Genomic DNA, 72089 nt, shown 5'->3' on the forward strand with positions numbered 1-72089 from the left:
ACCTCTACCGTGACGTTTCAGGGAAGCGTCTTTGTGACGTGACGTGGGGGGGGGGGGGGGGGGGGGGGGGGTCAGGGATTCTAGTTCTAGTTGTTCTGTTATTGTCAGCTTCGCTTGTCTTGTCCACTTTGTGACAGTCCAGACCACTGGTACAGTCCGTCTCCTGGTTCCTGGACCAGACCACTGGTACAGTCCGTCTCCTGGTTCCTGGACCAGACCAGTTACAGTCAGTCTCCTGGTTCCTGGACCAGACCACTGGTACAGTCCGTCTCCTGGTTCCTGGACCAGACCACTGCTACAGTCAGTCTCCTGGTTCCTGGACCAGACCACTGGTACAGTCCGTCTCCTGGTTCCTGGACCAGACCACTGGTACAGTCCGTCTCCTGGTTCCTGGACCAGACCAGTTACAGTCAGTCTCCTGGTTCCTGGACCAGACCACTGGTACAGTCCGTCTCCTGGTTCCTGGACCAGACCACTGCTACAGTCAGTCTCCTGGTTCCTGGACCAGACCACTGGTACAGTCCGTCTCCTGGTTCCTGGACCAGACCACTGGTACAGTCAGTCTCCTGGTTCCTGGACCAGACCACTGGTACAGTCAGTCTCCTGGTTCCTGGACCAGACCACTGCTACAGTCAGTCTCCTGGTTCCTGGACCAGACCAGTTACAGTCAGTCTCCTGGTTCCTGGACCACACCACTGTTACAGTCCGTCTCCTGGTTCCCGGACCAGACCACTGGTACAATCCATCTCCTGGACCAGACCACTGGTACAGTCCGTCTCCTGGTTCCTGGACCAGACCACTGGTACAATCCATCTCCTGGACCAGACCACTGGTACAGTCAGTCTCCTGGCTCCTGGACCAGACCACTGCTACAGTCCGTCTCCTGGTTCCTGGACCAGACCACTGGTACAGTCCGTCTCCTGGTTCCTGGACCAGACCACTGCTACAGTCCGTCTCCTGGTTCCTGGACCAAACCACTGGTACAGTCAGTCTCCTGGTTCCTGGACCAGACCACTGGTACAGTCAGTCTCCTGGTTCCTGGACCAGACCAGTTACAGTCAGTCTCCTGGTTCCTGGACCAGACCACTGTTACAGTCCGTCTCCTGGTTCCTGGACCAGACCACTGTTACAGTCCGTCTCCTGGTTCCTGGACCAGACCACTGTTACAGTCCGTCTCCTGGTTCCTGGACCAGACCAGTTACAGTCAGTCTCCTGGTTCCTGGACCAGACCACTGGTACAGTCCGTCTCCTGGTTCCTGGACCAGACCACTGGTACAATCCATCTCCTGGACCAAACCACTGGTACAGTCCGTCTCCTGGTTCCTGGACCAGACCACTGGTACAGTCCGTCTCCTGGTTCCTGGACCAGACCAGTTACAGTCAGTCTCCTGGTTCCTGGACCAGACCACTGGTACAATCCATCTCCTGGACCAAACCACTGGTACAGTCCGTCTCCTGGTTCCTGGACCAGACCAGTGCTACGAGTTTCAAGACGCTGGTAAAGATCAGTTCCTTTGAAGTCTCACAGAAAAGTGTCAAAGAAGAATTGTATTTTATGAATCCCTTTGTAACGACACATGAAAGACGAACTGAGCTGCTGCTTTCATGTCCTTAAAGAAGAATTCATCATTTCCATGTTTGGAACCGTGACTCAACAATTTCATCTCTCCAGAAGGAAAAAGAACCCAAGTTGTGGTTTTCCTTTAATTTCAAAATATTTTCCTTTTAAAACTCTGGTAAAGACGTAAAATGTGCTGCGAGCAAAACCAGGAAAAACTGAATCGTACACCAAGAAACAGTAACAACAGTCAGAGAAACAATAAAAATAGTGAACATAATAAACAACATGGCGACAGTGACGGTCGACAGCACCAGTTCAGCTCCGTGTCCACGCTACGCTACGTTACGCGACGCCACGTTACGCCACGAGAGCAAATGAAGTAAAACATGGCGAGTTTAAACACGGAGGAGCTCAGAGGAACCGTAGCTGTGCAAATCTTAACTGCGGCGACGTGACAAAACCGCCACGTCGTTCAGTCGGACGCGTTTGCTAGCAAACGCAAACCGACGTGACGGGAAGCCACGACATCGTTCAGTCGGACGCGTTCGCTAGCTAACGCAAACAGACACGGAAACAAGTTTTAAGAATGAGAATGCGCGTACGTGTACATTTTTTGGGAAAATTTGGCCTCAAATTTGTTTAAGAAAGCAAAGAAGTACTTTTTGGACAACTTTTATTAAGCAAGCAACCTTTATTATTGCAACCTTGCAACGCCAAATGGTTCCACACGGTGGCGCAACGAGTCCCTGGACCGGCTCTGTCATTCAATACAAAACGTACGACTCACTTCTGCCGCCCAGTGGACGCAGGTGGTATTACGACTCACTGCTGCCGCCCAGTGGACGCAGGTGGTACTACGACTCACTTCTGCCGCCCAGTGGACGCAGGTGGTACTACGACTCACTGCTGCCGCCCAGTGGACGCAGGTGGTATTACGACTCACTGCTGCCGCCCAGTGGACGCAGGTGGTATTACGACTCACTGCTGCCGCCCAGTGGACGCAGGTGGTATTACGACTCACTGCTGCCGCCCAGTGGACGCAGGTGGTATTACGACTCACTTCTGCCGCCCAGTGGACGCAGGTGGTACTACGACTCACTGCTGCCGCCCAGTGGACGCAGGTGGTATTACGACTCACTGCTGCCGCCCAGTGGACGCAGGTGGTACTACGACTCACTGCTGCCGCCCAGTGGACGCAGGTGGTACAGTAACTCACTGCTGCCGCCCAGTGGACGCAGGTGGTACTACGACTCACTGCTGCCGCCCAGTGGACGCAGGTGGTACAGTAACTCACTGCTGCCGCCCAGTGGACGCAGGTGGTACAGTAACTCACTGCTGCCGCCCAGTGGACGCAGGTGGAACTACTTTTAAGGGACACACTGGACGGTCAACACATGTATGATGGGAACATTTTAACACGTATGAAAGTTTAAAGTGAAACGATGCAAAAGAACCTGAGGTAGTGGATGTTGGTGACATCATCGTGGTAATGGCGCCACCGCTAGTTTTGAAATGCTAACTGGCTGGAGGAGGAGCATGAAGCTGAGTTAGCACGTGAAGCACATTAGCATGTCTTTGTTGGCGAGCCCATCACGTCCAGGTTTCCCGTCACGTCAATGGCGGCCGGCGACCAACCCGGCTTAAGGCACGTACGTGTACAAAAAGTTAATATACGTTTAGCTAACAAGCAGGCTATAGAAACGCTTCACTTCATGAGCTATATGTGAAGACTGGGCGGAGCTTTCCCGCTCCGATAATCAGAAAATATTCCAACTACTTCTCTACAGAAGTAGAGTACGATTTATGAAACTAAACTACAGAACACGCTTGATGCTAATGCTAACGTCTTGATGCATAGCATCACCATCAATTCATCACGCGATCGTTCAGATCGTGTCGCCGACGCTTCAAGATAACTTAGTCCCGTCAACAGTTTTATGATGTTTACTAGTTAAAAAGGCTGATTTCATCTTCTCGGCGTTCAGCCGACCGCGCGTTGGAAGTTCGCTAGCTGCTGCTTTCATCTCCATTAGCGTGTTAGCACTAGCATAATTAGAGCATAACGATCGTCCCATGTTTGTTCAAAATAAAAAAAGTACAGCTGATTGATGAACGTAGTGTGAACGTGTCCCGGAGGTAACGGCGGCGTTCGTCAGGCCGCCTCCCACTTCCTGAGCCTGACAGGAAGCCATCGCTGATTGTCACGACTCTCTCTGTCGTTGCTCGTTAGCGCCGCCGCCGCCGTCGTCCAGACGACCCGACGCAGGAGAGGAAAGTTCGGATGAGGCAGCGAAACTCGGCGGCGGCGACTCGGACGCCGCGTCCCGCCGCGGCGGCTGAGATCCCAGGTGTCGTATGGAAACGTGACGGGACTAAAGATGGCGAGGGCCGGCGGCGTCCGCCTCGCACGGCCACACTTTGTTCGTTATGTCGTTGTGCTGCTCGTCCTGCTGCGGCGCCGCCTCCTGGACACCCCCGGCCCCGCCCCCGGCCACGCCCCCTCGCTCGCCATCGGCCCGCTGGCTCTCCTTGGCCGCGTCGGCGGCCACGCCCCCTCGCTCGCCGTCGCCCCGCGGGGCCTCCTTCGCCGCCGTGGTGGCCACGCCCCCTCGCTCGCCGCCGGCCCAGCGGGTCTCGGGGTCCGACCCGGCGGGGAGGAACTTGCCGATCCGCATCCCGTTCAGGTCCTCCTCCAGCTGGACCTGGAACGGCGGCAGGCCCAGCAGGAAGGCGCGGATCCTGCTGGGGGAGCTCAGGTCGGCGGGCTCCTCCTGCTGCCTGGCCTCAGCCCCCGCCCCCCCCACGCCCCCCCCCTCCCTCGCCGCCCGCCGGGCCGCCGTCCTCGGACGACCTGGGCCGCTTGCAGAGCGCCTGGTCGCCGTGGAGCTCCGCCCCCTGGGGAGGCGGCCTCTTGGCGGCGAAGCGCCTGCTGAGGTTGAGGGGCAGCGCCTGCTCGGGGGGGGCGGCGGCGGCGGGGGGGCTCAGGTCCTGGGACAGGGCCTCGGACAGGCGGCGGGTGAAGGTCTGCAGCTGGGACGAGTCCAGACGGCGAGTCCTCATCAGCTGGCAGACCTGGACGCTGCAGTCCAGGTTCAGGGGCAGGACCCTCAGGGGGGGCAGGGGGGGCCGGCCCCGGCCACCCCCCCGCTGGCCCCCCTCGTCACAGCCGGAGCAGCGCTGGGGGTGCTGGTCTCCGGCCTGGTGGGGGGGCTGCAGGGTGTACACTGTGGGGGGGGGCTGGGCCAGGACCTGGGGGGGCAGACCCGGGCCCTCGGGGCCCCTCTGGAGACTCACGCGGCCCCGGAAGACGTCCAGGGGACAAAGACCTTTGATGGGGCTGAAGTGTCGGGGGAGGGTGGAGAGCAGCACGCTGGGGGGGGGCGGGCTGAGAGGGGGGGGCTGCACCTGCTGCAGGGAGGAGAAGAAGTCAAACAGGAAGTCCACCATGTTTGGGGGGGGGGGTCTGACACTCACCTGGAGCTTGGTCTGACTCGTCACCGTGGACTTGTTCCGGGCGCCTGGGGGGCGGCCCCGCCCCCGCTTCACCGCCAGGCTGCCAAAGCCCTTCACCTGGGGGCAGGAAACAGGGGGGGTCAAACTACGACCCGGATCAACAGAACTCCTGGTTCTACTGACCAGGACCGGCGCAGGTCTCACCATGGCAGCAGTAGCTCCGCCCCTCTGCTTCCTGCCCCGGGGGCCGGACTTCCTGCCCCGGGGCAAAGGCTTCCTGCCCCGGATCACCCGAGGTTTGAGGGTAACAGGCGACTCGGGGATCTTAAAGTCTCCTTCTTCTGCTCCTCCTCCTCCTCCTGCTGCTCCTCCTCCTGCTCCTCCTCCTGCTGCTCCTCCTCCTCCTGCTGCTGCTGCTGCTCCTCCTCCTCCTCCTCCTCCTCCTTCTGCTGTTGTTCCTCCTCCTCCCCCTGTGGCTGCTGCTGCTCCCCCTCCTCCTCCTGCTCCTCCTCCTCCTCCTCCTCCCACTGTCGCGGCTGCTCCTCTTCTTGCGCCTCCTCCTCGGAGGTGCTCCTCATAAGGAAGCATCAGTCTGCCACACAAAGACAAACTCCAACTGAACGAGCAGGTAGAAAGTAAAGTGTCAGAATGAACCAATCAGAATGGAGGGGGGGCAGTGGGGGGGAGGGGGAGGGGCCCAATGGGTCCCTGATACCACCAGTCATTATGGCAACAGACAAAACAACTACTGTCACCTCTCTACTGTCACCGCTATGGTAACGGTTCAGTCAGTTACCGTGGCGACAGCCAGCAGGTTCAGTCCGTTACCATGGTGACAGGTTCAGTCTATTACATGGCGACAGGTTGAGTCCGTTACCATGGTGACAGCCAGCAGGTTCAGTCCGTTGTCATGGCGACAGCTTCAGTCCGTTACCATGGAGACAGCCAGCCGGTTCAGTCCGTTGCCATGGCGACAGGTTCAGTCCATTACATGGCGACAGGTTGAGTCCGTTACCATGGCGACAGCCAGCAGGTTCTGTCAGTTACCATGGCGACAGCCAGCAGGTTCAGTCCGTTGCCATGGCGACAGGTTCAGTCCGTTGCCATGGCGACAGGTTCAGTCCATTACATGGCGACAGGTTGAGTCCGTTACCATGGCGACAGCCAGCAGGCTCTGTCAGTTACCATGGCGACAGGTTCAGTCCGTTGCCATGGAGACAGATTCAGTCCTTTACCATGGAGACAGCCAGCCGGTTCAGTCCGTTGCCATGGCGACACCCAGCAGGGTCAGTCCGTTGCCATGGCGACAGGTTCAGTCCGTTGCCATGGCGACAGGTTCAGTCTGTTGCCATGGCGACAGATTCAGTCCGTTACCATGGAGACAGCCAGCCGGTTCAGTCCTTTGCCATGGCGACAGGTTCAGTCCGTTGCCATGGCGACAGGTTCAGTCAGTTACCGTGGCGACAGGTTCAGTCAGTTACCGTGGCGACAGGTTCAGTCAGTTACCATGGCGACAGGTTCAGTCAGCTAACATGGCGACAGCCAGCAGGTTCTGTTCAGTCTTCTCAGCTGCAAACAGGCTTTGTGGAAAAACCTTCAGAGCTCCACAACGACACCACCATCCCCCCCCCCCCCCCCCCCCCCCTCTCCCTCCCTCCCCCCTCACCTTCCCCCCTCCCCCCCATGGTTCACAACTGTCAGTACCTCTCGTAGTGCCTCCGGGTGCAGGTGGCGGCGCTGGTGCTGCCTGGACATCCACCCAACTCGTTATACACCAACTTCCACTGACGGTCAGAGGTCACCTGGGGGGGCGACAGGAAGTGACGGTTACAGTAGACGACGACAGGAAGTGACGGTTACAGTAGACGACAGGAAGTGACGGTTACAGTAGACGGCGACAGGAAGTGAAGGTTACAGTAGACGACAGGAAGTGACGGTTACAGTAGACGGCGACAGGAAGTGACGGTTACAGTAGACGACAGGAAGTGACGGTTACAGTAGATAATGACAGGAAGTGACGGTTACAGTAGACGACGACAGGAAGTGACGGTTACAGTAGACGACAGGAAGTGACGGTTACAGTAGACGACGACAGGAAGTGACGTTACAGTAGACGACGACAGGAAGTGACGGTTACAGTAGACGACAGGAAGTGACGGTTACAGTAGACGACAGGAAGTGACGGTTACAGTAGACGGCGACAGGAAGTGACGGTTACAGTAGACGACGACAGGAAGTGACGGTTACAGTAGACGACAGGAAGTGACGGTTACAGTAGACGACGACAGGAAGTGACGTTACAGTAGACGACGACAGGAAGTGACGGTTACAGTAGACGACAGGAAGTGACGGTTACAGTAGACGACAGGAAGTGACGGTTACAGTAGACGACGACAGGAAGTGACGGTTACAGTAGACGACGACAGGAAGTGACGGTTACAGTAGACGACGACAGGAAGTGACGGTTACAGTAGACGACGACAGGAAGTGACGGTTACAGTAGACGACGACAGGAAGCAGAAGTTATAATTAATCTAATGAGATTAAATGTTTATGACGGAACGTCAGAGCAGAAATTAGTTTTACCTTCTTGTAGCCGCCGAGACGTTTGACCACAGAGAACAACAGGAAGAGGTCGACTGGGGGCGGAGCCAGGGGGCAGGGCCAGAGGGGGCGGAGCCGCAACACAAAACACAAACAGAAAAGATGGTCAGACTCAATGTTCGGAATTCAATTTGTTCACTTGACTTGTGATCAAAAACCATTTCTATTGTAACTTTAAAGGTGTATAGGAGGATGTTCTTCTTCCGGGTGGATCATCAAGACCATTGGTCCTCCTCAAGACTATTGGTCCTCCCAATTCTCAATCATTCTGGTGACGTAAGGCCGTCGTACGTGTTCGTCCCCGGGTAGCGTGGATCTATTAGTTTTCACTTTCAGTGCATGCGCGCTTTACGGTGTCTATGGTAAGCTCCGCCTTCAGTTCTCACCGGGTACTTTGAAAATGGCAGAGGGTCGCAAGAGAAAAGTGTCTTGAAAGTGTCTGAGAAGAAGAGAAAGGCTTCTAAAGGAAGAGAGGAACAAGACCAGATTGTTTCACACGGTGGCGCTGAAAGCCCAGGTTGGGCTTCCCTCTGACGCTTCAGTCGCCACGGTTCTACTCCACAGGGAAAGTTTGGCTTCTATTGGAGAAATCCATTTCAAATCACTTCCAGTAAAGTTCTCTACGTCTAGATTCTAACTTTCCAGGGTTGATAAGTTTGTTTTGTAATTTGCATCGTCAGTAGTTATTACGATGCCGACGTGTCAACAGAGCGTGGAGAACTGGGCTCGCCACGTTCTAGCCGGCGTTCCGTCTCGGAGCAGGGAGAACGTTGCACATGTGCAGGTTCTCAAAAGGTGGAGAGGGCGGCTCTTTCCTACAATTCAGGAAAATCCTCCTGAACACCTTGAAGAAGAAAAACGGCTTGAATGAAAAGTGATGCAGAAAATAAAATGAGACCAATGAAAGACCAAGAATTCCTCACTAAACTAGAACCACCCGAACCTGGTCACAAGTGGGCGGGGCCCGACGAACTAGCTAGTGATCTGCAACCCAGATTTGATTAGCATGCTCACTAGCATGCTAGGCTAGTACCTGTTATCTACCTGAAAACTGGTCTGTGGACGGGGGACTGGTCTCTGGACGGGGAACTGGTCTCTGGACGGGGGACTGATCTCTGGACGGGAACTGGTCTCTGGACGGGGGACTGGTCTCTGGACGGGGAACTGGTCTCTGGACGGGGGACTGGTCAGTGGACGGGGGACAGGTCAGTGGACAGGGGACAGGTCAGTGGACGGGGGACAGGTCTCTGGACGGGGGACTGGTCTCTGGACGGGGACTGGTCTCTGGACGGGGGACTGGTCTCTAGACGGGAACTGCTCTCTGGACGGGGAACTGGTCTCTGGACGGGGGACTGGTCTCTAGACGGGGGACAGGTCTCTGGACGGGGAACTGGTCTCTGGACGGGGGACAGGTCTCTGGACGGGAACTGATCTCTGGACGGGAGACTGGTCAGTGGACGGGGGACAGGTCTCTGGACGGGAGACTGGTCAGTGGACGGGGGACAGGTCTCTGGACGGGAGACTGGTCAGTGGACGGGGGACAGGTCTCTGGACGGGGGACTGGTCAGTGGACAGGGGACAGGTCTCTGGACGGGGGACAGGTCTCTGGACGGGGGACTGGTCAGTGGACAGGGGACAGGTCTCTGGACGGGGGACAGGTCTCTGGACGGGGGACAGGTCTCTGGACGGGGACTCACTCTTCTTGAAGCCCAGGTTTGGGACCTTGTGAATGGGGGACCCGTGACGGTCCATGAAGACGTACAGCTGGTCCAGGAACAGCTGCTCCTCCGGGTGGGGGAGCCAGTCCCCCTCACAGCCGTCCTCCACACTGCCCATCACGTTCTCCTGGGGGACACCAGGGGACACCATCAGGACACATGGGGCAAAGGGACACAGTAGAGACAGACAGTAGAGACATAGTAGAGACAATAGAGACACAGTAGAGACAATAGAGACACGGTAGAGACAATAGAGACACAGTAGAGACAGTTGAGACAGACAGTAGACAGACAGACAGTAGACAGACAGACAGTAGAGACAGACAGACAGTAGAGACAGACAGACAGTAGAGACAGACAGACAGACAGTAGAGACAGTAGAGACAGACAGACAGACAGTAGAGACAGACAGACAGACAGTAGAGAGACAGACAGTAGAGACAGACAGACAGTAGAGACAGTAGAGACAGACAGACAGTAGAGACAGACAGACAGTAGAGACAGACAGACAGACAGTAGAGACAGTAGAGACAGACAGACAGACAGTAGAGACAGACAGACAGGAGAGACAGTAGAGACAGACAGACAGTAGAGACAGACAGACAGTAGAGACAGACAGACAGACAGTAGAGACAGTAGAGACAGACAGACAGACAGTAGAGACAGACAGACAGGAGAGACAGTAGAGACAGACAGACAGTAGAGACAGACAGACAGACAGTAGAGACAGAACCTTCATCCTCTCGATCCAGGACTCGGGCTGAACTGAACTCGGAGAATCACGACTGTCTCTCCCTTTTTTCTTACGAGGACGTCCTCTGAGGCTGAGGGACGGACACCCTGCACACACACACACTGTTTAGTCCCATCTGGTTCTGGACCAGGATCTGGTCCTGGTCCAGGTCCAGGACCAGGACCAGGACCAGGACCAGGACCAGGTCGAGGTCCAGGTCCAGGTCCAGGTCCAGGACCAGGTCCAGGACCAGGACCACGACCAGGTCCAGGACCAGACAGAGACTCACTGAAGCTCCAGGAGAAGCCGGTGCTGCCCTCTAGTGTCGGGTGGTTGAAAGTGTCCCTGCAGTACATGAGCCGGGTGCTGGTCTGGACCCGGACCCCGCCCAGCGCCAGCAGGTGGGGGTCCTGCAGACCCGGGTCTCGGGCCCCGTCATGGATCCGCCTCTGCAGGGACCTGAAGCGGCAGTACTGCGGGTAGCTCAGGACCTTCACCCCCCGAAGCTCCGGGACCCCATCTGAGGAGGACAGGGGGGGTCAGGACTACCGGGACCACGTCAACGTTCTTGATGGTCCACGGGAGGCTGAGCAGGTTCTCACTGGGGGTCCGGTCCCGGAGCGGCTCGCTGCCCCTCCCCCCCCCCCGCCGGGGGCGTCCTGCTGCCCCCCCGCCTCCACCCTGCTGGCTCCAAGCAGGACCACCGGACCAGGTCCTCCACCTGGACCACCATCTTCCTGGACACGGCCAGGACTTCATCCTGACACACACACACACACACACACACACACACACACACACACACACACACACACACACACACACACACACACACACACACACACACACACACACACACACACACACACACACACACACACACACACACACACACACACACACACACACACACACACACACACACACACACACGTTAAACTTGTACTTGGAGATCATTGCTGGTATTTATTGTACCAATCGCCCAACGGGCCCCCGGGGCCCCCCAGGACCACCCACCTCTCCGTGCTCTCGGCTCCGCCCCTTGGGCGTGTCTTCAGGAAGGAAGTAGAGTCTGGCGCTGGCCAGCAGGTGGCGTCGAGTCTGATCCTCCCACAGCAACGTCACCTGGAGGAGGAGGAACCAAGGATGAGAGCAGGAGACCAAACCTGCCCCCCCACGCTGCCCCTGCCCCCCCGACGCTGCACCTGTCACCTGTACCTGCATCAATCAATACCTGAGGTTTAGTATCAATCAATCAATACCTGAGGTCTAGTATCAATCAATCAATACCTGAGGTTTAGTATCAATCAATCAATACCTGAGGTTTAGTGTCAATCAATCAATACCTGAGGTTTAGTATCAATCAATACCTGAGGTTTAGTATCAATCAATACCTGAGGTTTAGTATCAATCAATCAATACCTGATGTTTAGCATCAATCAATCAATACCTGAGGTTTAGCATCAATCAATACCTGAGGTCTAGAATCAATCAATCAATACCTGAGGTTTAGGATCAATCAATCAATACCTGAGGTTTAGGATCAATCAATCAATACCTGAGGTTTAGCATCAATCAATCAATACCTGAGGTTTAGCATCAATCAATACCTGAGGTCTAGAATCAATCAATCAATACCTGAGGTTTAGGATCAATCAATCAATACCTGAGGTTTAGGATCAATCAATCAATACCTGAGGTTTAGCATCAATCAATCAATACCTGAGGTTTAGTGTCAATCAATCAATACCTGAGGTTTAGGATCAATCAATCAATACCTGAGGTTTAGGATCAATCAATCAATACCTGAGGTTTAGTATTTAGTTTAGTTTTTTGTCCTTGGAAAAAACAACAAACAAACAAAGACGTGCTTTTTCTTTTTGAAGTACTTTGATGTATTGTTACACTGGAAGTTTGCTTCAAGGATGTATAACGTGATAGAAGTACATGAAAAGGTAAGTGTACTTCCTCCTGATGTCTATTTTTAGACTCAATAAAAATATATATTAACAAACAAAATGTAACGAGGGTCAATAAAGTAACGAGACACTATACACAATATCAGGTTTGGGGCAGATCAAAGCTTCGCTCCAATATTGTGATTGCATCATAAAGCGACTTAATGACATAATGAGTTGTAAGACGTTGATGCGTCCGGCTGCGGTGTAACATGGTGATACGTCCTTCTTCTTCAAGCTCAGTGACATTTCATTTAAATACACTAGTATTTTAAATACTGTAGTTTATAACCCACTACACTGCTGCTCTCTCCAGTCCGACGCCCCCTGGTGGTGAAACCACTTCTTCTCCTCAGCAGCCAGTGAACACAGACGCTTATCAAGACACAAGCAGAGGCTTCCTCCGTCCCTGGAGAACCTGGAGGAGGTTCCAGGCTGCAGGCGGAGGCCCGTTCCAGGAGAACCAAAGGTTCCTCAGGTGGAACGTCAAACATCAACTCACAAGCTGCTTTTTTTAACTCTTCAGTTTTAATAAAAACAATCAAACCTCCATTTATCAACAACAACAATAACAATCAAACCTGGACGGGTTCTGAGTTTCAACACGACTACAATGAGACCAGGTCCAATGGAGACCAGGTCCAATGGAGACCAGGTCCTGCAGACTACAATGAGACCAGGTCCAATGGAGACCAGGTCCTGCAGACTACAATGGAGACCAGGTCCAATGGAGACCAGGTCCTGCAGACTACAATGAGACCAGGTCCAATGGAGACCAGGTCCTGCAGACTACAATGAGACCAGGTCCAATGGAGACCAGGTCCTGCAGACTACAATGAGACCAGGTCCAATGGAGACCAGGTCCTGCAGACTACAATGAGACCAGGTCCAATGGAGACCAGGTCCTGCAGACTACAATGAGACCAGGTCCAATAGAGACCAGGTCCTGCAGACTACAATGAGACCAGGTCCAATGCAGACCAGGTCCTGGACTCACCTCAGCGATGCAGACCGGGTCCTGCGGTCCACAGCGGATGAAGTAGAACTCTCCGAGCCTCCAGACCTGGACCGGTCCTCCTGGGGGGGCTCTGCTGCTCACCGACTTGTAGAAGGCATAAGACCCCCGCTGGCAGGAGGGGGCGCCCAGCCACTGGGGGGTGGGGGGGGGGGGGCACGTTAGCATCACATCACAAACAAGTTTAGCAGTTCAGAAAATAAGAGGTAACAAGCAGCACGGCACCATATAGCTCAGGAACCGATCACGTCGTTACACCACAGTGACACTTAAACGTAAATCCTTCAAAACCCAACCACTGCAGCCCTACCAACCCAACCACTGCAGCCCTACCAACCCAACCACTGCAGCCCTACGACCCAGCCACTGCAGCCCTACGACCCAACCACTGCAGCCCTACCAACCCAACCACTGCAGCCCTACGACCAAGCCATTGCAGCCCTACCAACCCAACCACTGCAGCCCTACGACCCAGCCACTGCAGCCCTACCAACCCAACCACTGCAGCCCTACGACCCAACCACTGCAGCCCTACCAACCCAACCACTGCAGCCCTATGACCCAACCACTGCAGCCCTACCAACCCAACCACTGCAGCCCTACGACCCAACCACTGCAGCCCTACGACCCAACCACTGCAGCCCTACCAACCCAACCACTGCAGCCCTATGACCCAACCACTGCAGCCCTACCAACCCAACCACTGCAGCCCTACGACCCAACCACTGCAGCCCTACCAACCCAACCACTGCAGCCCTATGACCCAACCACTGCAGCCCTACCAACCCAACCACTGCAGCCCTACGACCCAACCACTGCAGCCCTACCGAGCCAACCACTGCAGCCCTACCGAGCCAACCACTGCAGCCCTACCGACCCAACCACTGCAGCCCTACGACCCAACCACTGCAGCCCTACGACCCAACCACTGCAGCCCTACCAACCCAACCACTGCAGCCCTACGACCCAACCACTGCAGCCCTACCAACCCAACCACTGCAGCCCTATGACCCAACCACTGCAGCCCTACCAACCCAACCACTGCAGCCCTACGACCCAACCACTGCAGCCCTACCGAGCCAACCACTGCAGCCCTACCGACCCAACCACTGCAGCCCTACCGACCCAACCATGGCTGCTCTACTGACCTACCCACTAACAGCTCCTGCTGAAGCCCCGCCTCCTGAGGGGAGGAGCTCCTGCTGAGGCCCCGCCTCCTGAGAGGAGCGTGTGCACCTGGTGAAGGGCCACGGTGTGTCGGCCTCAACAAGGACTTTCTAGCCAAGTTGAATAGAAATGTAGAATCTTGGGTAATATATGATTTTGACCAACAAAACTTTTTTCTAGTTTCATAATGAAACTTTCAGGAAGGCGAATCTCTTTCTACTCAATAAGTCGATTTTAAACTTTGTTCTTCACAGCGAAAAGCCCAGACTTGAATTAACCAGTTGATTTTAGGCCACAAGCCTCAAAGAAACACAAAACAACAATATAACAACACAACAATATAATAATACAACAATACAACAATATAATAATACAACAATACAACAATATAATAATACAACAATATAATAACACAACAATATAATAATATAACAATATAATAATATAACAATATGTATAAAACAGCTTTTAGCTGTTGGTCTAAAATAAACGACAGTATTAAGATTGGAGCCGTCACACCTGCAGCCATACTGCAACCATACTGCAACCATACTGCAGCCATACTGCCGCCATACTGCCGCCATACTGCCGCCATACTGCTGCCATACTGCAGCCATACTGCAGCCATACTGCAGCCATACTGCTGCCATACTGCAGCCATACTGCCACACCTTATTCACTGCACTAGTCACCACACCCACTGTAGGGACGTCACCGTGGCGTCTGGGCTGTAGAGCTCGTCTCACAATCACAAGGTCGCAGGTTGGATTCCCCGTCTGCCTGCTTACAGTCCGAAGTGCCCTTGGGCAAGACGCTGAACTTCAAACTGCTGCTCCTCCTCCTCTCCTCCACCTCCTCCTCTCCTCCTCCTCCTCTACTTCCTCCACCTCCTCCTCCTCCTCTACTTCCTCCTCTACTTCCTCCACCTCCTCCTCCTCCTCTCCTCCACCTCCTCCTCCTCTACTTCCTCCTTCTCCTCCTCTCCTCCTCCTCCTCTACTTCCTCCTCTCCTCTACCTCCTCTCTCTCCTCCTCCTTCTCCTCCTCCTCCACCTCCTCCTCTCTTCCACCTCCTCCTCTCCTCCACCTCCTCCTCTACGAGTGGGAGCCGATGCCCCGGGGCCACGGCTCCCACTGGCCCCGCGGCCTCGGCTCCCACTGGCCACGGCTCCCACTGGCCCCGGGGCCACGGCTCCCACTGGCCACGGCTCCCACTGGCCCCGGGGCCACGGCTCCCACTGGCCCCGCGGCCTCGGCTCCCACTGGCCACGGCTCCCACTGGCCCCGGGGCCTCGGCTCCCACTGGCCACGGCTCCCACTGGCCCCGGGGCCACGGCTCCCACTGGCCACGGCTCCCACTGGCCCCGGGGCCACGGCTCCCACTGGCCCCGCGGCCTCGGCTCCCACTGGCCACGGCTCCCACTGGCCCCGGGGCCTCGGCTCCCACTGGCCACGGCTCCCACTGGCCCCGGGGCCACGGCTCCCACTGGCCCCGGGGCCACGGCTCCCACTGGCCACGGCTCCCACTGGCCCCGCGGCCTCGGCTCCCACTGGCCTCGGCGCCCACTGGCCCCGGGGCCACAGCTCCCACTCGCCCCGGGGCCACGGCTCCCACTGGCCCCGCGGCCTCGGCTCCCACTGGCCTCGGCGCCCACTGGCCCCGGGGCCACAGCTCCCACTGGCCCCGCGGCCTCGGCTCCCACTGGCCACGGCTCCCACTGGCCCCGGGGCCACGGCTCCCACTGGCCCCGCGGCCTCGGCTCCCACTGGCCTCGGCGCCCACTGGCCCCGGGGCCACGGCTCCCACTGGCCTCGGCGCCCACTGGCCCCGGGGCCACAGCTCCCACTGGTCCCGGGGCCTCGGCTCCCACTGGCCCCGCGGCCACGGCGCCCACTGGCCCCGCGGCCTCGGCTCCCACTGGCCACGGCTCCCACTGGCCCCGGGGCCTCGGCTCCCACTGGCCCCGGGGCCACGGCTCCGTTTCAACCAACCAGTGAAAGCGGCACATTTGAACAACGTAGGGCTTCGATGACATAATTCAATATGGCGGCAAGTGCAGGTGACGATGTCACGACCAATCAGCAGCCGGCGGCGCCGTGGCTCCGCCCCCAGATCGGTGCTAGCGCGCTCAGCGGACGGGTCGCGGGTTCTTTCCCGACCGTCACTACTTTAAAGTCGGACAGCGTGAAAACCCGGGACAGGAAGTGGAACGTGGCTCCAGAGCGCCACCTTCTGGTCATGTGACCAGCGGAGCAGCCTGATTGGCTGCTGGAGGAACACATTGATCCTCTCTGCCTTTTTTGCAGATGCATTTTTAGAGAAGTTCATTTTTTTTTTCTTAATTATATTTTTGATTTTTTAAGTGTTGATTTTTTTTTTCTTTACATGTGGAATTTTCGAAAGCTGAATATTTGGAGACGTTGAACATTTTTGCAGTGAATTGATTTCAACATCGGAAGCTGTTCCAGTGAAGCTTCATGTATATAGAGAAGTTTGTTGTTCCGCAGCAGGAACGTGATTCGGAGGAAATGTGGCGCAGAGCGGCGGTGGGGGTTGGGAGCCGCACAAAGAAATTAATCATTAAACACGCACAAAATCACGCAGAAATGCGCACAATGCGGCCCCGGAGGGGCTCCGGCTCCTCGGCCCCATGTTCGATTCCCAGCGCAGAACGAAAAGACCGAAACGACCGTTTCCCCCTTGCGGGAGCTGCGTGACGCCCCGCAGCCGCAGCGAATGTGCGCAAAAGTTGTTGGAAGTTGGAAACGCAGTGAAACTCCGCCTGAGGAGCTCCGGCCGAAAACAACCAGTGTGGAATTCCTCGGACCATCCGAGCCCCGCACGGCCCCGCACGGCCCGGCACGGCCCCGCAGCCCGGAGCCCCCGCAGAGCCCGGGCCCGCACGGCCCCGCACGGCCCGGCCCGGCCCGGCCCGCAGCAGGAGACTTTCTTTACCTGGATCGCTTTGTGCTCCATTGCAGCTACATTCCCTCCAGGCCGCTGCTCCCCGCTCGCCTCCGGGACGAGCCGACACACAAACAAGCGCACCGCGAGAAGAAAGAGGAGGAGAGATTAAAGAGACGTCGCTTTCTTTCTCTTCTTTCTCTCCTTCTCTCTGGAAGTGGGGGATCTAGGTGTGGCCAAAGTTTGCCACAGAGGAACTTAATGTTAAAGTCACAGAAAGCATCTTTAGCCGCTACTGTGACGTACTTCCGGCGGCGGCACAGCGCGGGGGCGGGACTTCGCCTCGGCCGGAGTGGAAATCAAACACACACTGAAAAGTCCCAAAAACTCTATTTCTCAATTCACGTGTGAGTCACGGAAGATGGAACGATCGATCAACAAACAGCAAAACACGTTTCTGTCAATAAGGATCAATACGAAGACTTTGAAGGATCCATTGGTTTGTATTTTATTTATGACCAAATGTAAAAATACTAAACTTCAAAGTCTTCATCATCAATTCATTTTGAGTCCAATCAAATCAATGAAATCAAAAGTTATTGACAATTTGATTCATGGAATAAAAAATCAATCAGTTGGTTCAGAGACGTAAAGATGATCAATAACTTTGGTGAAACACGTTTCAACTAAACTGCTTCAATTCTGGAGAAATTCAGTCAGGAAGGATCAACGATTCTCTCCTTTTTATTCATTTCAAAACTTTGCATTCGCTTAAATCTGGAGTTATGAACACAATGATTGATGAGCACTGGTGTGATTGAAAGAAAAAGTTTTGTGGTTGAGAGTTTTTATAACTTTTAATTTGAGAAAGACATTTATTTTCACTGAAGTAAAAAAAAAAGGTTTGTTCTTGTAAAAACTTAAATAATTTTTTTTTAACGAACATTTCAATGTCAGTAATATGAAAGCGAACAATGGTAAGCAGCATTACAATAAGCCCCGCCCCCACCAGGCAACACCCAGCTAAGGAGCGCTCCCCTCAGAGCCCCATCAAGATAAGCCCCGCCCACCCGACAAACCCCGCCCACTGAAGTCATCAAATAGAATCAACAAAACAAGAAAATACACATTAAAGGAAATATATATATAATTCTCCCCTTCCTCCTCCTCCTCTTCTGCATCACTTATCGCTCCTCTTCATCCCTCCTTCTCCTCCTCCTCCTCTTCCTCACTGTCGTCCAGCAGTCTGGACTGCAGAGCCAGTCTCTGAGCGACGGCCGTCACCATGGCGGCTCCCTTCCCGCTGCCGTCCTCTGAAACCATGAAGGTGATGTCACAGCAGGGGGCAAGGCGCCGCACGGTGGCCTGGAGCTCCTGGCTGAAGCTGCAGGGGAGAGGATAGCATTAGCATCAGGTAGCATCCTGGCTGAAGCTGCAGGGGAGAGGATAGCATTAGCATCAGGTAGCATCCTAGCTGAAGCTACAGGGGAGAGGATAGCATTAGCATCAGGTAGCATCCTAGCTGAAGCTACAGGGGAGAGGAGAGCATTAGCATCAGGTAGCATCCTGGCTGAAGCTGCAGGGGAGAGGATAGCATTAGCATCAGGTAGCATCCTGGTTGAAGCTACAGGGGAGAGGATAGCATTAGCATCAGATAGCATCAGGTAGCATCCTAGCTGAAGCTACAGGGGAGAGGAGAGCATTAGCATCAGGTAGCATCCTAGCTGAAGCTGCAGGGGAGAGGATAGCATTAGCATCAGGTAGCATCCTAGCTGAAGCTACAGGGGAGAGGAGAGCATTAGCATCAGGTAGCATCCTGGCTGAAGCTGCAGGGGAGAGGATAGCATTAGCATCAGGTAGCATCCTGGTTGAAGCTACAGGGGAGAGGATAGCATTAGCATCAGATAGCATCAGGTAGCATCCTAGCTGAAGCTACAGGGGAGAGGAGAGCATTAGCATCAGGTAGCATCCTAGCTGAAGCTGCAGGGGAGAGGATAGCATTAGCATCAGGTAGCATCCTGGTTGAAGCTACAGGGGAGAGGATAGCATTAGCATCAGATAGCATCAGGTAGCATCCTAGCTGAAGCTACAGGGGAGAGGATAGCATTAGCACTAGCATTAACGTCTGGTAGCATAAGTTGTCCCTCTGTTGTATCTTACTTGGGGTGTTTCCTGTAGACCGTCCCGTCCACTCCCACGGTCGTCTTCAGGTGGTCCAGGCCACGGTTGCTACGGATACGGTTGGCGATGGTTGCCAGGGCAGCGGCGCAGAGTCGGGCGGAGCGGGAGGACACGGTGTCGCACACCAGGCGCACCACACGAGCGTCCACCGCGTCCCCGTCCAGGCCCAAGGAGCCCAGGATGGTCTGAGCATTCTGCAGCCCACAGGCTGGCCTGAGGACGAGGCAGGGACATGGCAGGGACATGTCAGGGACATGTCAACCACACACCAGGGACACACCAGGGACACATCAGGGACATGGCAGGGACATGTCAACCACACACCAGGGACACATCAGGGACATGGCATGGACATGTCAACCACACACCAGGGACACACCAGGGACACATCAGGGACATGTCAACCATACACCAGGGACATGGCAGGGACATAGCAATGACATGGCAAAGACACAACCAGAACACATCAGAAACATGGAAGGGACAAGGCAGGGACAAGCCAGGAACCCAGCAGGGACACATCAGGGACATGGCAACCACACACCAGGGACACATCAGGGACATGGCAGGGACATGTCAACCACACACCAGGGACACACCAGGGACACATCAGGGACATGTCAACCACACACCAGGGACATGGCAGGGACATGGCAACCACACACCAGGGACACACCAGGGACACATCAGGGACACACCAGGGACATGGCAGGGACATGGCAAGGACATGGCAAAGACACAACCAGAACACATCAGAAACATGGAAGGGACAAGGCAGGGACAAGCCAGGAACCCAGCAGGGACACACCAGGGACATGTCAACCACACACCAGGGACACATCAGGGACACACCAGGGACATGTCAACCACACATCAGGGACATGTCAACCACACACCAGGGACACATCAGGGACACACCAGGGACATGTCAACCACACACCAGGGACACATCAGGGACATGTCAACCACACACCAGGGACACACCAGGGACACACCAGGGACACATCAGGGACATGTCAACCACACACCAGGGACACATCAGGGACACACCAGGGACATGTCAACCACACACCAGGGACACATGAGACAGGGACATGGCAGAGACACGTCAGTGCAGGAAGTACTTACTCCTCGATCTCAGAGATGAACTTGGTGTGGAAGCTTCCAGGACTCTGCAGCGCCTCCAGTGGACGACCGGGGAACAGCAGCTGCTCCTCCGCCAGCCGAAGCAGCAGCAGGCGAACGATTTCCCCCAGATACATCCCACTGATCATCTTCTCAAAGCTACACACACACACACACACACACACACACACACACACACACACACACACACACACACACACACACACACACACACACACACACACACACACACACACACAGAGAACAAATGTAAACAATCAGTAAAAGACAGTAAAGCAGGTTGAGAAACACCCAGAAGGAGACGATGTTAAAAAAACAGAACAAAGCAACAACAACGCCACAAAGACACAAAACAACACAAAGCTTTGTCGTCACAGAGGGAAGGTAAAGGAAGAACGTTGGACGGAGACACAGTCGGCATGTCTCGTCTGATGGACGGGAGGAGGACACGTTGTGGACGGAGCACTTTCTGGTTCCAGCCGATGCTTGTTGTGTCACATGGTTGTGACCAGATGTGGACTGATGTGTGACGATTGTGTTGAAGGTGCAATTCCTGTTTGATGGTGAAACATCAAGTTGTGGTGTGGCTCCGTCCCTGGACTGGAGCTACTGCACTACTGAACCAGGTCTGCACTACTGAACCAGGCCTGCACTACTGAACCAGGTCTGCACTACTGAACCAGGTCTGCACTACTGAACCAGGCCTGCACTACTGAACCAGGTCTGCACTACTGAACCAGGTCTGCACTACTGAACCAGGTCTGTACTGCTGAACCAGGTCTGTACTGCTGAACCAGGTCTGCACTACTGAACCAGGTCTGCACTGCTGAACCAGGTCTGCACTACTGAACCAGGCCTGCACTACTGAACCAGGTCTGCACTACTGAACCAGGTCTGCACTGCTGAACCAGGTCTGTACTGCTGAACCAGGTCTGCACTACTGAACCAGGCCTGCACTACTGAACCAGGCCTGCACTACTGAACCAGGTCTGCACTACTGAACCAGGCCTGCACTACTGAACCAGGTCTGCACTGCTGAACCAGGTCTGCACTACTGAACCAGGTCTGCACTACTGAACCAGGCCTGCACTGCTGAACCAGGCCTGCACTGCTGAACCAGGTCTGCACTGCTGAACCAGGTCTGCACTACTGAACCAGGTCTGTACTGCTGGACCAGGCCTGTACTCCTGAACCAGGTCTGTACTCCTGAACCAGGTCTGTACTACTGAACCAGGTCTGTACTGCTGGACCAGGTCTGTACTACTGAACCAGGTCTGCACTACTGAACCAGGTCTGTACTACTGAACCAGGTCTGCACTACTGGACCAGGTCTGTACTGCTGGACCAGGTCTGCACTACTGAACCAGGTCTGCACTACTGGACCAGGTCTGTACTGCTGAACCAGGTCTGCACTACTGAAGGAGCAGAAGAAGAACATGGAGGAGAAGAACAAGAACAAGGAGGAGGAGAAGAACATGGAGGAGAAGAACAAGAACAAGGAGGAGGAGAAGAACATGGAGGAGAAGAACAAGAACAAGGAGGAGGAGAAGAATATGGAGGAGGAGAAGAACATGGAGGAGAAGAAGAACATGGAGGAGAAGAACATGGAGGAGGAGAAGAACATGGAGGAGGAGGAGAAGAACATGGAGGAGAAGAACATGGAGGAGGAGAAGAACATGGAGGAGAAGAAGAACATGGAGGAGAAGAACATGGAGGAGGAGAAGAACATGGAGGAGGAGAAGAAGAACATGGAGGAGAAGAACATGGAGGAGGAGAAGAACATGGAGAAGAAGAACATGGAGGAGGAGAAGAACATGGAGGAGAAGAAGAACATGGAGGAGCAGAAGAACATGGAGGAGGAGGAGAAGAAGAACATGGAGGAGAAGAAGAACATGGAGGAGGAGAAGAAGAACATGGAGGAGCAGAAGAAGAACATGGAGGAGAAGAAGAACATGGAGGAGCAGAAGAAGAACATGGAGGAGAAGAAGAACATGGAGGAGGAGAAGAAGAACATGGAGGAGCAGAAGAAGAACATGGAGGAGAAGAAGAACATGGAGGAGCAGAAGAACATGGAGGAGGAGGAGAAGAAGAACATGGAGGAGAAGAAGAACATGGAGGAGGAGAAGAAGAAGAACATGGAGGAGAAGAAGAACATGGAGGAGGAGAAGAACATGGAGGAGAAGAAGAACATGGAGGAGGAGAACAGGAAGCAGAACCAGGCGTCCCCGGTGAAGTTCTGTACGTACATGTGGACGCCGGGGTTGATGGACGCCTCGTCCACGACCACGTCCACGTCCGTCAACACGTCCCGCAGACCGCCGTCGTCCCCGAAGCCCCCCCACTCCGTGTTGATGCACATCTGGCCGCCATCACCCACCACGCGCTGCACGTTCCTCATCTCCTCCATGTAGCACGCATTAGTCCCGGTTCCTGCAGGGCACAGGAACCACTGGAGAACCACTGGACAACCACTGGACAACCACTCAGGAACCACTGGACAACCACTGGACAACCACTGAAGAACCACTGGACAACCACTGGACAACCACTCAGGAACCACTGGACAACCACTGGACAACCACTCAGGAACCACTGGAGAACCACTGGACAACACCTGGAGAACCACTGGACAACCACTGGAGAACCACTGGACAACCACTCAGGAACCACTGGAGAACCACTGGACAACCACTGGAGAACCACTGGACAAGCACTCAGGAACCACTGGAGAACCACTGGACAACCACTGGAGAACCACTGGACAACCACTCAGGAACCACTGGAGAACCACTGGACAACCACTGGACAACCACTCAGGAACCACTGGACAACCACTCAGGAACCACTGGAGAACCACTGGACAACACCTGGAGAACCACTGGAGAACCACTGGACAACCACTCAGGAACCACTGGAGAACCACTGGACAACCACTGGAGAACCACTGGACAACCACTCAGGAACCACTGGACAACACCTGGAGAACCACTGGAGAACTACTGGACAACCACTGGAGAACCACTGGAAAACCACTGGACAACCACTCAGGAACCACTGGAGAACTACTGGACAACCACTCAGGAACCACTGGACAACCACTGGAGAACCACTGGACAACCACCCAGGAACCACTGGAGAACTACTGGAGAACCACTGGAGAACCACAGGACAACCACAGGACAACCACTGGAGAACCACTGGACAACCACTGGAGAACCACTGGACAATCACTGGAGAACTACTGGACAACACCTGGAGAACCACTGGAGAACTACTGGACAACCACTGGAGAACCACCCAGGAACCACTGGAGAACCACGGACAACCACTGGAAAACCACTGGAGAACCACTGGAGAACTACTGGAGAACCCCTGGACAACTACTGGAGAACTACTGGACAACCACTGGAGAACCACTCAGGAACCACTGGAGAACCACTGGACAACCACTGGACAACCACTCAGGAACCACTGGAGAACTACTGGACAACGTCTGGAAAACCACTGGAGAACCACTGGGCAACCACTGGAGAACTACTGGACAACCACTCAGGAACCACTGGACAACCACTGGAGAACCACTCAGAAACCACTGGACAATCACTGGAGAACTACTGGACAACACCTGGAGAACCACTGGAGAACAACTGGAGAACCACCCAGGAACCACTGGAGAACCACTGGACAACCACTGGAGAACCACTGGAGAACTACTGGACAACACCTGGAGAACCACCCAGGAACCACTGGACAACCACTGGAGAACCACCCAGGAACCACTGGAGAACTACTGGACAACACCCGGAGAACCACTGGACAACGACTGGAGAACCACTGGAGAACTACTGGACAACCACTGGAGAACCACTGGACAACCACTGGAGAACTACTGGACAACAGCTCAGGAACCATTGGAGAACTACTGGAGAACCACTGGAGAACTACTGGACAACCACTCAGCAACCCCTGGACAACCACTGGAGAACCAATGGATAACTACTGGAGAACCACCCAGGAACCACTGGAGAACTACAGGACAACACCTGGAGAACCACTGGACAACGACTGGAGAACCACTGGAGAACTACTGGACAACCACTGGAGAACCACTGGACAACCACTGGAGAACTACTGGACAACCACTCAGGAACCATTGGAGAACTACTGGAGAACCACTGGAGAACTACTGGAGAACCACCCAGGAACCACTGGACAACCACCCAGGAACCACTGGAGAACTACTGGACAACACCTGGAGAACCACCCAGGAACCACTGGACAACCACCCAGGAACCACTGGAGAACTACTGGACAACACCTGGAGAACCACTGGACAATGACTGGAGAACCACTGGAGAACTACTGGACAACTACTGGACAACCACTGGAGAACCACTGGACAACCACTCAGGAACCATTGGAGAACTACTGGAGAACCACTGGAGAACTACTGGACAACCACTCAGGAACCGCTGGACAACCACTGGACAACCACTGGAGAACCAATGGATAACTACTGGAGAACCACCCAGGAACCACTGGAGAACTACAGGACAACACCTGGAGAACCACTGGACAACGACTGGAGAACCACTGGAGAACTACTGGACAACCACTGGAGAACCACTGGACAACCACTGGAGAACTACTGGACAACCACTCAGGAGCCATTGGAGAACTACTGGAGAACCACTGGAGAACTACTGGACAACCACTCAGGAACCCCTGGACAACCACTCAGGAACCACTGGAGAACTACTGGACAACCACTCAGGAACCACTGGACAACCACTGGACAACTACTGGACAACCACTCAGGAACCCCTGGACAACCACTCAGGAACCACTGGAGAACTACTGGACAACCACTCAGGAACCACTGGAGAACTACTGGACAACCACTCAGGAACCACTGGACAACCACTGGACAACCACTCAGGAACCACTGGAGAACTACTCAGGAACCACTGGAGAACTACTGGAGAACCACTACAGAACCACTCAGGAGCCACTGGAGAACTACTGGAGAACCACTGGACAACCCCTAGAGAACCACTGGAGAACTACTGGAGAACCACTAGAGAACCACTGGAGAACTACTGGACAACCACTCAGGAACCATTGGAGAACTACTGGAGAACCACTGGAGAACTACTGGACAACCACTCAGGAACCCCTGGACAACCACTCAGGAACCACTGGAGAACTACTGGACAACCACTCAGGAACCACTGGACAACCACTCAGGAACCACTGGAGAACTACTCAGGAACCACTGGAGAACTACTGGAGAACCACTACAGAACCACTCAGGAACCACTGGAGAACTACTGGAGAACCACTGACAACCCCTAGAGAACTACTGGAGAACCACTGGACAACCACTGGAGAACGTCTGTCTCCTCAGCTGCTTCCTCAGTGTGGCCACCAGGGGGAGTGTCCTCAGTGTCTTCAGTGTCGGTTCATAACATTGATCTCTTTTAAACAAAGTGAAGTCATGAGGGACTGTTTGTCCTCCCCTCAGTCTGACAGTTACAAGTATGGAAGTAGTGAGATTACTCTCACTACTTCCATACTTATAGGACTGATGATGATGATGAAGGATGATGATGAATGGATGAAGGATGATAATGAATGGATGAAGGATGATGATGAATGGATGAAGGATGATAATGAATGGATGAAGGATGATAATGAATGGATGAAGATGAATGGATGAAGGATGATGATGAATGGATGAAGGATGATGATGAATGGATGAAGGATGATAATGAATGGATGAAGGATAATGAATGGATGAAGGATGATGATGAATGGATGAAGGATGATAATGAATGGATGAAGGATGATAATGAATGGATGAAGGATGATAATGAATGGATGAAGGATGATGATGAATGGATGAAGGATGATAATGAATGGATGAAGGATGGTGATGAATGGATGAAGGATGATAATGAATGGATGAAGGATGATAATGAATGGATGAAGGATGATGATGAATGGATGAAGGATGATAATGAATGGATGAAGGATGATAATGAATGGATGAAGGATGATGATGAATGGATGAAGGATGATGATGAATGGATGAAGGATGGTGATGAATGGATGAAGGATGATAATGAATGGATGAAGGATGATGATGAATGGATGAAGGATGATGATGAATGGATGAAGGATGATGATGAATGGATGAAGGATGATGATGAATGGATGAAGGATGATGATGAATGGATGAAGGATGATGATGAATGGATGAAGGATGATAATGAATGGATGAAGGATGATGATGAATGGATGAAGGATGATGATGAATGGATGAAGGATGATAATGAATGGATGAAGGATGGAGTACCGATGATCATGCCGATCTCACAGTTCTGGTCTCGGTAGCCGCAGCTCATCATGGTTCCCACGGTGTCGTTCACCATGGCAACGGAGCCGATGTGGTAGTCCTGCAGACAAACACTCACTAGTTCACACGTTCACAATCTGCATCTCACATTAGTGTTACAATCTCACATTAGTGTTACAATCACACATGAGTGTTAAAATCACACATGAGTGTTACAATCTCACATTAGTGTTACAATCTCACATTAGTGTTACAATCTCACATGAGTGTTACAATCACACATGAGTGTTACAATCTCACATTAGTGTTACAATCACACATGAGTGTTACAATCTCACATTAGTGTTACAATCTCACATTAGTGTTACAATCACACATGAGTGTTACAATCTCACATGAGTGTTACAATCTCACATGAGTGTTACAATCTCACATGAGTGTTACAATCACACATTAGTGTTACAATCTCACATTAGTGTTACAATCTCACATTAGTGTTACAATCTCACATTAGTGTTACAATCTCACATGAGTGTTACAATCTCACATTAGTGTTACAATCACACATGAGTGTTACAATCTCACATTAGTGTTACAATCACACATTAGTGTTACAATCTCACATTAGTGTTACAATCACACATGAGTGTTACAATCTCACATTAGTGTTACAATCTCACATTAGTGTTACAATCTCACATGAGTGTTACAATCACACATGAGTGTTACAATCTCACATGAGTGTTACAATCTCACATTAGTGTTACAATCACACATGAGTGTTACAATCTCACATTAGTGTTACAATCTCACATGAGTGTTACAATCACACATGAGTGACTTATCAGTAGCAGGAATGACTCAGTGAACCAGTTAATGTATGTTACTTTCCTGACACACACACACACACACACACACACACACACACACACACACACACACACACACACACTGACCCCTCTCCTCTCCACGGCCTCCTTCAGCAGCTTCACGACGTCTTGACCTTCGACCCCGGAGCAGTTGAAGCCTTTAGTCCAGCGGATGAGGACGGCCTGGACACACAACCACACCATAATACACAACGTTACTCAATGTGTGTGTGTGTGTGTGTGTTGTTGTTGTTGTGTTGTTGTGTGACCTTGTCGATGTCCCTCTGCTCACAGGGGAAAGAGAAGGTGAAACCCAGAGGAAGAGTTTTCCCTTTCAGGTTTTGAGAAGAAATAAAATCTCCAAGACAGGCGGCGATGTGGTCGAACAGCTGAGGACACACACACACACACACACACACACACACACACACACACACACACACACACACACACACACACACACACACACACACACACACACACACACACAGAGTAATGCTCAATGATACTCAGTGATACTCAGTAATACTCAGTTATACCTTCCAGGACCTTTCCAGACCCTACAGGACCTTCCAGGACCTTTCCAGACCCTACAGGACCTTTCACAAGGTTCCAGGACCTTCTGGTTCTGACCTGGTCCCCGGGACCCAGCATGAGGTCCTGCGGGACGACGCAGATCTGAGAGTCCAGGTTCAGGACTTTCTGCTGGTCCAGCCGGACGTGAAGAACCCGGAAGTTGGTCCCTCCGAGGTCCAGGGCCAGGAAGTCCCCGGTCTCTGCAACACAGCAACATGCTAACATGGCAACACGGCAACGTGGCAACACGGCCACACGGCAACGTGGCAACACGGCAACGTGGCAACACGGCCACATGGCAACGTGGCAACACGGCCACATGGCAACAAGGCAACGTGGCAACACGGCCACACGGCAACGTGGCAACACGGCAACGTGGCAACACGGCCACATGGCAACGTGGCAACACGGCAACGTGGCAACACGGCCACATGGCAACACGGCAACGTGTCAACACGGCAAGGGAGGGAGAGGTACCTGAGCCGTCAGGAGGGAGGGAGAGGTACCTGTGCCGTCAGGAGGGAGGGAGAGGTACCTGAGCCGTCAGGAGGGAGGGAGAGGTACCTGTGCCGTCAGGAGGGAGGGAGAGGTACCTGTGCCGTCAGGAGGGAGGGAGAGGTAACTGAGCCGTCAGGAGGGAGGGAGAGGTACCTGAGCCGTCAGGAGGGAGGGAGAGGTACCTGTGCCGTCAGGAGGGAGGGAGAGGTACCTGAGCCGTCAGGAGGGAGGGAGAGGTACCTGTGCCGTCAGGAGGGAGGGAGAGGTACCTGAGCCGTCAGGAGGGAGGGAGAGGTACCTGTGCCGTCAGGAGGGAGGGAGAGGTACCTGAGCCGTCAGGAGGGAGGGAGAGGTACCTGAGCCGTCAGGAGGGAGGGAGAGGTACCTGAGCCGTCAGGAGGGAGGGAGAGGTACCTGTGCCGTCAGGAGGGAGGGAGAGGTACCTGAGCCGTCAGGAGGGAGGGAGAGGTACCTGTGCCGTCAGGAGGGAGGGAGAGGTACCTGAGCCGTCAGGAGGGAGGGAGAGGTACCTGAGCCGTCAGGAGGGAGGGAGAGGTACCTGTGCCGTCAGGAGGGAGGGAGAGGTACCTGTGCCGTCAGGAGGGAGGGAGAGGTACCTGAGCCGTCAGGAGGGAGGGAGAGGTACCTGAGCCGTCAGGAGGGAGGGAGAGGTACCTGTGCCGTCAGGAGGGAGGGAGAGGTACCTGTGCCGTCAGGAGGGAGGGAGAGGTACCTGTGCCGTCAGGAGGGAGGGAGAGGTACCTGAGCCGTCAGGAGGGAGGGAGAGGTACCTGTGCCGTCAGGAGGGAGGGAGAGGTACCTGAGCCGTCAGGAGGGAGGGAGAGGTACCTGTGCCGTCAGGAGGGAGGGAGAGGTACCTGAGCCGTCAGGAGGGAGGGAGAGGTACCTGTGCCGTCAGGAGGGAGGGAGAGGTACCTGAGCCGTCAGGAGGGAGGGAGAGGTACCTGTGCCGTCAGGAGGGAGGGAGAGGTACCTGAGCCGTCAGGAGGGAGGGAGAGGTACCTGTGCCGTCAGGAGGGAGGGAGAGGTACCTGAGCCGTCAGGAGGGAGGGAGAGGTACCTGTGCCGTCAGGAGGGAGGGAGAGGTACCTGTGCCGTCAGGAGGGAGGGAGAGGTACCTGAGCCGTCAGGAGGGAGGGAGAGGTACCTGTGCCGTCAGGAGGGAGGGAGAGGTACCTGAGCCGTCAGGAGGGAGGGAGAGGTACCTGTGCCGTCAGGAGGGAGGGAGAGGTACCTGAGCCGTCAGGAGGGAGGGAGAGGTACCTGTGCCGTCAGGTGTGGCTCTCACGAAGCTGGGCAGCATCTTCACAGCGGCTCTGCAGTGAGAATGTTTCTCTAAACCTCGATCAAATTCTCTGTTCAGACGAACGCTGACGTCCTGCAGCTTCTCTAGAGACAGGTGGAGGGGGCGGAGCACCTGCTGCACCTGCACATACACACACACCACCAGGTGTCAGTGTTCCCTCTCAGATTGAACAGACCTGTGTGTGTGTGTGTGTGTGGGGGGGGGGGTTTGAACACATGACCATTGCAGCTTGTTATCTGCACCGCAGCACCGGAACACTTTATAACCACACACACACGCACACACACACACACATACACACACGCGCACACACACACGCGCACACACACGCGCGCACACACACGCACACGCACACACACACACACACACACACACACACACACACACACACACACACACACACACACAGGTGTGAAGCTGTGTCACAACTTGAAAACACTCATCTTATTGTGAAAGAAAACATGAATGCCTGTAACATGTTGGAACAGTGCTGCTTCACTCAGCGCACACACACACACACTCACACGCACGCACACACACACACTCACACGCACGCACGCATACACGCGCGCACACACGCACGCACACACACACACACACACACACACACACACACACACACACACACACACAAGAAATTCAATGAGATTTATCGGCTCTTGTTTGTTCCTGGTTGTTTTACGTCGACTTCACTTCTGTCTCAACATGCTGACAGACGAGACGCCCTATCCTTCCTTCTCTCTCTCTCTCTCTCTCTCTCTCTCCTTTCCTCTCCTCCATCCTCTCTCTCTATTCTCTCCTTTCTTCAGTGGTAAATAAACTGCTGCTCCTGTGGATTCATTGGGTTTTTCTCTTTCCTGTTCAAAGCAGCAGGAAGTGACGGTTTGTCTTTGGTGCTTTATAAATAAAGTTGTACCATGAACACTGCTCCGCCGTGCAGCACATGAATTTCTCCTATTTCAAGTTCAAATTCTCAGAAAAGAACAAAGAGAAAAAAGTTTTGACGCCTCGAGCTTTGGTGAAAAATGTTTGTCACGTCTGGAATGTTGAAACCGGTTTTACAACATTGAACCTGAATGTTCGTCTGAAGTTCATCTGAACTGACTGTGCTAACCATGTTCACCATGCTAACCCAGCTCACCATGCTAACCATGTTCACCATGCTAACCATGTTCACCATGCTAACCCAGCTCACCATGCTAACCCAGCTCACCATGCTAACCATGTTCACCATGCTAACCCAGCTAACCATGTTCACCATGCTAACCCAGCTAACCATGCTAACCCAGCTAACCATGTAGGGCGGGGTTGGGGGCGGGGCCACTGCTCCCTCCAGCTGCAGCACAAGCCCCGGGCAGAGTGGTGTTAAGAATTTTTAAAAATGTAATTAACTGTTGTTTCTGTACTTTTTCACCCAAAAACTATTATAATATTAAAGATGTGAATTTGTTTCTTCTTTGCCACATCTTTAAATTACTGCATTGACCATAAACTACATTTCCCACAATGCACGCTGATTGTATTATTTTATAATACTAAAGATGTGAATTTACAGTTTTGCTACAATCTGGCATGTTTACAATTTGTGTACAATTTGTAAACAATGGTTCATTAATGTTGTTGTCCTGATGAAATGAATCAATCAATAAATCAATATTACAGTGAAGATTGCAGAGTATAAACATCAACGTCATTTCCAACAAGTAGAAGTGAGAAATACAAACGACTCCAGAAAGTCCAGGAGGAGAAAATGATGAAAGGATGAAAGACGGAAGGAGAAGAACGTTGGAGCTTCAAGGAGAAAAGCCCTTTGTCTTCAGTGTCCGGAGGGTGTCGGTTGTCAAGGAGACAAGATTGTCCACGTTTGGACACCAAGCAGAGTGAAGTATGACCAAGCTGTTATACTTCTTAGAGCTCTCGAAGAAAATCGTAACATTTGTAATCTGAGTAAGTAATAAAGTCAGAGTTATTTCAAACTGAGGAGCAGTTACATTTATTTGACATATTTCTTTACATTGAGTTACATTACTTCAGTCTTACAGTTACTTTTGGCCCTTTGAGGGCAGCTGATGCTGATGTGGACAATCTTCAGAGAGACTCTACCTCACAGTCTTTCTTCAGGGAGACCCTACCTCACAGTCTTTCTTCAGGTATTCCGTACCCTACCTCTCGGTCTTTCTTCAGGGAGACCCTACCTCACAGTCTTTCTTCAGGTATTCCGTACCCTACCTCTCGGTCTTTCTTCAGGGAGACCCTACCTCTCAGTCTTTCTTCAGGTATTCCGTACCCTACCTCTCAGTCTTTCTTCAGGTATTCCGTACCCTACCTCTCAGTCTTTCTTCAGGTATTCCATACCCTACCTCACAGTCTTTCTTCAGGTATTCCGTACCCTACCTGTCGCAGTGTTTCTTCAGGTATTCCGTCCAGGTGTAGGGTTGCCATGTCACCGTTTGCTCTCCTCTCCTGGGCAACGTGAGCTTCAGTGTTGCTCATCTGAACAGAGAAAGAACTGTGGTGAGTCCAGGTAAGTCAGAATGTAAGGAAACAGTAAAACCTGGAAAATTCTACTCAACTATCAACTGGCTTTGGTAAGGTAGAGAGAAGTTACCGCTAATTACTTGAGTTATTCTATTGATAATTACTGTATTTCAGCTACCGAACCGAACCGAACCGAACCGAACCGAACCGAACCGAACCGAACCGAACTGAACTGAACTGAACTGAACTGAACTGAACTGAACTGAACCGAACCGAACCGAACCGAACCGAACCGAACCGAACCGAACCGAGTTGAACTGAACCGAACTGATATGTTACAAAGTAACTTTACCACCAGCCACTGCTACAAAGTTACAAAGTAACTTTACCACCAGCCACTGCTACAAAGTTACAAAGTAACTTTACCACCAGCCACTGCTACAAAGTTACAAAGTAACTTTACTACCAGCCACTGCTACAAAGTTACAAAGTAACTTCACCACCAGCCACTGCTACAAAGTTACAAAGTAACTTTACCACCATCCACCGTTAAAGTTACAAAGTACCTTCACCACCAGGTGTTGCTTCAACAAAGTTACAAAGTAACTTTACCACCAGCCACTGCTACAAATGGTCAAAGTAACTTTACCACCATCCACTGTTAAAGTTACAAAGTAACTTCACCGTTGTGACCTCAGCAGTGATCAAGGACTAATTTATAGAAAAGTAATCCATCCTGGAGATATTGAAAGTGTTAAACAATGTTGTAATAAAGTATTTCTATCCAGATACTTCTGGCAGGAGGAGTAACGTGTCTCCTTGGTTGCTGTGACTGGACCCGTGTGTTGGGAGTACTTAGTTCCCACAGTATCCTGAGTAAAGATCTTGTGAGATGCCGGAGGCGCGGCAGGCACACCGGACCGGTCCGGCGGGAGCGCGCGGCAGGCACACCGGACCGGTCCTCGGGAGCGCGCGGCAGGCACACCGGACCGGTCCGGCGGGAGCGCGCGGCAGGCACACCGGACCGGTCCTCGGGAGCGCGCGGCCGGCACACCGGACCGGTCCGGCGGGAGCGCGCGGCAGGCACACCGGACCGGTCCTCGGGAGCGCGCGGCAGGTAGTCAGAGTGGCTTTAACGACATCAAACGAACCGCTTGTTACTAAGATGAAGACGCGCGGGCGGCTCCTTTGATCAAAACGCGCTGAAGTGTAGGAGACTCACCTTCGCGTCCTGATGCAGACTGACAGCGACACTTCCTGGGCTGCTCCTCACTCTTCACTCTTCACTCCTCTCTTCACTCTTCATCTCGGCGTGTCGCAACGCGCTCCACCGCGCCGCGCCGCAACGCGCTCCGTCGCGCCGCGCCGCAACGCGCTCCACCGCGCCGCGCCGCAAAGCGCTCCGTCGCGCCGCGCCGCAACGCGCTCCACCGCGCCGCGCCACAAAGCGCTCCGTCGCGCCGCGCCGCAACGCGCACCTGGCGTGTCGCAACGCGCTCCACCGCGCCCCACCTGGCGTTTTGCAACGCGCCGCGCCGCGCCCGGCGTGTCCCAACGCGCTCCACCGCGCCGCACCTGGCGTTTTACAATGCGCCCGACCGCGCCGCGCCGCACCCGGCGTGACGCAACGCACCCGGAGCCGCGGCTCCGGCTCCGGGTGCGTTGCGTCTCCCTGCGTAAATACGCAGAAGCGCAAACAGGAGAGACAAAGTTCTCCTGGATCGTCTTTTCCCGTCATTGTGACGAACGAACTCTTCAGTGACTAATTCATGAACTCAACCACTTCTAGTCTCACCTGGTCACTACTCTAGTCTCACCTGGCCACTACTCTAGTCTCACCTGGTCACTACTCTAGTCTCACCTGGCCACTACTCTAGTCTCACCTGGCCACTACTCTAGTCTCACCTGGTCACTACTCTAGTCTCACCTGGTTACTACTCTAGTCTCACCTGGTCACTACTCTAGTCTCACCTGGCCACTACTTTAGTCTCACCTGGTCACTACTCTAGTCTCACCTGGCCACTACTCTAGTCTCACCTGGTTACTACTCTAGTCTCACCTGGCCACTACTCTAGTCTCACCTGGCCACTACTCTAGTCTCACCTGGTCACTACTCTAGTCTCACCTGGTTACTACTCTAGTCTCACCTGGTCACTACTCTAGTCTCACCTGGCCACTACTTTAGTCTCACCTGGTCACTACTCTAGTCTCACCTGGCCACTACTCTAGTCTCACCTGGTTACTACTCTAGTCTCACCTGGTCACTACTCTAGTCTCACCTGGCCACTACTCTAGTCTCACCTGGTTACTACTCTAGTCTCACCTGGCCACTACTCTAGTCTCACCTGGTCACTACTCTAGTCTCACCTGGTTACTACTCTAGTCTCACCTGGTCACTACTCTAGTCTCACCTGGTTACTACTCTAGTCTCACCTGGCCACTACTCTAGTCTCACCTGGTTACTACTCTAGTCTCACCTGGCCACTACTCTAGTCTCACCTGGTCACTACTCTAGTCTCACCTGGTTACTACTCTAGTCTCACCTGGTTACTACTCTAGTCTCACCTGGTTACTACTCTAGTCTCACCTGGCCACTACTCTAGTCTCACCTGGTTACTACTCTAGTCTCACCTGGCCACTACTCTAGTCTCACCTGGTCACTACTCTAGTCTCACCTGGTTACTACTTTAATACTTACTAATCTACTTCTGATGACGGTAATGATGATGGTGGTGGTGATGATGATGATGACGACGGTGATGATGAAGATAGTGGTGACGATGACGGTGATGAAGATAGTGGTGGTGATGATGACGATGACGGTGATGATGATGAAGATAGTGGTGACGATGGTGATGAAGATAGTGGCGATGATGGTGATGATGATGAAGATAGTGGCGATGACGGTTATGATGGCGATGATGACGATGATAATGATGATTTTGGAGACCCTGTGTAATCATTTAAAGTTCCGTGTTTCTCTTCAGGAAACGTTGGACTTTACTTTTCTTTACTGAAACATCAGGAAACGTTGGACTTTACTTTTCTTTACTGAATCATCAGGAAACGTTGGACTTTACTTTTCTTTACTGAAACATCAGGAAACGTTGGACTTTACTTTTCTTTACTGAAACATCAGGAAACGTTGGACTTTACTTTTCTTTACTGAAACATCAGGAAACGTTGGACTTTACTTTTCTTTACTGAAACATCAGGAAACGTTGGACTTTACTTTTCTTTACTGAAACATCAGGAAACGTTGGACTTTACTTTTCTTTACTGAAACATCAGGAAACGTTGGACTTTACTTTTCTTTACTGAAACATCAGGAAACGTTGGACTTTACTTTTCTTTACTGAAACATCAGGAAACGTTGGACTTTACTTTTCTTTACTGAAACATCAGGAAACGTTGGACTTTACTTTTCTTTACTGAAACATCAGAAAACGTTGGACTTTACTTTTCTTTACTGAAACATCAGGAAACGTTGGACTTTACTTTTCTTTACTGAATCAGGAAACGTTGGACTTTACTTTTCTTTACTGAAACATCAGAAAACGTTGGACTTTACTTTTCTTTACTGAAACATCAGAAAACGTTGGACTTTACTTTTCTTTACTGAAACATCAGGAAACGTTGGACTTTACTTTTCTTTACTGAAACATCAGGAAACGTTGGACTTTACTTTTCTTTACTGAAACATCAGAATACGTTGGACTTTACTTTTCTTTACTGAAACATCAGAAAACGTTGGACTTTACTTTTCTTTACTGAAACATCAGGAAACGTTGGACTTTACTTTTCTTTACTGAAACATCAGGAAACGTTGGACTTTACTTTTCTTTACTGAATCATCAGGAAACGTTGGACTTTACTTTTCTTTACTGAATCATCAGGAAACGTTGGACTTTACTTTTCTTTACTGAAACATCAGGAAACGTTGGACTTTACTTTTCTTTACTGAATCAGGAAACGTTGGACTTTACTTTTCTTTACTGAAACATCAGAAAACTTTGGACTTTACTTTTCTTTACTGAAACATCAGGAAACGTTGGACTTTACTTTTCTTTACTGAAACATCAGGAAACGTTGGACTTTACTTTTCTTTACTGAATCATCAGGAAACGTTGGACTTTACTTTTCTTTACTGAATCATCAGGAAACGTTGGACTTTACTTTTCTTTACTGAATCATCAGGAAACGTTGGACTTTACTTTTCTTTACTGAAACATCAGGAAACGTTGGACTTTACTTTTCTTTACTGAAACATCAGAAAACGTTGGACTTTACTTTTCTTTACTGAAACATCAGGAAACGTTGGACTTTACTTTTCTTTACTGAATCAGGAAACGTTGGACTTTACTTTTCTTTACTGAAACATCAGAAAACGTTGGACTTTACTTTTCTTTACTGAAACATCAGGAAACGTTGGACTTTACTTTTCTTTACTGAATCAGGAAACGTTGGACTTTACTTTTCTTTACTGAAACATCAGAAAACGTTGGACTTTACTTTTCTTTACTGAAACATCAGGAAACGTTGGACTTTACTTTTCTTTACTGAAACATCAGAAAACGTTGGACTTTACTTTTCTTTACTGAAACATCAGGAAACGTTGGACTTTACTTTTCTTTACTGAAACATCAGGAAACGTTGGACTTTACTTTTCTTTACTGAAACATCAGGAAACGTTGGACTTTACTTTTCTTTACTGAATCAGGAAACGTTGGACTTTACTTTTCTTTACTGAATCATCAGGAAACGTTGGACTTTACTTTTCTTTACTGAATCAGGAAACGTTGGACTTTACTTTTCTTTACTGAAACATCAGAAAACTTTGGACTTTACTTTTCTTTACTGAATCAGGAAACGTTGGACTTTACTTTTCTTTACTGAATCATCAGGAAACGTTGGACTTTACTTTTCTTTACTGAAACATCAGGAAACGTTGGACTTTACTTTTCTTTACTGAATCAGGAAACGTTGGACTTTACTTTTCTTTACTGAAACATCAGAAAACTTTGGACTTTACTTTTCTTTACTGAAACATCAGGAAACGTTGGACTTTACTTTTCTTTACTGAAACATCAGGAAACGTTGGACTTTACTTTTCTTTACTGAATCATCAGGAAACGTTGGACTTTACTTTTCTTTACTGAATCATCAGGAAACGTTGGACTTTACTTTTCTTTACTGAATCATCAGGAAACGTTGGACTTTACTTTTCTTTACTGAAACATCAGGAAACGTTGGACTTTACTTTTCTTTACTGAAACATCAGAAAACGTTGGACTTTACTTTTCTTTACTGAAACATCAGGAAACGTTGGACTTTACTTTTCTTTACTGAATCAGGAAACGTTGGACTTTACTTTTCTTTACTGAAACATCAGAAAACGTTGGACTTTACTTTTCTTTACTGAAACATCAGGAAACGTTGGACTTTACTTTTCTTTACTGAATCAGGAAACGTTGGACTTTACTTTTCTTTACTGAAACATCAGAAAACGTTGGACTTTACTTTTCTTTACTGAAACATCAGGAAACGTTGGACTTTACTTTTCTTTACTGAAACATCAGAAAACGTTGGACTTTACTTTTCTTTACTGAAACATCAGGAAACGTTGGACTTTACTTTTCTTTACTGAAACATCAGGAAACGTTGGACTTTACTTTTCTTTACTGAAACATCAGAAAACGTTGGACTTTACTTTTCTTTACTGAAACATCAGGAAACGTTGGACTTTACTTTTCTTTACTGAAACATCAGGAAACGTTGGACTTTACTTTTCTTTACTGAAACATCAGAAAACGTTGGACTTTACTTTTCTTTACTGAAACATCAGGAAACGTTGGACTTTACTTTTCTTTACTGAAACATCAGGAAACGTTGGACTTTACTTTTCTTTACTGAATCAGGAAACGTTGGACTTTACTTTTCTTTACTGAAACATCAGGAAACGTTGGACTTTACTTTTCTTTACTGAAACATCAGAAAACGTTGGACTTTACTTTTCTTTACTGAAACATCAGGAAACGTTGGACTTTACTTTTCTTTACTGAATCAGGAAACGTTGAACTTTACTTTTCTTTACTGAAACATCAGAAAACGTTGGACTTTACTTTTCTTTACTGAATCAGGAAACGTTGGACTTTACTTTTCTTTACTGAATCAGGAAACGTTGGACTTTACTTTTCTTTACTGAAACATCAGGAAACGTTGGACTTTACTTTTCTTTACTGAAACATCAGGAAACGTTGGACTTTACTTTTCTTTACTGAAACATCAGGAAACGTTGGACTTTACTTTTCTTTACTGAAACATCAGAAAACGTTGGACTTTACTTTTCTTTACTGAAACATCAGGAAACGTTGGACTTTACTTTTCTTTACTGAAACATCAGGTAGAATCTTTTAGGTAAAAAACCACAAAGAAACAAACAAAACAATGTTGAAGTAACAAACTTCAATGAACTTTAAACAACCAAGAATCCAACAAGAACATTGAAGTAAACATTTACTTTGTATATTTGCAACCAAAATACACTGAAACCCATCAAGTGCTTTGATCCCTTTGATTTTAACACCAAGATAAAGTGAGTTGGTTTCAAAGGAGCCAAAGTGGAGAAAATCTCTCCGTCAGTTTTTAGCAGGATGTTGACGTTTTGCTTTTACAAATAAAATGTGTTAAACTTGGTCGTATCAAGGAGGATCTGTGGGAAAATTCAGTTTGATTATTAACTCTTTTCTTCTAATTCAGTTTAATTATTAACTCTTTTCTTCTAATTCAGTTTGATTAACTCTTTTCTTCTAATTCAGTCTTATTAACTCTTTTCTTCTAATTCAGTCTTATTAACTCTTTTCTTCTAATTCAGTTTCATTCTGAACTCTTTTCTTCTAATTCAGTTTGATTCTGAACTCTTTTCTTCTAATTCAGTTTGATTCTGAACTTTTATTGTAATTCAGTTAGAAAGAAGGAATTTGGCTCAAGGTTTGTTCTCCATTCTATTTTTTAATTCAGACGAGTCCACGTTTGTTAATGTTTAGATGTGATTATATTTATTAACAACAAACTCAGAGCTTGAAGAAAACATTTTTGTTTTACACTTCTTTTTTTAAGGCTTCTTTCAAATCATTCGATGTTTTGAAAGATGAATCGATGTCTAGAAAATAACTTTGGTTTCCTCTGAACTCAACCAAGTGACTTCCAGCAGAACCACCAAGCTTGTTTATTATTGTTTGTTAGTAAATGAGGCTGCTGGGACAAACTCATTTAGTTTGGTATTTGATGATTACATTTATTTTGAAATCCTTTGATGGTCCAGGAAGTAAAACAAGCTTCTGTTGTTGGACACTTTGTTTGTTTGTAATGATGTTGTTGTTTACTGCTTCCTCAGACTGGAACAGGAATAAAGTACGTGTTTGTCACTGTGAGTTACCGGGCTCACACACACACACACACACACACACACACACACACACACACACACACACACACACACACACACACACACACACACACACACACACACACACACACACACACACACACACACACACACACACACACACACACAGTTGACAGTTAGTGAAGAAACAAAGTTAGCAAACATCAGGAAGAAGCCGTCATCCACAAACAGCATCTTGTACCCCCCCCCCCCCCCCCCCCCCCCAACAACGTCTGCTGTGAGGCCCCGCCCACACGCAGATGAGAAGCCCCGCCCCCAGCCCTCAGCACCTCCTGTGGCGGGGCTTCTTGCCTCGCTGCCTCCTGAAGTCCACCAGGCAGTCGCTGGCCTCCGAGATGGGAGTGAAGGTCCTGATGGCCCTGAACGCCCCCTCCCCCTCCCCCTCCCCCTCTTCTCGCAGGTCGATGACGTCTCTGCAAAGAGGGGGAGAGAGAGAGAGAGGGGGGGAGAGAGACAGAACGATAGAGATAGAGAGAGAGACAGAACGAGAGAGAGAGAGAGACAGAACGAGAGAGAGAGAGAGAGAGAGAGAGACAGAACGAGAGAGAGAGAGAGAGAGAGACAGAACGAGAGAGAGAGAGAGAGAGAGAGAGAGACAGAGACAGAGACAGAGACAGAGAGAGAGAGACAGAGAGAGAGAGAGAGACTGGTTTATACTGAAGGAGTGTTTAAAGTGAAACTGTGAAGACGACAGTTTCTCTCTTGAATCCACAACTTAAACATTAAGAGAAACACGAGCTGTGGAGCAGGAGAGAGACTGTGGAGCAGGAGAGAGGCGATGGAGCAGGATAGAGGCTGTGGAGCAGGATAGAGGCGGTGGAGCAGGAGAGAGGCGATGGAGCAGGATAGAGGCTGTGGAGCAGGATAGAGGCGGTGGAGCAGGAGAGAGGCTGTGGAGCAGGAGAGAGACTGTGGAGCAGGAGAGAGACTGTGGAGCAGGATAGAGGCGATGGAGCAGGATAGAGGCTGTGGAGCAGGATAGAGGCGGTGGAGCAGGAGAGAGGCTGTGGAGCAGGAGAGCGGTTGTGGAGCAGGATAGAGGCTGTGGTGCAGGATAGAGGCTGTGGAGCAGGAGAGCGGTTGTGGAGCAGGAGAGCGGTTGTGGAGCAGGATAGAGGCTGTGGTGCAGGATAGAGGCTGTGGTGCAGGATGGAGGCTGTGGAGCAGGATGGAGGCTGTGGAGCAGGATGGAGGCGGTGGAGCAGGATGGAGGCGGTGGAGCAGGATGGAGGCTGTGGAGCAGGATAGAGCGGTTCTCACCGGGGCTGCAGTGGCTGCAGTTCAGGGTCTGACGGACCGGCGTCTGAACAAAAACCACAAGAAAAAGCATAAAAGTCTATAAATACATTTCTAACAAAGTTATAAACTATTTATTTTTATAACTAATCATGTGTGCCTTGCTCTAGGTTCAGTTGACTGCTCTAGGTTTAGATTGCTGCTCTAGGTTCAGTTGACTGCTCTAGGTTTAGATTGCTGCTCTAGGTTCAGCTGACTAATCTGTTTAGATTGCTGCTCTAGGTTCAGTTGACTGCTCTAGGTTCAGCTGACTAATCTGTTTAGATTGCTGCTCTAGGTTCAGTTGACTGCTCTATGTTTATATTGCTGCTCTATGTTCAGTTGACTGCTCTAGGTTTAAATTGTTGCTCTAGGTTCAGTTGACCGCTCTAGGTTCAGTTGACTGCTCTAGGTTCAGTTGACCGCTCTAGGTTCAGTTGACTGCTCTAGGTATAAGCTGCTGCTCTAGGTTTAAATTGCTGCTCTAGGTTCAGTTTGCTGCTCTATGTTTAGGTTGCTGCTATAGGTTCAGTTGACTTCCCTAGGTTTAGATTGCTGCTCTAGGTTCAGTTGACGGCTCTAGGTTCAGTTGACCGCTCTAGGTTCAGTTGACTGCTCTAGGTTTAAATTGTTGCTCAAGGTTTAAATTGCTGCTCTAGGTTTAGATTGCTGCTCTAGGTTCAGTTTGCTGCTCTAGGTTCAGCTTGCTGCTCCAGGTTCAGCTGACTGCTCTAGGTTCAGCTGACTGCTCTGGGTATAGATTGCTGCTCTAGGTTTAGATTGCTGCTCTAGGTTCAGCTGACTGCTCTAGGTTTAGATTGCTGCTCTAGGTTCAGTTGACTGCTCTAGGTTTAGATTGCTGCTCTAGGTTCAGTTGACTGCTCTAGGTTCAGTTGACTGCTCTAGGTTCAGTTGACTGCTCTAGGTTTAGATTGCTGCCCTAGGTTTAGATTGCTGCCCTAGGTTTAGATTGCTGCTCTAGATTTAGATTGCTGCCCTAGGTTTAGATTGCTGCCCTAGGTTTAGATTGCCGCTCTAGGTTTAGATTGCTGCTCTAGGTTCAGTTGACTGCCCTAGGTTTAGATTGCTTCCCTAGGTTTAGATTGCTGCTCTAGGTTTAGATTGCTGCTCTAGGTTCAGTTGACTGCTCTAGATTTAGATTGCTGCCCTAGGTTTAGATTGCTGCTCTAGGTTCAGTTGACTGCTCTATGTTTAGATTGCTGCTCTAGGTTCAGTTGACTGATCTAGGTTTAGATTGCTGCTCTAGGTTCTGTTGACTGCTCTAGATTTAGATTGCTGCTCTAGGTTTAGATTGCTGCTCTAGGTATAGATTGCTGCTCTAGATTTAGATTGCTGCTCTAGGTTTAGATTGCTGCCCTAGGTTTAGATTGCTGCCCTAGGTTCAGTTGACTGCTCTAGGTTCAGTTGACTGCTCTATGTCTAGATTGCTGCTCTAGGTTCAGTTGACTGCTCTAGGTTTAGATTGCTGCTCTAGGTTCTGTTGACTGCTCTAGATTTAGATTGCTGCTCTAGGTTTAGATTGCTGCCCTAGGTTCAGTTGACTGCTCTAGGTTCAGTTGACTGCTCTAGGTTTAGATTGCTGCCCTAGGTTTAGATTGCTGCCCTAGGTTTAGATTGCTGCCCTAGGTTTAGATTGCTGCCCTAGGTTTAGATTGCTGCTCTAGGTTCAAGGTCGTATGATGATGTGACTCACCAGAATCTCTGGCCTCATTTTGCTGCAGAGCCGACAGAAGGTCTCCTCTCTGTCAAACACAATATATATATGAGAGAGAGAGAGAGAGAGACAGAGAGAGAGACAGAGAGACACAGACAGAGACAGAGAGACAGACAGAGAGACAGAGACACAGAGACAGAGACAGAGACAGAGAGACAGACAGAGACAGAGACAGAGACAGAGACAGAGACAGAGACAGAGAGACAGACACAGACAGAGAGACAGACAGACAGAGAGACAGACAGAGACAGAGACACAGACAGAGAGACAGACAGAGACAGAGACACTGACCACTGCAGCTCTGGACGTGTGTCTCTGGATGCAGCGCTCGGTGTGACGGCTGAACTCGCTCAGAGCCACGTCTCTGTGACACACGTAGCATTTCTCCTGCTGGACGCTGAAGCAACCAGCAACACATTAGTGTTAGCAAGTGTGCTAATAAGTCACTAAACTGTTATTAATTCATTAAACTGTTATAAAGTGTGTTATAAAGTCATTACAGTATTATAAAGTGTGTTATAAAGTCACTAAACTGTTATTAAGTCATTAAACTGTTATAAAGTGTGCTATAAAGTCATTACAGTGTTATAAAGTGTGTTATAAAGTCACTAAACTGTCATTCAGTCATTACAGTGTTATAAAGTGTGTTGTGAAGTGTTGTGAAGTGTAATGAAGTGTGTTATAAAGTGTAATGAAGTGTGTTATAAAGTGTTATAAGGTGTTATAAAGTGTGCTATAAAGTCATTACAGTATTATAAAGTGTGTTATAAAGTCATTACAGTATAATAAAGTGTGTTATAAAGTCATTACAGTATTATAAAGTGTGTTATTAAGTCACTAAACTGTCATTAAGTCATTACAGTGTTATAAAGAATGTTATAAAGTCATTAAACTGTTATAAAGTGTGTTATAAAGTCATTATACGGTTATAGTCATTAAAGTGTTATAAAGAGTGTTATAAAGTGTGTTATAAAGTCACTAAAGCGTTATAAAGTGCATTATGAAGTGTTTTATAAAGTCATTAGTGCTATAAATTCATTAAAGTGTTTTATAAAGTGTTTTATAAAGTGTGTTATAAAGTGTTATAAAGTGTTATAAAGTGTGTTGTGAAGTGTTGTGAAGTGTAATGAAGTGTGTTATAAAGTGTAATGAAGTGTGTTATAAAGTGTTATAAAGTGCTATAAGGTGTTATAAAGTGTTATAAAGTGTGTTATAAGGTCAGAAAGTGTTATAGAGTGTGTTATAAAGTGTGTTATAAAGTGTCATAAAGTGTGTTATAAGGTGTTATAAAGTGTGTTATAAAGTGTTAAGGTGTCATAAAGTGTGTTATAAAGTGTTATAAAGTGCAATGAAGTGTGTTATAAAGTGTTATAAGGTGCTATAAGGTGTGTTATAAAGTGTGTTATAAGGTGTTATAAAGTGTGTTATAAGGTGTGTTATAAGGTGTGTTATAAGGTGTTATAAAGTGTGTTATAAGGTGTTATAAAGTGTGTTATAAAGTGTTAAGGTGTCATAAAGTGTGCTATAAAGTGTAATGAAGTGTGTTATAAAGTGTTATAAAGTGCCATAAAGTGTAATGAAGTGTGTTATAAGGTGTTATAAAGTGTGTTATAAGGTGTGTTATAAGGTGTGTTATAAGGTGTTATAAAGTGTGTTATAAGGTGTAATGAAGTGTGTTATAAAGTGCCATAAAGTGTAATGAAGTGTGTTATAAAGTGTGTTATAAGGTGTTATAATGTGTTATAAGGTGTTATAAAGTGTGTTATAAAGTGTGTTATAAAGTGTGTTATAAGGTGTGTTATAAGGTGTTATAAAGTGCTATAAAGTGTTATAAAGTGTCAGTGTTACAAAGTGTGTTACAAAGTGTCATAAAGTGTGTTATAAGGTGTTATAAAGTGTCACAAAGTGTGTTATAAGGTGTTGTAAAGTGTCATAAAGTGTGTTATAAGGTGTTGTAAAGTGTGTTATAAAGTGTGTTATAAGGTGTTGTAAAGTGTGTTATAAAGTGTGTTATAAAGTGTTGTAAAGTGTTATAAAGTGTTATAAAGTGTCATAAAGTGTGTTATAAAGTGTTATAAAGTGTTATAAAGTGTGTTATAAAGCGCTCCACCTGTCACAGCGGGATGTTTGTTGAGCAGGCAGCTCCACCGCCCTCCTCCTCCCTCTGCGAGGCTTCAGCACCACTAGAGAGGAAGAGAGGAAGAGAGGAGGTACGGTGGCCCAGAGGTCAACAACTTCACAACATTGAAAAGTGAAAACATTGCACTGCTCTCCTCACTGTACTGCTCTCCTCACTGTCACCCACGCTTTGCAGTGAGGTGCTATAAACTGCACTACCGTAAAGTGGTATCGGTGTCATGGCATCGGGGTCGTGGTGTCGGGATCGTAGTATCGGTGTCGTGGTATCGGTGCCGTGGTGTCGGGATCGTGGTATCGGTGCCGTGGTATCGGTGCCGTGGTATCGGTGTCGCGGTATCGGGGTCGTGGTGTTTGGGGTTGTGGTGTCGGGATCGTGGTATCGGTGTCGCGGTATCGGGGTCGTGGTGTTTGGGGTTGTGGTGTTGGGATCGTAGTATCGGGGTCGTGGTATCGGTGCCGTGATATCGGTGCCGTGATATCGGTGTCGCGGTATCGGGGTCGTGGTGTCGGTGCCACTTGTTTGAGTACAAGTACTCATGCCTTTTATCGAACCGATACCAGACACTGGTATCAGTGCATCGCTACTTTGAACATGTGGGCGGAGCTTTGTGACGTCAGTGGAGGTTCAGACGGCGTCGTACTGAACGGCTTCAGCTGCAGGTCATGTGACCGAGGTTCTGTCACGTTCACTCGCTCACACAACGTCACTGGGTCTTACTTCCATGCAGTGAGAACGAGAAGTCGACAAAGACGTTACCATGGAGACCAGGGTCTGGCCCCGCCTCCCCATCGCAGTAAGCCGCATGCAGCTCGATCCGGTTGGTGGGAAATGGCCTCTGACATAGGGGGCAGTCCACAGTGGGGGCGGGGCTGAAGGGGACTTCCTCCACATCTGGACTTCCTGGCTGAGCTGAGAGAGGAAGAGGAGGGACAGTGTGGAGCAGCTGTACAACATAGGGAGCAGGGTTCTAAAGGGCCATGCGGAGAACAGGGAGAACCGGAAACACAGGGAGAACAGGAAACACAGGGAGAACAAGAGGAACAGGGAGAACAGGAAACACAGGGAGAACAAGAGGAACAGGGAGAACAGGAAACACAGGGAGAACAAGAGGAACAGGGAGAACAAGAAGAACAGGGAGAACAAGAAGAACAGGGAGAACAAGAACAGGGAGAACAAGAACAGGGAGAACAAGAAGAACAGGAAGAACAAGAACAGGGAGAACAAGAACAGGGAGAACAAGAACAGGGAGAACAAGAGGAACAGGGAGAACAAGAGGAACAGGAAGAACAAGAGGAACAGGGAGAACAAGAGGAACAGGAAGAACAAGAGGAACAGGAAGAACAAGAGGAACAGGGAGAACAGTATGAAGGGCCGTTACCCTCCTGCTGCTCCTCCTCCTCCTCCTGCTGCTGCTCCTCCTCCTGCTGCTCCTCCTCCTCCTCCTGCTGCTGCTGCTCCTCCTCCTGCTGCTCCTCCTCCTCCTGCTGCTCCTCCTCCTCCTCCTGTTGCTCCTCCTCCTCCTGTTGCCCCTCCTCCTCCTGCTGCTGCTCCTCCTCCTCCTGCTGCTGCTGCTCCTCCTCCTCCTGCTGCTGCTCCTCCTCTCCAGCTGCTTCGTGGTGTCTGAGACTGTGCCGCTCAGGACTTGTAGGAGGCTGAGGAGGACAACAGAAAACCTTTGGTCCCAAAGTACGGTGCTGTTTAACAGGTTAGCATTAGCTGCTAGCGCCCTGCAACGGTCCACGTCAGCATGTGTTAGCATTAGCTTAGCACAGGCTGTCGCTGCATGGTGGCGCGGCTCACCTCATCTCCGTCCTTGGAGAACACGAGGAGCTCCTCAACTGTGTCGCTCTGCGGAGTTTCTGTTGGAACAAACAGGAAATTAAAGTTCTTTCTTTAAGGTTCTCACGAGAAGACAACCCAGAAACGTTTGACAGTTGGCAGAGTGATGAAGGAAGACCATACCTGGACAAGTCTCACAGTCCGTCTCCACCTGAGCTCCACCTACATCCTCCTCCTCCTCATGCTTCTCCACTCTGTCCTCTCTGTCCTCCTCCTCCAAGTGTCCGTCTTGGTCTTCAGCAGAACGTCGTCTCCGTCTCACTTGCAGTCTGGAACAAACAACAGTCACCTCCTTCCCTCCGTCCCTCCTTCCCTCCGTCCCTCCTTCCCTCCGTCCCTCCGTCCCTCCTTCCCTCCGTCCCTCCGTCCCTCCGTCCCTCCGTCCCTCCTTCCCTCCGTCCAGCGGACAAACTGAACACTGGTGGACCTTTAAATGAAAGGAAGTGATGTTACTGCTGAAGACGCAGCAGAACAGTCCCCAGACCAGCGTGTCCAACCCTGGTCGTCCAGGGCCCCGGTCCTCCAGGGCCCTGTCCTCCATGGCCCTGTCCTCCATGGCCCTGTCTTCCAGGGCCCTGTCTTCCAGGGCCCTGTCCTCCATGGCCCTGTCTTCCAGGGCCCTGTCCTCCAGGGTTTAGCTCCTCCCAGTTACAACACACCTGATTGCAATGAAGGGCTCATTATTGGGCTTTTTCACTACATCGGTGATGACATCATCATTAGTCAGGTGAATCGGGGTGATGACATCATCATTAGTCAGGTGAATCGGGGTGATGACATCATCATTAGTAAGGTGAATCGGGGTGATGACATCATCATTAGTAAGGTGAATCGGGTTGATGACATCATCATTAGTAAGGTGAATCGGGGTGATGACATCATCATTAGTAAGGTGAATCGGGGTGATGACATCATCATTAGTCAGGTGAATCGGGGTGATGACATCATCATTAGTCAGGTGAATCGGGGTGATGACATCATCATTAGTAAGGTGAATCGGGGTGATGACATCATCATTAGTCAGGTGAATCGGGGTGATGACATCATCATTAGTAAGGTGAATCGGGGTGATGACATCATCATTAGTCAGGTGAATCGGGGTGATGACATCATCATTAGTCAGGTGAAGCAGGGAGAGACTAGAACCTGTAGGACTTGGGCCCTCAAGGGGCTTCGCCCCCCAAAAGAGAATCCCTGTAGCAGTTTGCAGTCTAATGATTAAAACAGACGATGAATGAGTGAAGTGATGTCATGAAGGTAGAAGTCAGAGCGTCACTGAACTGCTGCTGGAAACGTCCAAACTTCCTGTTGTCATGTGAAGTTAACATGTACACACATGTACTTCGTGTTACTTCAATACATATATATGTATACATGTCGCTTGCATGAGCGTCTACAGTGATATGCAGGTCCCCCCCCCCCCCCTGCTGGCACTACATTGGACCCTACCTGGTGGAGACACCCCCCCCCTGCTGGCACTACATTGGACCCTACCTGGTGGAGACACCCCCCCCCCTGCTGGCACTACATTGGACCCTACCTGGTGGAGACACCCCCCCCCCGCTGGCACTACATTGGACCCTACCTGGTGGAGACACAGTGCCCCCCCCGCTGGCACTACATTGGACCCTACCTGGTGGAGACACCCCCCCCCCTGCTGGCACTACATTGGACCCTACCTGGTGGAGACACCCCCCCCCCCTGCTGGCACTACATTGGACCCTACCTGGTGGAGACACAGTGCCCCCCCCGCTGGCACTACATTGGACCCTACCTGGTGGAGACACCCCCCCCCTGCTGGCACTACATTGGACCCTACCTGGTGGAGACACAGTGCCCCCCCCGCTGGCACTACATTGGACCCTACCTGGTGGAGACACCCCCCCCCCCCCTGCTGGCACAACATTGGACCCTACCTGGTGGAGACACCCCCCCCCCCCCCTGCTGGCACTACATTGGACCCTACCTGGTGGAGACACCCCCCCCCCGCTGGCACTACATTGGACCCTACCTGGTGGAGACACCCCCCCCCCTGCTGGCACTACATTGGACCCTACCTGGTGGAGACACCCCCCCCCGCTGGCACTACATTGGACCCTACCTGGTGGAGACACCCCCCCCCCCCCCTGCTGGCACTACATTGGACCCTACCTGGTGGAGACACAGTGCCCCCCGCTGGCACTACATTGGACCCTACCTGGTGGAGACACCCCCCCCCCCCGCTGGCACTACATTGGACCCTACCTGGTGGAGACACCCCCCCCCCGCTGGCACTACATTGGACCCTACCTGGTGGAGACACCCCCCCCCCCGCTGGCACTACATTGGACCCTACCTGGTGGAGACACCCCCCCCCGCTGGCACTACATTGGACCCTACCTGGTGGAGACACCCCCCCCCGCTGGCACTACATTGGACCCTACCTGGTGGAGACACCCCCCCCCCCGCTGGCACTACATTGGACCCTACCTGGTGGAGACACCCCCCCCCCCCCGCTGGCACTACATTGGACCCTACCTGGTGGAGACACCCCCCCCCCCCCCCGCTGGCACTACATTGGACCCTACCTGGTGGAGACACCCCCCCCCCCCCCGCTGGCACTACATTGGACCCTACCTGGTGGAGACACCCCCCCCCCGCTGGCACTACATTGGACCCTACCTGGTGGAGACACCCCCCCCCCCCCCCTGCTGGCACTACATTGGACCCTACCTGGTGGAGACACAGTGCCCCCCCGCTGGCACTACATTGGACCCTACCTGGTGGAGACACCCCCCCCCCCGCTGGCACTACATTGGACCCTACCTGGTGGAGACACCCCCCCCCCCTGCTGGCACTACATTGGACCCTACCTGGTGGAGACACCCCCCCCCCTGCTGGCCGGAGGCTGAGGACACTCTGCAGGACGCTCAGGCGACAGACACTTCTACAAGTTCACAAAGAAATCAGGGTGATTTAAAACAGTCTTAGCTTCAAGGCCTCAAGGCTTCAAGGCTTCAAGGCCTCAAGGCTTCAAGGCTCACAGTGTGGATGTTGTACCTCGAGCTGGGGAAGGACGCCCCCCCCCCACGGGGCTTTGTTCAGGAGACGCCTCTGAGCCTGTTTCAAACATTTCTTCTGAACTTCAAACTGAGCCACAATCACCTGCACACACACACACACACACACACACACACACACACACACACACACACACACACACACACACACACACACACACACACACACACACACACACACACACACACACACACACACACACACACACACACAGAAGATCATTTAGAAAGTAAGTGTATTTAAAGTAAACTCAATGATTGAAGTATAAAATCAGTATAACGACACTGAATGTTAATGGAAGAGATGAAAAGTGACTGGATCATTGTGTCTCACCACGTCCCTCCTGAGGACGTCCAGCTGTACGTGTCTCACCACGTCCGTCCTGTCAAACGTCCCCCGACCTGTCAAACGTCCCCCGTCCTGTCAAACGTCCCCCGACCTGTCAAACCTCCCCCGACCTGTCAAACGCCCCCCGACCTGTCAAACGTCCCCCGTCCTGTCAAACGTCCCCCGTCCTGTCAAACGTCCCCCGTCCTGTCAAACGCCCCCCGACCTGTCAAACGTCCCCCGACCTGTCAAACGCCCCCCGACCTGTCAAACGTCCCCCGTCCTGTCAAACGTCCCCCGTCCTGTCAAACGCCCCCCGACCTGTCAAACGCCCCCCGACCTGTCAAACGCCCCCCGTCCTGTCAAACGCCCCCCGACCTGTCAAACGTCCCCCGTCCTGTCAAACCTCCCCCGACCTGTCAAACGCCCCCGACCTGTCAAACCTCCCCCGTCCTGTCAAACGCCCCCCGTCCTGTCAAACGCCCCCCGTCCTGTCAAACGCCCCCCGACCTGTCAAACCTCCCCCGTCCTGTCAAACGTCCCCCGACCTGTCAAACGTCCCCCGACCTGTCAAACGCCCCCCGTCCTGTCAAACGCCCCCCGTCCTGTCAAACGCCCCCCGTCCTGTCAAACGCCCCCCGTCCTGTCAAACGCCCCCCGACCTGTCAAACCTCCCCCGTCCTGTCAAACGTCCCCCGTCCTGTCAAACGCCCCCCGACCTGTCAAACGTCCCCCGACCTGTCAAACGTCCCCCGACCTGTCAAACGTCCCCCGTCCTGTCAAACGCCCCCCGTCCTGTCAAACGCCCCCCGTCCTGTCAAACGCCCCCCGACCTGTCAAACCTCCCCCGTCCTGTCAAACGTCCCCCGTCCTGTCAAACGCCCCCCGACCTGTCAAACGTCCCCCGTCCTGTCAAACGTCCCCCGTCCTGTCAAACGCCCCCCGACCTGTCAAACGCCCCCCGACCTGTCAAACGCCCCCCGTCCTGTCAAACGCCCCCCGACCTGTCAAACGTCCCCCGACCTGTCAAACCTCCCCCGTCCTGTCAAACCTCCCCCGACCTGTCAAACGTCCCCCGACCTGTCAAACGTCCCCCGACCTGTCAAACGCCCCCCGTCCTGTCAAACCTCCCCCGTCCTGTCAAACCTCCCCCGACCTGTCAAACGCCCCCCGTCCTGTCAAACGCCCCCCGACCTGTCAAACGTCCCCCGTCCTGTCAAACGTCCCCCGACCTGTCAAACGTCCCCCGTCCTGTCAAACGCCCCCCGTCCTGTCAAACGTCCCCCGTCCTGTCAAACGCCCCCCGTCCTGTCAAACGCCCCCCGACCTGTCAAACGCCCCCCGACCTGTCAAACGTCCCCCGTCCTGTCAAACCTCCCCCGACCTGTCAAACGCCCCCGACCTGTCAAACGTCCCCCGACCTGTCAAACGTCCCCCGACCTGTCAAACGTCCCCCGTCCTGTCAAACGCCCCCCGTCCTGTCAAACGCCCCCCGTCCTGTCAAACGTCCCCCGTCCTGTCAAACGTCCCCCGTCCTGTCAAACGTCCCCCGACCTGTCAAACCTCCCCCGACCTGTCAAACGCCCCCCGACCTGTCAAACGTCCCCCGTCCTGTCAAACGTCCCCCGTCCTGTCAAACGCCCCCGACCTGTCAAACGCCCCCCGTCCTGTCAAACGCCCCCCGACCTGTCAAACGCCCCCCGACCTGTCAAACGTCCCCCGACCTGTCAAACGCCCCCGACCTGTCAAACGCCCCCGACCTGTCAAACGTCCCCCGACCTGTCAAACGTCCCCCGTCCTGTCAAACGCCCCCCGTCCTGTCAAACGCCCCCCGTCCTGTCAAACGTCCCCCGACCTGTCAAACGTCCCCCGTCCTGTCAAACGTCCCCCGACCTGTCAAACCTCCCCCGACCTGTCAAACGTCCCCCGTCCTGTCAAACCTCCCCCGTCCTGTCAAACGTCCCCCGTCCTGTCAAACGCCCCCCGTCCTGTCAAACGTCCCCCGTCCTGTCAAACCTCCCCCGTCCTGTCAAACGTCCCCCGTCCTGTCAAACGCCCCCCGTCCTGTCAAACGTCCCCCGACCTGTCAAACGTCCCCCGTCCTGTCAAACGCCCCCCGACCTGTCAAACGTCCCCCGTCCTGTCAAACGCCCCCCGACCTGTCAAACGTCCCCCGTCCTGTCAAACGTCCCCCGTCAAATTGGTAGGCTTTGTTTTGATTGTTTCTATTTGATCTGCTAAAAGACTTTAGAAACATCGACCGACAGTGTGACAAAGTGAACTGTGAAGACAACCTGGGTGTAGAGGTCTGGGTCCAGGCCTGCAGGACAGAAGGGAACCCCCCAGTAGTAGTGGATGTTCCTGGGGGGGGAGGGGGGTTCCTGAGGGAACACGGGGCTGGAGGGCTGAGGAGGCAGACAGGGGTCAGTCAGAGGTGTGGAGGAACTACTCTTAGTGTGTCCGGCATACCATCACATCCTGGTCCGGAACCATGGTGTCTCCGGGCCGTGGCGTCCCGGCAGAGTTCCATGTCCCCGTTGTATCCGAGTACCATGAGGCACCGCAACGTCCACGAGGCCCGTCGCCCGGACTGTGGTCCAGATCGTCACCTGGCCTGTGGTCCGGACCCCCGCCCGGACCGTCGCCCGGACTCCCGTCCGGACCGTGGTCCAGATCGTCACCTGGCCCGTCGTCCAGCCCCTCGTCCGGACCGTCGCCCGGACTCCCGCCCGGACCGTGGTCCAGATCGTCACCTGGCCCGTGGTCCGGACCCCCGCCCGGACCGTGGTCCACCTGACAGAAAGGAACAAGTGTCCACCATCATCATGAAACCATGAACAAGAGAACATCAGTGAAGTTGAAGGGTTGAAGATGGTCTTCAACTGGTGGACCTGAAGGACTTCAGGGTTCTATATGGTTCCACAACATGAACCGGCACCAGACTGGGTACTACAGACTGGTACCAGAACATGAACCGGTACCAGACTGGGTACTACAGACTGGTACCAGACTGGGTACTACAGACTGGTACCAGAACATGAACCGGAACCAGACTGGGTACTACAGACTGGTACCAGAACATGAACCGGAACCAGACTGGGTACTACAGACTGGTACCAGACTGGGTACTACAGACTGGTACCAGACTGGGTACTACAGTCTGGTACCAGAACATGAACCGGTACCAGACTGGGTACTACAGACTGGTACCAGACTGGGTACTACAGACTGGTACCAGAACATGAACCGGAACCAGACTGGGCACTACAGACTGGTACCAGACTGGGTACTACAGACTGGTACCAGAACATGAACCGGAACCAGACTGGGTACTACAGACTGGTACCAGACTGGGTACTACAGACTGGTACCAGACTGGGTACTACAGACTGGTACCAGACTGGGTACTACAGACTGGTACCAGAACATGAACCGGAACCAGACTGGGCACTACAGACTGGTACCAGACTGGGTACTACAGACTGGTACCAGAACATGAACCGGAACCAGACTGGGTACTACAGACTGGTACCAGACTGGGTACTACAGTCTGGTACCAGAACATGAACCGGTACCAGACTGGGTACTACAGACTGGTACCAGACTGGGTACTACAGACTGGTACCAGAACATGAACCGGAACCAGACTGGGTACTACAGACTGGTACCAGACTGGGTACTACAGACTGGTACCAGACTGGGTACTACAGTCTGGTACCAGAACATGAACCGGTACCAGACTGGGTACTACAGACTGGTACCAGACTGGGTACTACAGACTGGTACCAGAACATGAACCGGAACCAGACTGGGTACTACAGACTGGTACCAGACTGGGTACTACAGTCTGGTACCAGAACATGAACCGGTACAAGACTGGGTACTACAGTCTGGTACCAGAACATGAACCGGTACCAGACTGGGTACTACAGACTGGTACCACACTGGGTACTACAGACTGGTTGGGCCAACATAAACAAGTCAAGGAGAATCAAAAGTGACACGACACAAGTACAGTAAAGTGTTTAGAACCGGAACAGACGGAGGAACCAGGTTCAGCTCCAGACCAAGTCCAGGTTGTCAGAGAAAGACCCTCCGTAAGGTTTGGGACCCTGCGTCCAGCCGTCCTCCAATCAGAGAAATACTCTGCGTCCAGGCCGTCCAATCAGAGAAATACCCTGCGTCCAGGCCGTCCAATCAGAGAAATACCCTGCGTCCAGGCCGTCCTCCAATCAGAGAAATACCCTGCGTCCAGGCCGTCCAATCAGAGAAATACCCTGCGTCCAATCAGGAGGAGGCGTCACGTCTCCTGGACAAGCTCTCCACGAATCCTGCTTTGTCTTGATGACGTTCATGTGTCCAGAGCCGTTCTACTGTGATAAAGGTGGGTTCTGTGACTTTATTACTATTTAACATACAATGTGATTCTGTCACAAACATTTCAAACTATCGTTTGCTCACATATATAATGTTTTAGTTCTTTAATGTTAGTTACAGCTTTGGGAGGAGGATTTATATTTATTTATTTACAAATCCCCAGACTGTTGTTTTCTCTTCTTTTGAGATTTGGTTCATTTTCAGGATCTAAACTTAATACATCAAAGAGTCAATGGGACCCAATCAATAAACTGGCAATGCCACTTTGTCTACCAGATATTCCTTTGAAGTTCAGCCCCTCTGGATTCAGGGGTTTGGTGTCAATATAGTTCAACTCACGTTATTCTGCCAATCCTGGCAGATCCTGAAGTCCTAATCCTGAATAATCCAGAATATAAACCAGTTAATCCTGGAGTTAATCCAGGATATAAACCAGAGTTAATCCTGAAATGAATCTAGAATATAAACCAGAGTTAATCCTGAAGTTAATCCAGACGAGAAAACCAGAGTTAATCCAGAATATAAACCAGAGTTAATCCTGAAATTAATCTAGAATATAAACCAGAGTTAATCTAGAATATAAACCAGAGTTAATCCAGAATATAAACCAGAGTTAATCCAGAATATAAACCAGAGTTAATCCTGGAGTTAATCCAGACGAGAAAACCAGAGTTAATCCAGAATATAAACCAGAGTTAATCCTGGCGTAAATCTAGAATATAAACCAGAGTTAATCCTGAAGTTAATCCAGACGAGAAAACCAGAGTTAATCCAGGATATAAACCAGAGTTAATCCTGAAATTAATCTACAATATAAACCAGAGTTAATCCTGAAGTTAATCCAGACGAGAAAACCAGAGTTAATCCAGAATATAAACCAGAGTTAATCCTGAAATTAATCTAGAATATAAACCAGAGTTAATCTAGAATATAAACCAGAGTTAATCCAGAATATAAACCAGAGTTAATCCTGGCGTTAATCCAGAATATAAACCAGAGTTAATCCTGGAGTTAATCCAGACGAGAAAACCAGAGTTAATCCAGAATATAAACCAGAGTTAATCCTGGCGTAAATCCAGAATATAAACCAGAGTTAATCCTGGAGTTAATCCAGATGAGAAAACCAGAGTTAATCCTGGAGTTAATCCAGAATATAAACCAGAGTTAATCCTGGAGTTAATCCAGATGAGAAAACCAGAGTTAATCCTGGAGTTAATCCAGACGAGAAAACCAGAGTTAATCCAGAATATAAACCAGAGTTAATCCTGAAGTTAATCCAGAATTAATCCTGGACTCACCTCCAGACTACGGACAAGGTTGGACTCTGAGGCAGTGGTGCTCCCTGGGGGGCCGTCTGGACCTCTGGACCCTGGACCTGCGGGGGGGGCGGGGAGGGGGGGCGTGGCTTCCTGGGAACCCGGGGTCACTGAAAGTGTCCTGAGAGGTTTCATCCTTGTGAGCCGTGGTGCTGAACACTGGGCTCCGCCCCCCGAGCCCTGAGGGGGCGGGTCTAAGGGGGGTCTGCAAGGGGGTCAGGGGGTCCTGGGACCAGCGCACAAAACCCGAGCTCCTGCAGGTCTGCAGCAAGTCCTGGTCCAGCCGGCTCACCCAGACCGCCGCTCTGCAGCTGCTGGACGGGAAGACGGGGGAGACACACCTGCCGCCATCGTCCCTCTGTCCGTCCCCACTCTGAAGAGGACACACACACCGTGTCAAGTACTGCCAGTAGTTAGTGTAACCCTAACCTGTGGGGAGTCGGAGGGGGGGGGGTCTGACCTGTGGGGAGTCGGGGGGGGGGGGGGGGGGGGGGGGGACTGACCTGTGGGGAGTCGGAGGGGTGTGAGTCTGACCTATGGGGAGTCGGGGGGGGGGGGACTGACCTGTGGGGAGTCGGGGAGGGCTGGAGCAGGAGACAGACGAGACGTGTCCAGAAGAGGACAGCCTGCAGCCCCCGGTCTGTCCCGGGACAACAGCAGCGAGGCGGGGGCCGGCTGCCAGAGAGGATCATGGGAGTTCTGCTCAGCCTCAACCTCCACTTTACTCCCAATCCGCTAGGAAGGGATTACTCATGGATTTAGTTACTTTGCTGCAGCCATTGAAGTCACTTTGACACTCACACTATGGTGGAGGGACGTCCTCATGTCCTGCTCCTCCTGCTCCTCCTGCTCCTCCTCCTCCACCCTGAGCCTGGACACTCTGGCCTCCTCTTCACTCAATCGCAGAGCTACGTCCATCATCTCCTCCTCCGTCATCTCTGGAGGAAAGAGCAGAGTGCTGTCTCACCTCCTCACCTGTCTGTCTGCTGTCTCACCTCCAAACCTGTCTGTCTGCCGTCTCACCTCCTCACCTGTCTGCCCTGTCACCTCCTCACCTGTCTGTCTCCTGTCTCACCTCTTCACCTGTCTGTCTGCCGTCTCACCTCCTCACCTGTCTGCCCTGTCACCTCCTCACCTGTCTGTCTGCTGTCTCACCTCCTCACCTGTCTGTCTGCCGTCTCACCTCCAAACCTGTCTGTCTGCCATCTCACCTCCTCACCTGTCTGTCTGCCCTGTCACCTCCTCACCTGTCTGTCTGCTGTCTCACCTCCTCACCTGTCTGTCTGCCGTCTCACCTCCTCACCTGTCTGTCTGCTGTCTCACCTCCTCACCTGTCTGTCTGCCGTCTCACCTCCTCACCTGTCTGTCGTCTCACCTCCTCACCTGTCTGTCTGCCGTCTCACCTCCTCACCTGTCTGCCCTGTCACCTCCTCACCTGTCTGCCCTGTCACCTCCTCACCTGTCTGTCTGCCGTCTCACCTCCTCACCTGTCTGCCCTGTCACCTCCTCACCTGTCTGTCTGCTGTCTCACCTCCTCACCTGTCTGTCTGCCGTCTCACCTCCTCACCTGTCTGTCGTCTCACCTCTTCACCTGTCTGTCTGCCGTCTCACCTCCTCACCTGTCTGCCCTGTCACCTCCTCACCTGTCTGTCTGCCGTCTCACCTCCTCACCTGTCTGTCTTCCGTCTCACCTCCTCACCTGTCTGTCTTCCGTCTCACCTCCTCACCTGTCTGCCGTCTCACCTCCTCACCTGTCTGTCTGCCGTCTCACCTCCTCACCTGTCTGTCTGCCGTCTCACCTCCTCACCTGTCTGCCGTCTCACCTCCTCACCTGTCTGTCTGCCGTCTCACCTCCTCACCTGTCTGTCTGCCGTCTCACCTCCTCACCTGTCTGCCGTCTCACCTCCTCACCTGTCTGTCAGCCGTCTCACCTCCTCACCTGTCTGCCGTCTCACCTCCTCACCTGTCTGTCTGCCGTCTCACCTCCTCACCTGTCTGTCTGCCGTCTCACCTCCTCACCTGTCTGTCTGCCGTCTCACCTCCTCACCTGTCTGTCTGCCGTCTCACCTCCTCACCTGTCTGTCTGCCGTCTCACCTCCTCACCTGTCTGTCTGCCGTCGCCGTGCAGCTCACGCAGCCGCAGCCTCTTGGCTCGAGGCGACAGGAAACACGCCGACAGCTCAAACTGCAACAACAGAAGAAACAAAGATTCAAAATTAAATTAATAATTACCACAAATACAGTAATTTGGAGCAGGATGGAAGATGTGGAGCAGGATGGAAGCTGTGGAGCAGGAGAGAGAATGTGGAACAGGATGGAAGCTGTGGAGCAGGAGAGAGAATGTGGAGCAGGAGAGAGAATGTGGAGCAGGATGGAAGATGTGGAGCAGGAGAGAGAATGTGGAACAGGATGGAAGCTGTGGAGCAGGAGAGAGAATGTGGAACAGGAGGGAGAATGTGGAGCAGGAGGGAAGATGTGGAGCAGAAGAGAGAATGTGGAACAGGAGGGAGAATGTGGAGCAGGTTGGAAGATGTGGAGCAGGAGGGAAGATGTGGAGCAGGAGAGAGAATGTGGAACAGGATGGAAGCTGTGGAGCAGGAGAGAGAATGTGGAACAGGAGGGAGAATGTGGAACAGAATGGAAGCTGTGGAGCAGGAGGGAAGATGTGGAGCAGGAGAGAGAATGTGGAGCAGGAGGGAGAATGTGGAGCAGGAGGGAAGATGTGGAGCAGAAGAGAGAATGTGGAGCAGGAGGGAAGATGTGGAGCAGGAGAGAAAATGTGGAGCAGGAGAGAGAATGTGGAGCAGGAGAGAGAATGTGGAGCAGGAGGGAAGATGTGGAGCTGGAGAGAGAATGTGGAGCAGGAGAGAAAATGTGGAGCAGGAGAGAGAATGTGGAGCAGGAGAGAAAATGTGGAGCAGGAGGGAAGATGTGGAGCTGGAGAGAGAATGTGGAGCAGGAGAGAAAATGTGGAGCAGGAGAGAGAATGTGGAGCAGGAGAGAAAATGTGGAGCAGGATGGAGGCTGTGGCGCAGGACGGAGGCTGTGGAGCAGGACGGAGGCTGTAGAGCAGGAGTGAAGCTGTGGAGCAGGATGGAGGCTGTGGAGCAGGAGAGAGAATGTGGAGCAGGAGAGAGAATGTGGAGCAGGATGGATGCTGTGGAGCAGGAGAGAGAATGTGGAGCAGGATGGAGGCTGTGGAGCAGGATGGAAGCTGTGGAGCAGGATGGAGGCTGTGGAGCAGGATGGAGGCTGTGGAGCAGGAGAGAGAATGTGGAGCAGGAGAGAGAATGTGGAGCAGGAGAGAGAATGTGGAGCAGGATGGATGCTGTGGAGCAGGAGAGAAAATGTGGAGCAGGATGGAGGCTGTGGCGCAGGAGAGAGAATGTGGAGACGGATGGAGGCTGTGGAGCAGGAGAGAGAATGTGGCGCAGGATGGAAGATGTGGAGCAGGATGGAAGCTGTGGAGCAGGATGGAGGCTGTGGCGCAGGAGAGAGAATGTGGAGCAGGATGGATGCTGTGGCGCAGGAGAGAGAATGTGGCGCAGGAGAGAGAATGTGGAGTAGGATGGAGGCTGTGGAGCAGGATGGAAGCTGTGGAGCAGGATGGAGGCTGTGGAGCAGGATGGAGGCTGTGGAACCATGTCCTTCTGGTTCAAAGCGGTCCTCCGCCCCCCCTGACCAGTAGCAGTACCTGAGTCGGTGGCTCACCTGGTGCCGCTGCAGCCTCTTCCTCTGAGCAGAGCCTGAGTCAGAAACAGGAGGGAATCAAACCAGCGCCCATGTCCCTTCACACGTCTCACTACATTACGTTCAACGTCTTTGTGACCCGTTGACTCTTAATTCGGAGACATGTCCACCAGGTGGCTGTTGGGATGTTGTCCTACCTGGAGGCTCGTGGCCGTGAGGCTCACCTGGAGGAGAAGCCCGGGCTGCTCTTCCTCCTCTCATTGGTCCCGCAGCTTCAAACTTAGTTAACCAGAGAAGTAAAGTTGTGACTCGTCCACAGCGCAGGACGAGTCGCAGCTCACGCGTCGTTCTCACGTCACGTTGTGTCGTGAAAAGTCGCCACAGCCGCGCGGGAAGTCGCGACACGGCAAGTAAACAAACAACCGACTCTCCCGCGGAAGAACTCGTCACTTTCGCGGCGCCATGTTTGTTTCTACGGACGTAATGACGTCACGAGTGACGGGCGTTCTTCTTCTTCTTCTTCTTCTTCTTCTTCTTCTTCTTCTTCTTCTTCTTCTTCTTCTTCTTCTTCTTCTTCTTCTTCTTCTTCTTCTTCTTCTTCTTCTTCTTCTTCTTCTTCTTCTTCTTCTTCTTCTTCTTCTTCTTCTTCTTCTTCTTCTTCTTCTTCTTCTTCTTCTTCTTCTTCTTCTTCTTCTTCTTCTTCTTCTTCCTCCTCTGTTGTTTTACGGCAGTTTGCATCCACGTGTGTTGCGTTACCGCCCCCTGCTGGTTCTTCCTGGCGACGTCAGTCCCACCGCTCATCACAATAAGCAATAAGCCTGTTGTACGGTGGCCCTGAAGTTCAAACCACAACAACAAATCACTAAACACAACAACAAATGGAAAAACACAACTGCAAATTGAAAAACACAATAACAAATTGAAAAACACAACAACAAATTGAAAAACACAACAACAAATTCAAAAACAGAACACAAAGGAAAAAACACAAAGACGGTAGCTTAAAGGGAAAAGGTAGATACCAGTCGGCAGAGAGAGATCGTCTGATTGGACGATGGGAAAGTAGCGCCTATGAACCGGACGTCATTTCTCTTGTGGCGCGTTTCGTTTCAAGAGGAGAAAATATCGGGAAGGAAGGAGGAACAAAGTTTTGTCCAAACTGTGAGAAAGAGTCGGTAGAGGAGTCACCAAACTTTTCCAGGTTTTGAAATTCGTTCTCCAGGCAGAATAACTTCTGGTTCAAAGGCTGAACGGCTCCGTCGTCCAATCAGAGAGCTCGTCTGCTGCTCTTCCTTTAAAGTTAATGTCGTTGTGTTTTTCAATTTGTGGTTGTGTTTTTTTCATTTGTTGTTGTGTTTTTCAATTTGTTGTTGTGTTTTTTAATTTGTGTTGTGTTTTTTAATTTGTGTTGTGTTTTTCAATTTGTTGTTGTGTTTTTTAATTTGTGTTGTGTTTTTCAATTTGTTGTTGTGTTTTTTAATTTGTGTTGTGTTTTTCATTTTGTGTTGTTTTTCAATTTGTTGTTGTGTTTTTTCATTTGTGTTGTGTTTTTCAATTTGTTGTTGTGTTTTTGAATTTGCAGTTGTGTTTTTGAATTTGTTGTAGTGCTTAGTAATTTGTTGTTGTGGTTGGCACTTCAGGGCCACCGTACTGTTGCGTTCAGGAACATGTTCGACATTTCCCGCCCCTTCCACTTTCTCCAGTATCTCCTTCACTCATTCCAGTCCTTCTCTACTCAATCCCTCCATCACATCCCTTCTTTCTCCCCAAACCTCCTGCAGCTCACAGCACATCCTCACTGCTTCTGGCACTTCACATGTATTTCTACACATTATGTTTCTTCAACCCCATTATGTGTTGATACTATTCAGAAAGGTATACCTACTCTAATCTGGTAGAAGCAGTCTCCTCTCTTCTTCTTCTTCGTGTGTGTGTGTGTGTGTGTGTGTGTGTGTGTGTGTGTGTGTGTGTGTGTGTGTGTGTGTGTGTGTGTGTGTGTGTGTGTGTGTGTGTGTGTGTGTGTGTGTGTGTGTGTGTGTGTGTGAGACAGTCCTGTGTTTGCTGCAGTCATGAAGTTAAAGCTTCTGTATTTCCTGATTTATGTTCAAACAGCCTCAGAAAGAAGAAGTGAGCAGAACAGGTCAGCACACACACACGCACACACGTGCACGCACGCACACGCACAGTTTATTTTCTATTTTTTTATTGAAGGACGTTTTATTCAACAAGAAACTATCTTTAACGTAAAGCATTATTTTGCACAGACTCTTCCTTCCACACATCATTTTCTAATCTGCTGCAGCAACAAAACAGAAATCGATTAGTAGTATACTTTAAAATGATCACATAAGTAGTAAAACAGCAACAATGCAGATAAAGGTCCTTGCAAGGTTCATTCTGAAATGTTTATACAATGAAGTGAAAGCAGATTATTATGATGAATAATAATACATTCCAACAGGGGCCTGAAAATGAAGCGCAGTCAGAAACAGATATAGTAAGCTGAAAACATTCACATGCATTTGTATTTCAGAAAAAGCAACCAAACATCTGAATCTTCTTTCCCACATTTGACCTGAACATTACAAAAAGTCTTCATCAATTGACTCACTGCCGGTTCGTCAGAACAAATGTCCACAGGGTGGTCTGGTATCAAAGCTGCTGGCATGATGATGAGGCTGGTGTCAAATTACAACGCTGTCCTCAGGCAGAGCGCCCAATCAGCAAAATAGTTGGGAATTCAGGGAAACGGGTCTCAAAAACAACCAACTTGATTGAGGCTGAGGGTGAATCATCTGGAGAATTCCCCTGGACAATTCCCCTGGACAATTCCCCTGGAGAATTCCCCTGGAGAAGTCCCCTGGAGAAGTCCCCTGGACAATTCCCCTGGACAATTCCCCTGGACAATTCCCCTGGAGAAGTCCCCTGGACAATTCCCCTGGACAATTCCCCTGGAGAAGTCCCCTGGACAATTCCCCTGGACAATTCCCCTGGAGAAGTCCCCTGGAGAATTCCCAGGCCACAACCAAATCCCTCCTGGACGGATTCACGTTGCATGTTTGTGAGTGAAAACTAGCAGAGTTGTGCGTCATTTCTTCTGCCTCCAGCAGGTGGCGCAGGACTGACAGAGGAAACTACCGGCTGTCCCCTGACCTCCCTCTGCTCTTCCACTCTCTCCTCTCACCTCAGACACCAGGACTGCTGTTGTACTTGGGATGACATCGCCCAGCATCGTTTGATTGGCTTTGTCACGAGTGGACAGTGTCCTTGGTACTGTTTCTCTCCTGTGGAGTTTCTCCATGTCGCTGAGCAAACAGACTTTAAGCTGCTGGAGCTCATTGTGTTTTTCACAGGGAGACTTGTGACCTTCAACCAAATGATCCATGTCTTCGCTCAGCCGTTGTTCCAGTTTTGATTTTCCCAGTAGGGTGTTTTCTTTAAGTACCAAGAATCTCTGAACAAAGTGATTGATCTCCTTCAGTCTTTGATCCAGGTTGTTTCTCATTTCATGACCTCTGCCCTTCATCTGGTTAATCTCCCGTCGTTCCATGATGGTGTTCTTCCACATTATACGCAAGAGATGTCTTTTTGACATGTCTGGATCAGAAACCTTACCCTCTGCTGCTGTCTGGAGTGCCTCACATTTCTGTGCAACTTCCAAATGTTCATTTTGTGATGTAATAAACCTCCGCTGAATAAGATCCAAGGACTGATTCTTGTCATCAGGATGACTTGAACTATGTTTCTCGACATCTTGGCTGGAAAACAAGTATTTAACTAAAACCTCAGTTTGTACTGCTTTGTGACAACATTTTCTCTCCAAATGATTATTTTCTTCCTTGATGATATTATGATAAAAGGTGATACTGAAGATAAGCTTTTCAATTAAATTAAAAACAGATTCAATCATTGACATTAGCTGAAACATTGCTTCATATTGAACTTTGACAATATTCTCAATTACTTTAGACATTTCCTGTGTCCTTTGATGTAACACTTTGAGTTTGGGTCGAAAATGAATTGTGGAGTTTAATACATTCGACAGCTGATCATCTGTAGGTGTAATCTCAGGGAGTTGTCTTTTCATAGCCTCAGTTTTCAAAGAAAGCACGTTACTAACATCGTCGCTCAGAGTTTGGAGTTCATCTCGTTCCTCGGACACTCTCTTCTTGATGGCTTGCAGCTCTTGGGATTGTCGTTTGGCCTCCAGGATCTCTTCATCCAACTGTTGTTCTTTCAAGGAAATCTCCTTCATGACACCATCAAGTCTTTGTCTGTCGGTTTGAACCTGAAGGGACAGCTCTTGGATGGACGCTTTCTCCCTGTTGATGTCATCAAACAAGCTGTTGACATGTGCCGTTTTCGCTTCGAGCTGAGATTTAGTCTTTTCCTGAATATCTCTTTCTTCTTCCAACTGTTTCTGGCCTTGTTCTATCATTTCTATCTGTTTCTGGATATCATCCATCAATCCTTCCATGTCCTGCTTCTCTTTCTTCATCCGGTCAGCCATTTGGTCTAAAGTCAGTCTGTCTTGTTGAACCTGTACTTGGACCATCTCAAGAGCTTGTTTATCCAAGTCCAACCTTTCTTTCCATGGACTGGTTGCTTCATCTCCCTTGGTAATCATGGTTGAGGAGACAAGTGCCAAAGCTTCTGAAAGGTTCTTTATGATTTCACTGTAATTATCCCAACCACTTGCATTTTCAGCCACATTTGCAATCTGTTGCTCCAAATCAGACTGCAGATGGAAGGTCTTGTCCATATCGCTTTGCAAATGGTCCATTTTGAACTTCAGATTTTCAACTATCTTCTTGCCGACATGATACAGTCTCAGTCTCAGAGTCTCAGCAGAGGCCATTTCATTCACGACGTGCTCCTCTCTCCTCTGGAGCTCAGCTCTTAGGCCTTCCAGTTGGTCTTTCTCATTCAGAAGCTGCTGTCTTTCTTTGTCAATGTCAGATTTCATCTGGCTGAGCTGTCCTTTCTCTTCATGGATGGTCCTCATGGCAGCTTCCACCTCGTGGTTCTTCCAGGTGACATTGTCTCTCAGAGTTTGGAGTTCATCTCGTTCCTCGGACACTCTCTTCTTGATGGCTTGCAGCTCTTGGGATTGTCGTTTGGCCTCCAGGATCTCTTCATCCAACTGTTGTTCTTTCAAGGAAATCTCCTTCATGACACCATCAAGTCTTTGTCTGTCGGTTTGAACCTGAAGGGACAGCTCTTGGATGGACGCTTTCTCCCTGTTGATGTCATCAAACAAGCTGTTGACATGTGCCGTTTTCGCTTCGAGCTGAGATTTAGTCTTTTCCTGAATATCTCTTTCTTCTTCCAACTGTTTCTGGCCTTGTTCTATCATTTCTGTCTGTTTCTGGATATCATCCATCAGTCCTTCCATGTCCTGCTTCTCTTTCTTCATCCGGTCGGACATTTGGTCTAAAGTCAGTCTGTCTTGTTGAACCTGTACTTGGACCATCTCAAGAGCTTGTTTATCCAAGTCCAACCTTTCTTTCCATGGACTGGTTGCTTCATCTCCCTTGGTAATCATGGTTGAGGAGACAAGTGCCAAAGCTTCTGAAAGGTTCTTTATGATTTCACTGTAATTATCCCAACCACTTGCATTTTCAGCCACATTTGCAATCTGTTGCTCCAAATCAGACTGCAGATGGAAGGTCTTGTCCATATCGCTTTGCAAATGGTCCATTTTGAACTTCAGATTTTCAACTATCTTCTTGCCGACATGATACAGTCTCAGTCTCAGAGTCTCAGCAGAGGCCATTTCATTCACGACGTGCTCCTCTCTCCTCTGGAGCTCAGCTCTTAGGCCTTCCAGTTGGTCTTTCTCATTCAGAAGCTGCTGTCTTTCTTTGTCAATGTCAGATTTCATCTGGCTGAGCTGTCCTTTCTCTTCATGGATGGTCCTCATGGCAGCTTCCACCTCGTGGTTCTTCCAGGTGACATTGTCTCTCAGAGTTTGGAGTTCATCTCGTTCCTCGGACACTCTCTTCTTGATGGCTTGCAGCTCTTGGGATTGCCGTTTGGCCTCCAGGATCTCTTCATCCAACTGTTGTTCTTTCAAGGAAATCTCCTTCATGACACCATCAAGTCTTTGTCTGTCGGTTTGAACCTGAAGGGACAGCTCTTGGATGGATGCTTTCTCCCTGTTGATGTTATCAAACAAGCTGTTGACATGTGCCGTTTTCGCTTCGAGCTGAGATTTAGTCTTTTCCTGAATATCTCTTTCTTCTTCCAACTGTTTCTGGCCTTGTTCTATCATTTCTGTCTGTTTCTGGATATCATCCATCAGTCCTTCCATGTCCTGCTTCTCTTTCTTCATCCGGTCGGCCATTTGGTCTAAAGTCAGTCTGTCTTGTTGAACCTGTACTTGGACCATCTCAAGAGCTTGTTTATCCAAGTCCAACCTTTCTTTCCATGGACTGGTTGCTTCATCTCCCTTGGTAATCATGGTTGAGGAGACAAGTGCCAAAGCTTCTGAAAGGTTCTTTATGATTTCACTGTAATTATCCCAACCACTTGCATTTTCAGCCACATTTGCAATCTGTTGCTCCAAATCAGACTGCAGATGGAAGGTCTTGTCCATATCGCTTTGCAAATGGTCCATTTTGAACTTCAGATTTTCAACTATCTTCTTGCCGACATGATACAGTCTCAGTTTCAGAGTCTCAGCAGAGTCCATTTCATTCACGACGTGCTCCTCTCTCCTCTGGAGCTCAGCTCTTAGGCCTTCCAGTTGGTCTTTCTCATTCAGAAGCTGCTGTCTTTCTTTGTCAATGTCAGATTTCATCTGGCTGAGCTGTCCTTTCTCTTCATGGATGGTCCTCATGGCAGCTTCCACCTCGTGGTTCTTCCAGGTGACATTGTCTCTCAGAGTTTGGAGTTCATCTCGTTCCTCGGACACTCTCTTCTTGATGGCTTGCAGCTCTTGGGATTGTCGTTTGGCCTCCAGGATCTCTTCATCCAACTGTTGTTCTTTCAAGGAAATCTCCTTCATGACACCATCAAGTCTTTGTCTGTCAGTTTGAACCTGAAGGGACAGCTCTTGGATGGACGCTTTCTCCCTGTTGATGTCATCAAACAAGCAGTTGACATGTGCCGTTTTCGCTTCGAGCTGAGATTTAGTCTTTTCCTGAATATCTCTTTCTTCTTCCAACTGTTTCCGGCCTTGTTCTATCATTTCTGTCTGTTTCTGGATATCATCCATCAATCCTTCCATGTCCTGCTTCTCTTTCTTCATCCGGTCGGCCATTTGGTCTAAAGTCAGTCTGTCTTGTTGAACCTGTACTTGGACCATCTCAAGAGCTTGTTTATCCAAGTCCAACCTTTCTTTCCATGGACTGGTTGCTTCATCTCCCTTGGTAATCATGGTTGAGGAGACAAGTGCCAAAGCTTCTGAAAGGTTCTTTATGATTTCACTGTAATTATCCCAACCACTTGCATTTTCAGCCACATTTGCAATCTGTTGCTCCAAATCAGACTGCAGATGGAAGGTCTTGTCCATATCGCTTTGCAAATGGTCCATTTTGAACTTCAGATTTTCAACTATCTTCTTGCCGACATGATACAGTCTCAGTTTCAGAGTCTCAGTAGAGTCCATTTCATTCACGACGTGCTCCTCTCTCCTCTGGAGCTCAGCTCTTAGGCCTTCCAGTTGGTCTTTCTCATTCAGAAGCTGCTGTCTTTCTTTGTCAATGTCAGATTTCATCTGGCTGAGCTGTCCTTTCTCTTCATGGATGGTCCTCATGGCAGCTTCCACCTCGTGGTTCTTCCAGGTGACATTGTCTCTCAGAGTTTGGAGTTCATCTCGTTCCTCGGACACTCTCTTCTTGATGGCTTGCAGCTCTTGGGATTGTCGTTTGGCCTCCAGGATCTCTTCATCCAACTGTTGTTCTTTCAAGGAAATCTCCTTCATGACACCATCAAGTCTTTGTCTGTCGGTTTGAACCTGAAGGGACAGCTCTTGGATGGACGCTTTCTCCCTGTTGATGTCATCAAACAAGCTGTTGACATGTGCCGTTTTCGCTTCGAGCTGAGATTTAGTCTTTTCCTGAATATCTCTTTCTTCTTCCAACTGTTTCTGGCCTTGTTCTATCATTTCTGTCTGTTTCTGGATATCATCCATCAGTCCTTCCATGTCCTGCTTCTCTTTCTTCATCCGGTCGGACATTTGGTCTAAAGTCAGTCTGTCTTGTTGAACCTGTACTTGGACCATCTCAAGAGCTTGTTTATCCAAGTCCAACCTTTCTTTCCATGGACTGGTTGCTTCATCTCCCTTGGTAATCATGGTTGAGGAGACAAGTGCCAAAGCTTCTGAAAGGTTCTTTATGATTTCACTGTAATTATCCCAACCACTTGCATTTTCAGCCACATTTGCAATCTGTTGCTCCAAATCAGACTGCAGATGGAAGGTCTTGTCCATATCGCTTTGCAAATGGTCCATTTTGAACTTCAGATTTTCAACTATCTTCTTGCCGACATGATACAGTCTCAGTCTCAGAGTCTCAGCAGAGGCCATTTCATTCACGACGTGCTCCTCTCTCCTCTGGAGCTCAGCTCTTAGGCCTTCCAGTTGGTCTTTCTCATTCAGAAGCTGCTGTCTTTCTTTGTCAATGTCAGATTTCATCTGGCTGAGCTGTCCTTTCTCTTCATGGATGGTCCTCATGGCAGCTTCCACCTCGTGGTTCTTCCAGGTGACATTGTCTCTCAGAGTTTGGAGTTCATCTCGTTCCTCGGACACTCTCTTCTTGATGGCTTGCAGCTCTTGGGATTGTCGTTTGGCCTCCAGGATCTCTTCATCCAACTGTTGTTCTTTCAAGGAAATCTCCTTCATGACACCATCAAGTCTTTGTCTGTCAGTTTGAACCTGAAGGGACAGCTCTTGGATGGACGCTTTCTCCCTGTTGATGTCATCAAACAAGCAGTTGACATGTGCCGTTTTCGCTTCGAGCTGAGATTTAGTCTTTTCCTGAATATCTCTTTCTTCTTCCAACTGTTTCCGGCCTTGTTCTATCATTTCTGTCTGTTTCTGGATATCATCCATCAATCCTTCCATGTCCTGCTTCTCTTTCTTCATCCGGTCGGCCATTTGGTCTAAAGTCAGTCTGTCTTGTTGAACCTGTACTTGGACCATCTCAAGAGCTTGTTTATCCAAGTCCAACCTTTCTTTCCATGGACTGGTTGCTTCATCTCCCTTGGTAATCATGGTTGAGGAGACAAGTGCCAAAGCTTCTGAAAGGTTCTTTATGATTTCACTGTAATTATCCCAACCACTTGCATTTTCAGCCACATTTGCAATCTGTTGCTCCAAATCAGACTGCAGATGGAAGGTCTTGTCCATATCGCTTTGCAAATGGTCCATTTTGAACTTCAGATTTTCAACTATCTTCTTGCCGACATGATACAGTCTCAGTTTCAGAGTCTCAGTAGAGTCCATTTCATTCACGACGTGCTCCTCTCTCCTCTGGAGCTCAGCTCTTAGGCCTTCCAGTTGGTCTTTCTCATTCAGAAGCTGCTGTCTTTCTTTGTCAATGTCAGATTTCATCTGGCTGAGCTGTCCTTTCTCTTCATGGATGGTCCTCATGGCAGCTTCCACCTCGTGGTTCTTCCAGGTGACATTGTCTCTCAGAGTTTGGAGTTCATCTCGTTCCTCGGACACTCTCTTCTTGATGGCTTGCAGCTCTTGGGATTGTCGTTTGGCCTCCAGGATCTCTTCATCCAACTGTTGTTCTTTCAAGGAAATCTCCTTCATGACACCATCAAGTCTTTGTCTGTCGGTTTGAACCTGAAGGGACAGCTCTTGGATGGACGCTTTCTCCCTGTTGATGTCATCAAACAAGCTGTTGACATGTGCCGTTTTCGCTTCGAGCTGAGATTTAGTCTTTTCCTGAATATCTCTTTCTTCTTCCAACTGTTTCTGGCCTTGTTCTATCATTTCTGTCTGTTTCTGGATATCATCCATCAGTCCTTCCATGTCCTGCTTCTCTTTCTTCATCCGGTCGGACATTTGGTCTAAAGTCAGTCTGTCTTGTTGAACCTGTACTTGGACCATCTCAAGAGCTTGTTTATCCAAGTCCAACCTTTCTTTCCATGGACTGGTTGCTTCATCTCCCTTGGTAATCATGGTTGAGGAGACAAGTGCCAAAGCTTCTGAAAGGTTCTTTATGATTTCACTGTAATTATCCCAACCACTTGCATTTTCAGCCACATTTGCAATCTGTTGCTCCAAATCAGACTGCAGATGGAAGGTCTTGTCCATATCGCTTTGCAAATGGTCCATTTTGAACTTCAGATTTTCAACTATCTTCTTGCCGACATGATACAGTCTCAGTCTCAGAGTCTCAGCAGAGGCCATTTCATTCACGACGTGCTCCTCTCTCCTCTGGAGCTCAGCTCTTAGGCCTTCCAGTTGGTCTTTCTCATTCAGAAGCTGCTGTCTTTCTTTGTCAATGTCAGATTTCATCTGGCTGAGCTGTCCTTTCTCTTCATGGATGGTCCTCATGGCAGCTTCCACCTCGTGGTTCTTCCAGGTGACATTGTCTCTCAGAGTTTGGAGTTCATCTCGTTCCTCGGACACTCTCTTCTTGATGGCTTGCAGCTCTTGGGATTGTCGTTTGGCCTCCAGGATCTCTTCATCCAACTGTTGTTCTTTCAAGGAAATCTCCTTCATGACACCATCAAGTCTTTGTCTGTCGGTTTGAACCTGAAGGGACAGCTCTTGGATGGACGCTTTCTCCCTGTTGATGTCATCAAACAAGCTGTTGACATGTGCCGTTTTCGCTTCGAGCTGAGATTTAGTCTTTTCCTGAATATCTCTTTCTTCTTCCAACTGTTTCTGGCCTTGTTCTATCATTTCTGTCTGTTTCTGGATATCATCCATCAGTCCTTCCATGTCCTGCTTCTCTTTCTTCATCCGGTCGGACATTTGGTCTAAAGTCAGTCTGTCTGGTTGAACCTGTACTTGGACAATCTCAAGAGCTTGTTTATCCAAGTCCAACCTTTCTTTCCATGGACTGGTTGCTTCATCTCCCTTGGTAATCATGGTTGAGGAGACAAGTGCCAAAGCTTCTGAAAGGTTCTTTATGATTTCACTGTAATTATCCCAACCACTTGCATTTTCAGCCACATTTGCAATCTGTTGCTCCAAATCAGACTGCAGATGGAAGGTCTTGTCCATATCGCTTTGCAAATGGTCCATTTTGAACTTCAGATTTTCAACTATCTTCTTGCCGACATGATACAGTCTCAGTTTCAGAGTCTCAGTAGAGTCCATTTCATTCACGACGTGCTCCTCTCTCCTCTGGAGCTCAGCTCTTAGGCCTTCCAGTTGGTCTTTCTCATTCAGAAGCTGCTGTCTTTCTTTGTCAATGTCAGATTTCATCTGGCTGAGCTGTCCTTTCTCTTCATGGATGGTCCTCATGGCAGCTTCCACCTCGTGGTTCTTCCAGGTGACATTGTCTCTCAGAGTTTGGAGTTCATCTCGTTCCTCGGACACTCTCTTCTTGATGGCTTGCAGCTCTTGGGATTGTTGTTTGGCCTCCAGGATCTCTTCATCCAACTGTTGTTCTTTCAAGGAAATCTGCTTCATGACACCATCAAGTCTTTGTCTGTCGGTTTGAACCTGAAGGGACAGCTCTTGGATGGACGCTTTCTCCCTGTTGATGTCATCAAACAAGCTGTTGACATGTGCCGTTTTCGCTTCGAGCTGAGATTTAGTCTTTTCCTGAATATCTCTTTCTTCTTCCAACTGTTTCTGGCCTTGTTCTATCATTTCTGTCTGTTTCTGGATATCATCCATCAGTCCTTCCATGTCCTGCTTCTCTTTCTTCATCCGGTCGGACATTTGGTCTAAAGCCAGTCTGTCTTGTTGAACCTGTACTTGGACCATCTCAAGAGCTTGTTTATCCAAGTCCAACCTTTCTTTCCATGGACTGGTTGCTTCATCTCCCTTGGTAATCATGGTTGAGGAGACAAGTGCCAAAGCTTCTGAAAGGTTCTTTATGATTTCACTGTAATTATCCCAACCACTTGCATTTTCAGCCACATTTGCAATCTGTTGCTCCAAATCAGACTGCAGATGGAAGGTCTTGTCCATATCGCTTTGCAAATGGTCCATTTTGAACTTCAGATTTTCAACTATCTTCTTGCCGACATGATACAGTCTCAGTCTCAGAGTCTCAGCAGAGGCCATTTCATTCACGACGTGCTCCTCTCTCCTCTGGAGCTCAGCTCTTAGGCCTTCCAGTTGGTCTTTCTCATTCAGAAGCTGCTGTCTTTCTTTGTCAATGTCAGATTTCATCTGGCT

The 72089-nt window shown here is 50.4% G+C and overlaps 3 protein-coding genes across 3 annotated transcripts; all 3 read right to left on the bottom strand.

The window, feature by feature from the left end:
• Positions 1-4216: 4216 nt before the first annotated feature.
• On the bottom strand, positions 4217-17318 carry LOC308139622 (uncharacterized protein). The gene is given in 13 exon segments (XM_080509086.1): positions 4217-4969; positions 5036-5131; positions 5219-5606; positions 6719-6816; positions 7601-7653; positions 9316-9463; positions 10070-10176; positions 10359-10601; positions 10604-10614; positions 10672-10829; positions 11087-11194; positions 13025-13177; positions 17165-17318. Coding segments are annotated over 13 exon segments (2208 nt in total). The 5' UTR covers positions 17186-17318; the 3' UTR covers positions 4217-4345.
• A 908-nt stretch (positions 17319-18226) lies between these two features.
• On the bottom strand, positions 18227-33863 carry LOC308139740 (hexokinase-4-like). Its single transcript, XM_080509253.1, has 11 exons — positions 33769-33863; positions 32463-32561; positions 30026-30188; positions 28301-28443; positions 27937-28056; positions 27755-27850; positions 26799-26898; positions 22687-22870; positions 20423-20578; positions 19274-19507; positions 18227-18497 (listed from the first exon to the last, which is right to left on the bottom strand). Exons 2-11 carry the CDS (start codon positions 32559-32561, stop codon positions 18311-18313), a joined length of 1482 nt encoding a protein of 493 aa, XP_080365379.1. The 5' UTR covers positions 33769-33863; the 3' UTR covers positions 18227-18310.
• Positions 33402-60425, bottom strand: uimc1 (ubiquitin interaction motif containing 1; the record flags this gene model as incomplete). Its single annotated transcript, XM_080509087.1, is given in 23 exon segments — positions 33402-33645; positions 34025-34218; positions 35302-35497; positions 40284-40427; positions 41275-41317; positions 43004-43052; positions 43316-43421; positions 45135-45207; positions 45921-46073; positions 46543-46816; positions 46965-47023; positions 47127-47272; positions 49856-49929; positions 50043-50147; positions 52685-52795; positions 52860-53183; positions 56066-56198; positions 56200-56456; positions 56648-56818; positions 56885-57019; positions 58187-58268; positions 59778-59829; positions 59971-60425. Coding segments are annotated over 23 exon segments (3189 nt in total). The 5' UTR covers positions 60035-60425.
• Positions 60426-72089: the final 11664 nt, after the last annotated feature.

This window comes from Blennius ocellaris, assembly GCF_963422515.1.
Source record: "Blennius ocellaris genome assembly, chromosome: 14".
NCBI classification, from domain to species: Eukaryota; Metazoa; Chordata; class Actinopteri; order Blenniiformes; family Blenniidae; genus Blennius; species Blennius ocellaris.

Coding starts and splice junctions, on each gene's coding strand:
- LOC308139740 (XM_080509253.1), bottom strand. CDS start 32,561: ATGAGCAACACTGAAGCTCACGTTGCCCAGGAGAGGAGAGCAAACGGT. Junction 28,444..30,025: donor AGCCACACCTGACGGCACAG/GTACCTCTCCCT, acceptor GCTGTGTTGCAG/AGACCGGGGACTTCCTGGCC. Junction 26,899..27,754: donor AGGCCGTGGAGAGGAGAGGG/GTCAGTGTGTGT, acceptor GTTTGTCTGCAG/GACTACCACATCGGCTCCGT.